The 72089-nt window shown below is 38.8% G+C and overlaps 2 protein-coding genes and 1 pseudogene across 2 annotated transcripts; 1 reads left to right on the top strand and 2 right to left on the bottom strand.

Annotated features, from left to right (window-relative positions):
• The first annotated feature begins 33082 nt into the window (after positions 1 to 33082).
• LOC104222244 (TMV resistance protein N-like) lies at positions 33083 to 39801 on the top strand (annotated as a pseudogene).
• A 7428-nt stretch (positions 39802 to 47229) lies between these two features.
• LOC104215719 (auxin-responsive protein SAUR68-like) lies at positions 47230 to 47829 on the bottom strand. Its single transcript, XM_009765583.2, has 2 exons — positions 47401 to 47829; positions 47230 to 47262 (listed from the first exon to the last, which is right to left on the bottom strand). The coding sequence occupies exons 1-2, from the start codon at positions 47827 to 47829 to the stop codon at positions 47230 to 47232; spliced, it is 462 nt and encodes a 153-aa protein (XP_009763885.2).
• Positions 47830 to 65029: 17200 nt separating this feature from the next.
• Positions 65030 to 65542, bottom strand: LOC138869726 (uncharacterized). The gene is made up of 3 exons (XM_070147377.1): positions 65423 to 65542; positions 65243 to 65329; positions 65030 to 65182 (listed from the first exon to the last, which is right to left on the bottom strand). Exons 1-3 carry the CDS (start codon positions 65540 to 65542, stop codon positions 65030 to 65032), a joined length of 360 nt encoding a protein of 119 aa, XP_070003478.1.
• Between the last annotated feature and the right edge of the window lie 6547 nt (positions 65543 to 72089).

The following is a 72089-nucleotide window of genomic DNA, read 5'->3' as shown; positions in this document are numbered from 1 at the left end:
GAGGAAATGCGTCTCCTATGGGTAAAACTAAACTTAGGAGGAAATGCGTCTCCTGTGGGTAAAACTAAACTTAGGAGGAAATGCGTCTCCTGTGGGTAAAAGTAAATTTAGGAGGAAATGCGTCTCCTATGGGTAAACTAAACTTAGGAGGAAATGCGTCTCCTATGGGTAAACTAAACTTAGGAGGAAATGCGTCTCCTATGGGTAAAAGTAAATTTAGGAGGAAATGCGTCTCCTATGGGTAAACTAAACTTAGGAGGAAATGTGTCTCCTATGGGTAAACTAAACTTAGGAGGAAATGCGTCTCCTATGGGTAAAACTAAACTTAGGAGGAAATGCGTCTCCTATGGGTAAAACTAAACTTAGGAGGAAATGCGTCTCCTATGGGTGAAACTAACTTAGGAAGTGCGTCTCCTATTGGCAGAACTAGACTTAGGAAGTGCGTCTCCTATTGGCAAAGGCGTGGAATGTATTCCCTTGTTATACAGGTGGGCGCCTAAAATATGCAATGGACAGACAAGAAAAGTATTCCTTTCGTTATTCAGGTGGGCGCCTGGCTTCAACAACAACTTTGAAAATAAAATCCTATTCGAGGGCGGATGAACCCAAAATATCCTATTCGAGGGCGGATGAACCCAAAATATCCTATTCGAAGGCGGATGAACCCAAAATATCCTATTCGAGGGCGGATGAACCCAAAATATCCTGTTCGAGGGCGGATGAACCCAAAATATCCTGTTCGAGGGCGGATGAACCCAAAATATCCTGTTCGAGGGCGGATGAACCCAAAATATCCTGTTCGAGGGCGGATGAACCCAAAATATCCTATTCGAGGGCGGATGAACCCAAAATATCCTATTCGAGGGCGGATGAACCCAAAATATCCTATTCGAGGGCGGATGAACCCAAAATATCCTATTCGAGGGCGGATGAACCCAAAATATCCTATTCGAGGGCGGATGAACCCAAAATATCCTATTCGAGGGCGGATGAACCCACAATATCCTATTCGAGGGCGGATGAACCCAAAATATCCTATTCGAGGGCGGATGAACCCAAAATATCCTATTCGAGGGCGGATGAACCCAAAATATCCTTAAGACTTGAAAATGTCTTACCTCGAATACTTGCTGGGGATAACACTGTTGGGGAATTATTTACTTACCTGTTGGGGGGTAAAATGTTATCAGCTGGGGATAACGCTGTCGAGGCTAACACTGTTGGGGGATTCTGATTCTTTCAGAACTAGTGCTTCACTGAGCTCAAGTTTCATCCCTTTGCTGGGGAACAACTTCCTCCATAGAACTTATTATGTTGGGGGCAACACTGGTTCTAAGACCACTTCCCTTGAGACTGGCGTTATCTTTATTCTTTCCCGCATGGGTACCTGACTTCCAGAAAATTTTCTAAGCGGAAGGAAAATTTTCTGCCCCAGTTTGATAATATCCCTTGCGGCATGCATTTCTGGCATCAATGCCATTTCCTTTACCTGTTTCAAATCAAACAAAATTTGTTAGTTTAAAACATGGTGGTTGGTTGTGATACCCCTACTGGGATGGCTTTTCCCTTTCTCCTTCCTTGCTCTGCGTTCCACAGCTTGTTGGGGATGATATTATGTGCTGGGGATAATCCCTTCCTGCTGGGGATATCCGTCTTCTTTTGTGACATAACTCGGAAGCTGGCATTTCCCCGACCTTTTAGTCCTAGTATGAATTTCCCAAATCATGCTCATTGCTCTCCTTGATTTGCCCACTGGCTTTGGCCTTGAGGTTTATAACTTTGGTTTTGGCAAGGATATCCCTTTTGACACTCGTCAATCCTTTTGTCAATTCCCTTTTGCTGGGGATATTTTCTTGACACTGGCCTCGCGCTTGTTCCTCGCTGACTACACCATTTGGATGCACTAGTCAGATCTCATTTTGTATAATTGGGAAGCTGATGACATATTTTGAAGTCATTTCATACTTGTTCTGACCGGACAGACTCTATTGGGGAAAATTTTTTATGAAAGGAGAAAGATAAAAGATACAAAACAAAAGACAAAGGAAATGATGACTCTTTTACAAAAGAAACTATAAATAAAAACCTATCAAACGCAGATACCGACTCTAATGGCCATGACATGCGTATGTGGCCTATCCTCTACCGTCAATCATCTTTCAAGATCTTCAATTGGCGATTCCCCATTGGATTCTTAATCTTATTCGACTTGTAGTGCCCAAAGGGTTTTCACTATCAAGTCTCTCTCATTTTTTGTTCTTCTCTCAGCTTTCATCGCCTTATGGTGCCTGTGAAGGTTTTCACCGATATGACTCTCTCATTTGTATCACTTTCCAGCTGGGGATTTGGAGTGTTGCCGGTATGACTCTCTCTGCTGGAGATTAGAGTCCTTTCTGCTGTGGAACAGAATGTTATGTTCGCCGGTAAGACTCTCATTTGTCTGACTTGGCATCTTTTGAAGACTGGTCAGAAGGTCTTTCTTTGGACCGTAATGTGGGTTTTGGATAGGGCTAGAAAAAAAAAGGGTATTAAAGGCTCAAAAATGCATTAATTCTGGGTTATTAGTTACAACTTTCGGAACTAGATTTATTTACCACAAACGCAACTTTTGCCCCAGTTTCTTGCTTGGGGATATTTTACTTGATTGATTTATATTTTTTCAAAACTATGACCGAGCCGTGAAGCGCCTACGTATCCTCTTTGAGGAATCAGGTCAAACGTAGTTCCCAATTCCTCTTTTTTCATTTGACTTTCTTTTTTTTTGTTAGCATTTTTCCTCTTCTTCTTTTTTTCGTTTTGTTGTTTTCTTTTCTTCTTTTTTTTTTCATGTTTTCATGCCATGCTCGCGTTTTCTAGTCGTTTTTACTGATTCCGAACGAGGGGTATGAAAGAAAAATAAGTAAGGCTCAAAAAGGGGTAACGAAGGATAAAGTGTTTAGGTAGCAGAACAAAATGCCTTCGTCATTCCAGTCTTCAAAACATGCCAAATGCAAACAACACAACAAACAATAGATTTATAGTCTCTTCCGACGGTGCTGGGCTTGACAATTATGTTAAACATATGTTTGTTCATTTGTCACTTCTAAAGCACCGTTGGGCGACACTCTCATTCTCTTTTATTATGAACGACCCTCATGCCAATTTAGGCGAATCTTTATTTAACGGTTTTCTTTGTGTTTGCCCCAGTTCCACATGACTCGGGCTCCAAATAATCTCAAACCGTTCTTATTTCCTTTAAATGCTTTGATCACCTTCTCAGGGTTTTATGATTAACTTTTAAGACTAGGCCCAAACTGGGTGCGCATGTCATGTCCCTAGAATCGGCATTGAACAAAAATGATAAAAGGACTAAACAAAAAGATGACTGGAAATAATAAAAGACCGGATTTTGTATTAGACTACCGGTGAAATGGTTTAAATAACAAAACAAACAAAACAATCCAGAACAAAATCCTAAAACAAACTGGACAAGACAACATCCGACTTATAACCCTAATAATCCGAACAACAGAAATGACAACAAAATGAGCCACCACAAGCTTCTCTCTTGCTGACCAAGGAACAAAACGTCCTCCCACTTTATCAAAATTGGCATTTTAGCCACTGAGCTTTGCATCAATACTGCCGAGACCATTACCAGCTTCAATCTCATCAACCTCCGTCGGCAAGTTCTCGAGGGGGTTCGAGTGCTCCATGTCACTGTTATTAATCACAACCCGCCCTTCTCGGATCATTTTCTCTACTTCCCTTCTCCAACTATGACAGCTCTCAATGTTGTGCCCTATGACATTGGAGTGGTAGGCGCATCGCGCTGCCGGATCAAAGCTCCTTGCAAGTGGATTTGGAGTACATGCGGGGAGTGGTTCAATCGAGCCAGCATGCCTTAGCCTTTCAAACAGACTGGCATAAGATACCCCGATAGGGGTGAGAGCCTTTTCTCGTTTCAGCAACCTCTTCATTCTTGCATGTTGACAGGGCCGGAAACCTGATCCAGATGGCTTTTGGTAGGCTTGTATGGGTGGGTAAGCATTTCGTGGAGTCGGGTACCTGGGAAGTGAGGTATGGCTTTTGAGGTCACGGGGAAAGAAGTGGTGTTGGGGAGCGGAGAAACATTGAAGAGTGATGGAGCTACTCGGATAGCTGGGAAAGCTGCCATAAATGGGTTGGGATGGAGAGTATGGAGAATCTTCCATTATGGTGTTGGGTGCTTGGGAAATGACCGAGTTCAAGAGGCTTGGCGGTGGAGGGGGTGGTGCTTTTCCCGTTATCCATGCCTGATACATGTCTGCCACATGCTGTCTCAGCATTTTCACTTCTTCTACCAACCTGTTGTTCTGTTCGACCAATTGTTGTCGGTCATCAGTACCGATCCACTCGGTTCTGCGGTTCTGAGCCATTGTCCTTTGATTTTGCTTTGCAGGGAGGAGTTACCACAACCAACCACTTTCTATATATGGACACATCAAAGGGAAGCCATCACGTTAGTGTTAGGGCATTGGACAGACAATCATGTATCAGAGATACAATGTACCTAAGCAGTTAGACAATTGTGCCCCCCTGAAAATCTTCCACACTCTCTTTTATTTATTTATTATTATATTTTTTTATATTTTTTTTATTTTGGTGGTGGTCGAATCTTATGGAGATTGCCTACGTATCATGACCCCGCATGAATCAGACCGAGCGTAGTTCGGACCCAATAAAAGATAAACAATGCTAAACATTTTTTTTTCAATTTTCATGTTAAAACAAACTGAGTTTCAAAGGTTTGAAGATGACCTACAAGCTGGAAAATCAAACAACCCACATATTCTAATTAAAAGATTTACAAATGGCCAATTTCTTTCCCCGTTTGACAAATGCAACCAAACGGTTATTTTTGCAAATGTGGCCCCTTCCAACTTTCACATGAATTTGAGGCCGGGGAGGATTATTTTATGACACTTTACACACTTGTCCATTCTTTTACGAAAATAACCTTTCGACAACTGACAGATACTCTAAGGTTATTTCGGCAAGAACGGTTCAAGACGCGGCCGAAGTTGGCTCGGGTTATTTTGACTAAAAAAAATCCAAACGGTATTCACCTGACCGCTGACTTTTTTTTTTTCAAATTATACTAAAAACCTGATGTTATAAACACGGTCCTTCAGCGCCTCGGGGACGAAGATTTATAGGGCTGTGTGGGTCAACTAGACCAAAATCCTAAACAGGACCCAAAAAAAGTGGCTGTTTATGCAAAGTCAGCCTTCCGGCGTCCCTCTCGGGAACATTCGGCTATTTTTGACAAAACAGCATCACCCGACTTATTTATGACTCTTTTTATCATTTTTCGAATTAGAAAAGTCAATATTGCAAACACGGCCTTTCAACGCCTCGGGGACGAAGATTTTTAAGGCTGTGTGGGTCAACTGGTCAAAATCTTAAAAATGACCCAAAGGTGGCTGTTTATGCAAAGTCAGCCTCCCGGCGTCCCTTTCGGGAACATTCGGCTATGTCTTCATAAAACAGCGTCACCCGACTTCTCTATGACAAAATTAAAATTTTGACATGTTTTTTTTTTGCTATTTTAGCAAAAGGGAAGGTTGGACACCACTAGACTTATTTATGACAAAATAAAAAATTTTGACACGTTTTTTATTTATTTTTTTGGTTTTTGACTATTTTAGCAAAAAAGGGGGTTGGACCCGATGAGGGTTGCCTACGTATCTCACATCCGGTGAGAATCAAACCCGCGTAGTTCGGGCCTCGCGAATAAGTAAATGAACTAATATATTATTTTTTTTTAATTGGAACTGTGAAAGAACTGCTTCAAAAGAAGAAAGGAAGTATATATATATATATATATTTTGATTGATTTCTTTTTGAAAGAAAGACTTGTAAAAATTCCTTTTCTTTTGATTTGAACTTTTAGAATTTCAAAAGTAAAAGGAAATTTTTTTTTTTTGGAATTTCCATTTGTTTTTTTTTTCTTATTCTAAAGGAAAAAAATATTTTTGGAATTTTACTTTTGATAAAAGAAATGCTTCTAAAAAATATTTTTTGAATTTTGAATTTTCTTTTCAATTTTGAAAAAAGTATCAAAATATTTTCGGATTTTTTTTTAAAAAAACATTTTTATTATTTTTGTTTTATCAACAATGGAAAATAAAGATATTTATATTATTTTTTGCAAGACATATCTTTTTTGGAATTTTACTTTGAATTTTCTTGGCAAGACAAATACTCTTTGCAACAAATAAAGATATATATATTTTTTGGAAATAAAAAAACTTTTCAGATTTATATATATATTTGCGACAAATAATGAAAGACTTTTTTTTATTATTTTTTTTTTTGCATTTTCATAAGCAAATAAATAATAAAAAAAAACCATTTTGAAAATAAGACTCTTTTCATTTTCATTTTCATGGCAAGACAAACTATATATTTTTTCTATTTTTTTTTTTGAAAAACACAACAGAACAACGACTCTTTTTTTCTTTTCTTAGCTTTTAATAAAACAAACTAATAAGACATTTTTTTCATTTTTTCAAAATTTCGGCAGAGTTTTGACAGTATTTGGGCATTTGTTTTCTTTTCAAAATAAACAATCAATTCCCTAACCGCTATTTCTTTTTTTCAATTTCAAAATATTATTCCTGATATTCACAAGTCAGTCAACACACAAGTCCGAATCAAATTAATGCGCAAGTAGTAACAAGTAAGATGCATCAGGATGGTCATTTTCATTTTTGGTGCACCTGTCCTAGACAGACCCAACCCCTGTGTTGAGCCTCCAAAGTCAGATGCACGTGATGCAAACAAACGTTCCTACTAGGGATCCGGCATGTGGCTTTGTTATACTAGGTTCAGAACCTGGGTGTTTGTTCTAGACCTGGCTTACCCGAGCGGACAGCTCGAGCCGAGGGGGGGTAGCGTACCGGGAATACAGAAGCTTCACCGGCTTAGCAACTTGTCCGAACCTCGTTCTAAATTGGGATTTGACACTATACAGAAAAGAAGTCGTACGAAGTACACCCTTCTTCATGATTTAGAAGACTCAGAGAGGAGATGGGTTTCGGCACAGTTTATACACAGTTCACGTAATATCAAAGCGGTAAAAGCAGCATTTAGCACATTAGGCTCAAACATGTAAAAATCAGATAAAACCAAATATAACAATTTATATGAGCTCGAATTTCTAACCCTGAACCACTGGTTCTGGGCTAGTCCCCAGCGGAGTCGCCAGAGCTGGCGCACCTCCTTTTTCCGACCCCGCGAAGGGCGAAGGAGTTTTTTCCAATTAAAGGACAGTCGAAACGGGATTTGTTTATTTATTTCAGAGTCGCCACTTGGGAGATTTAGGGTGTCCCAAGTCACCAGTTTAATCCCGAATCGAGGAAAAGAATGACTCCATATTACAGTCCGCGAACCAGAAATCCGGATAAGGAATTCTGTTAACCCGGGAGAAGGTGTTAGGCATTCCCGAGTTCCGTGGTTCTAGCACGGTCGCTCAACTGTCATATTTGGCTTATTTATCTGATTTTAATACAATTATGAACCGATGTGCCAATTTTAACTCTTTACCACTTTATTATTATTATTATTATTTTAAAAAAAAATTGTGAACATCGTTTAAAACATGTCTTTGGATTACGTCACATGAAATGCACCCGCAATCCGGAACACATTTTTATTCAATGTTTTAGGATTTAGATTTGGATCGCATGAAATGCGCATCCGAGTTTAAGAAGGTAAAATTAATTAAATCGCGCCTAAAGAGTCTAGCGTATCATTATTTTGGGTAGGGCCGTGAAATTTGCTAAAACGGCTCCTCCCTAATTCTAAGCGATTAAATGTACATTTATTGAGGGCCCCGCAATCTATACATTTCATTAAGCGAGGCTCATCTCATTTATTTGGACAAATCTTAAAACGACTACATTTTTCTATAAAAATGAGTCTCTAAAATAAAGAAAGAAAATCCTAATTTATTACTAGCTTTTATTATTTTAAGAAGACATGACATGCTAATTGCTTGATTAATACAAATATTGATGAAAAAGAAATTTCACTCTTAATTTCGAAATTATAAATAAAATAAAAATTCAACAACTAATATTCAAAATAAACAAATATAGCTAGATTAAAACTCAGCATTGTTATTTTTTTAAAAAAAAAAAATTATTGAGATTAATTATTCACAATCATTTGAAACTAGATTTAACCATAATTACTAAAGCTTATTAGAAAGTTTATTAGACTTAAACGTTCTCTTAATCTTGCTTAAGCTCAAGTCATGCCTTAATGCCTAATTTACGATGTTTAATTTAAATTCGTGTCTTAGCTAAATTTAGCTACTTGTTCATGATCAACCTATAATCTTGAAGCCTTCATAACTAGTGAATTAACCTATTTTGCCGAACTGATTTATTACAGACTAACTTATGATATTATTTTCTTATTCCAGTTATTATTTAGTAATTCATGAAATAGCTTAAATACAATCAACAAAAGGAACAAAGAAATAAAAACGAAATTAAAACTTCAAATTTTCATTCTTCATATGTATTCACGCTTCATATTTCGGATTACAATAAACAGCTTTTCAGTTGTGTACCTGATATTGGAAGCAAAGAAAATGAATATGAGAATCAGCAACAGCAGTAAAATCAGTACAACACAGCAACAATAGCCCAGCAACAGTAACAACCCAGTAACAGACCGGTGGAGTAGTAATCCAAAAAAAAAAGCTTCCAGCTTTTATGAAACAACAATTAATTCTGATTTCAAACAACAAAAGAAAACAGAATATTTTTTTTAGTTTTTTTTTTATATTTGAAAGCTTAAATATTTTTCGGAATTTTCTATCTCTTAAATGTTCAGCCCTTTTCTCTCTCTTATTTTCAGATTTGTTTCTCTCTCCCGTTTTTTTCCTGTCTGTGTATTTCTCTTGTCCTCCCTTTTTATTCTGATTTCAAGACTTCTTATAACCCCTCTCATAAAATCTTTCCATTAATTAAAATCAACCCATTTTCTCTACCAAACCCATTATCTTCCCACTCATTCCCATTACATTAAATAACATATCACACCACCCCATTTCATTTTGTCCCCCATGCTTTATTTAAAATAATGCAAGATTCCCCTTTAAATTAAATCTTGTCCCCCCTTTATATTAAATAATCATATCACAACCCACCCCATTTCATTTTGTCCCCCATGCTTCAAATAAACAATTACAAAATGTACAATTCCTAAACTACCCCTTCCGACCTTACTGAAATTACCAAACTACCCCTGAACGTATTACAAATTTACCAAACTACCCATCAGCTATAACACATCAATTAATCAAACTTAACCAAAATATAGACAATATGATCAATTTCTAACAATGTTCAAACAACAATATGAATACGGATGAACATCATAACAACAATATCACATGAACATGATTTTAACAACATTTCAACAACAAATCACATGAACACAAATTGAACAACCAAGAACAACTAAAATTTGATTGAACAATATTTTAGCAACAAACAATCCTATTTTCGGATTCAACAACAACAACAAACAAAGTATGAAGATTTCTAAATTCAATCATATTGAACTTAAAATCAACTCTAACAACATTACAACAAACAATTCTTATATTAAACTTTAAACAAGATTATGAGAACAATTCAAGCAATAATCATAAATGGTAAACAAGAAATCAAACTATACAAAATTCGGATTCAAGATCATCCAAACAAAGTATGAACATGAATGAATCTATTTTAAGACAACAAACATGACGGATTAAACGATTAAAACAATATATTCCTTTAATACAACTAAATTCTTTAAACAAATAACAAGATCGACGAAGAAACAATTATGAACTTAAACTTGAACTTAACAATATTAACAATTTCTAACAATACATAAACACATGAAACAAATTGAAGAAATAGTTGATTAAATTTCAATTTGAATCTAACAAACATCAAACTAACAAATACTTACTTAAACAATAATACAAACATGAAATAAACATGAAAACAACTAATTAAACTTCTATTTTGAAATCTGAAAATTAATTTTAACAAAGCACATGAACATGAACAAACTAGAAAAATAATTTCAACGATGAACAACGAACAAAACAAGAATTGAATTCTTTAACGATTTTGGATCCGGAAAATATCAAACAAAAATATGGACAAAAATAAAACTCAAAAACAACTAACCGGAGATGAATCAACGACGAACTTTGATTGTAAACAAATCTGTCCGAGAACGAATCTCGCACCAAGATAACTTGACGTCGAAGACGACTACGAACGGACGACCAAAGAAGGTGGTCGTTTGGCATCGTTTAAAACGAAGAATGGCAGCCCGCCACAAGCAGAAGGCAGCAGCAGCAACACTGCTGGAGCAGCAGCACGAAACAGTAGCAGCAGCGGTGTCGGAGAAGATGCAACGGCAGCCATGGGAGCTCGAGTTCGAGCTCGATGAAGCTCGTCCATGGCTGGACGCGGCGGGCAGCAGTTGTGGTGGTTTGTTTGGACGACACAGCAGCAACATGAAGGATGAAAAACGCAGCAGCAGCAGTGTTGGAGAAGAAGAAAACGCAACAGCAGGAGGAGAAGCAACTACGGGCAACAATGGTGGCGTAGAAGTTGCTCGACGAACTTGAAAAACGCAGCCATGGCAGCGAGGGGATGTCGTGGGGGTGAGAGTGGTTGTGTTGTGTGTATGTGTTGACGTGAGGGGGGCAGGTGTGTGAGGGGGGAAGGTCTGCCATGGGAGGAAGGGATGTGAGCTTGAGGAAGAAGAAGAAGATAGGAGAGGGGGGGGGATGGTTTAGATTTTTAGGGTTTTCTTCTCTTATTTTTTTTGTTTTGTTTTTGTTTTGTAAAAATGAAAGACAAATGGGGTTTGAGTCTTTTGGGTTATGGACTGGGTCGACCCAGTTCGAAATGGACTGGGTCGTAGGGAAGATTGGGCCAATTTTTGGGCCTGTGGCTTGAAATTGAAGAAGAGGCCTAATTCCGACTTTCTTTATATTTTTGCTTTCTTTTCTTCTTTTATTTCTCTAAAACTAAATTATAAAAATACTTAAACTATTATTAAGAATTAAATTAAGTTATAAAAGCGCAAATTAACTCCCAATAACAATTAACGCACAATTAAGTATTAATTAAGCATAAAATTGTATATTTGGACATTAAATGCTAAAAATGCAAACGATGCTTATTTTTGTAATTTTTTAATTTTTGTAAAACAAATTTAATTACTAACAACTATAGAATTAAATCCTACATGCAAAATGCGACATATTTTTGTATTTTTTATTAATTTATCAAATAAACACGCACAGACAAATACAAATAATTATTCAAAATATCACAAAATATCACAAAATTGCACACCAAAGAAAAATCATTTTATTTTTGGATTTTTTGGGAGTAATTCTCATATAGGGCAAAAATCACGTGCTTACAGAATCAATCGGCATTCTGTTGTTTATAGTTTTCAAATTGTTAGTCATCCGATTAATTCAGATTCTGTTTTGAGTATGAGCATTGTTCTGAATCACTGGAACCTTTATATTTGATGTATTTTCTGTCGTAAAGTACTAGCTGAATTGGTTATAGCTGTTAATCAAATCAGTTTTGGTTAATTGTTAGTTAAACAGATTTTAATACAATAGTTGTATTGGGCTAGGACAGTAAATCACAGTGGTTTCAGGGATGAATTGGGATTGAAACAGTTAGGTTTATATTTTTGTATTAGTGCTTTGTTAGTGGAGTTTTAATTAATACCCTAATGGGGAACCAAAGGGAGTGGAGGGGCTGAAATTAAGGAAAAGTTTTCCTTAGTGGCTGATTAAGTGGAAAATTTTGATTTAGTGGAACAAGGAGTCGGGCAGTAAGTTGAAAGAAAGGGAAGGTTGTATAAAAAGGGATTTGGGGACTGATTTTAAAGACCAAGAAGAGAGAGGAAGAAATTTGGATAGTTGGTTTTTCTTTGGAAAATCAGAATCAGTTTGGCTTAAGTGTATGATAAAAAGTCCAAAGTGTTTCTGTCTGGGAGGGTTTAAAAAAAAATAGAAATCAAAGTTTGCTGTCCTATTGCACTTCTGGTTCTATTGTTCTATTTGTGATTGCTAGTTTATTTCTGGGATTTCATTGAGGTTCCAAGTAGTTTTACGAGTTTGTTATTTTTGGTCTGTACTGGTTAGTTGCTGCGTTTCTGGTATATCTGTGTTGTTGCTTTGTATTTCTGAAACTACAACTGGATTTCTGAGTTTATTGCTGGGTTGCAAATCTCTGGTTGTTGGTTGTTGCTGCTGTTGCTACAGTATTACTGCTCCTGCTGACTTTTTCTTCTTCTTCCTTTGAACATTGAGTTCCAGGTACATATTTCGAATCACCCTGATGTAACGTGAATTGAAGTTTGAAACGGAATTATGCAGCAAACCTGCACATTTGGATGCTATTTGTCGTCTTTAATTCTATAGATGTTAAATGAAGTAGATTTATCCAATATTAACTCTGTTTTTATATTCTGTATGAATAATAGAAATGTGACTGTATATTTGGATATGTTTTAGGCGTGTAGATTTTTGTGACAGAATGTTAAATTATGTAGATAACTTATAAATGTCATATCCCGTAGTGATGATCTGAAAATAAGCATGTTAAATGTTGGCTCAAATTAGTAAAGTAGGATATTCAGCCAGTAATTTCGCAGAATCAGTAGGTCTGCCGTATTTGAAGTTTGATTCGATGTAGTAAGGCTAAGGTCATTAACTTAATAGGCATGAGTTGATTTCGAACAAGGCTTGTTAGAGTTCCTTTAAATATAATAGATTTTTAAAGTGTCGATTAAGTTTTAACAACTTTCGTATGCATTAGTAGTCAAGGTTGGTTCAACTTCAAATATGTTTTAAAAAAAAATAAAAAAAATAATGTCATTAGTTCCAATGGTCCAATTCATCTAATAATGTGAAGTTTAAATTAGTTAAAGAATAATTTATTTGTTTTGATAATATTGTTTGTCAATTACATATTTTATTTATAATTTCATTTTTCTTTTGATGATATTCAATTATAGAATGAGACACGAAACAATTTTCTTTTGAGCAAATTCGATCGCAAATTTGCGTTAGCCTCTTTTGTAATCTAATAATTGATAAGAGGCCCGAACTTGCCAAGCATGTAATTTAATTAGCATATATTTTCTTCTTTCATTTTGAGACGAATAAAAAATAGAAAAATGTAATCATTTTAAGATTATCCTTTTAAAATAAACGAGACGTGCCTCGCCAAACAAGAATACGCTGGCTGCAGGGCCCCCCTATATGTGTTTTGATGAAACTACTTAGATTTCGGGAGGGGGCCGTTTAGCAAAATTTCACGGCCTTTCCCAAAACAATAATACGCTAGTCGCTTTAGGCGCGTCTTTAATAAATTATTTTCTTAAATACGGGTGTGCATTCATGTGACCTAAATCCAAATATCAACGGAGTCGAAATGTGTCGATAACCACGGGTGCATTGACTGTGACGTGGTTCGAGATACGTTTTCACAACGTTGCAATTCTCCGTAAAATAATAATAATAATAATAAAATTGATAAAAGCGGTTCAAAGGTAAAATTTGCATATAAGTTCTTAATTGTTAAAAATCAGATAAATAAGCCGAATATAACAGTTGAGCGACCGTGCTAAAACCACGGAACTCGGGAATGCCTAACACCTTCTCCCGGGTTAAGAGAATTCCTTATCTGGATTTTTGGTTCGTAGACTGTTAAACAAAGTCAATCTTTTCTTCGATTCGGGATTCGACCGGTGACTTGGGACACCATAAATCTCTCAAGTGGCGACTCTGAATTAAATAAACAAATCCTGTTTCGATTGTCCTTTAATTGAAAAAACTCCCTTATACTCTTATGGGGTAGGAAAAAGGAGGTGTGACACATGGTATCTATATGCTGAAGCCTTATAGATATAATATCTATATTTAGTTGAATATGCAGAATTAGAACAGTCCTATAAGCATGGTTTCTATATGTAGTTGAATATGCAGAATTAGAACAGTCTTATTGGCATGATTTCTACCTTTTGCATGCATAGTCACCCACCCTTCTTCACTAGCCAGCTCCAAGTGTTTATTACAAATTATTACAAACCAGAATAAATTACATCAGAAAGAAAAATACAACCAGAGGAAGCCTGATTCTTGACTTCCTCTCTGAGTTACAAGATAAACCAACTCAAAGAACATTGATCCAAAGTCTTTCTCCAATTTGAGTGTGTCAGAGTTCCCTAATAGCCTCAATGGGACTTTGGGCAGTGCTCACACCTAAATTGTATTACCAGAATAAGGATAAGTACAGTATGGAAGGGCCAGCCCTCAAGTGTCCAAGTTCCAAGGGAGCTCATGGGTTCCAAAGCAAGGCTCACAAGAGGGGGCCAGAACTTAAATCTAAGAGAGAGTGCAAGTGAAGAAACAAAGTTCTGAGGGAATAAAGGAGAGGGAAAGAGGTGCTGGGAAATAGACATAAACAAGTTGATAATTTCATACAAAAGGGATTCAGGGGTTGGGAAATTGTAGAGAGCCTATGTACTTAGGCATTAGTTAATTCTTGGCATGCACAACAATAAGGAGTGTTGTTATGCTTACAAAATCAACCAAAATACACAACACATAATGATAACATAGAGGCTATGATGCCAGGGGAATCAAGTTTGAGTGATAGATTCAAAACAGGTAGAAGGAGATTATAATATGCTAAAATAAGTAATGGATTAATCACAAGCTGTAGGCAGACAAGAAGGCAAAAGTATTATGTAAACATATTGTAGTTGATGCTGAAATCTTAATCAGAACATACCAATTTAGAGAAGTAAAATATAGTAAAAGCAAGTCACAAGATTTTAAAGACAGGCCATAGTACAAGTAGTAAAGCAAGAGAATGTTTTTGATTGTAAGTGATTTCAGAATTAAGTGTGTTTGTGTGTATTTGTGTTAATGAAAGATCAGGGTATTTATAGTTTGAAAACAGATAGAAAATAAGGCAAGAATCATAGTTCAGCAGCAACTAAGAAATTATGTACTAATTAAAATCAAATCAGTATAAGGACTTCCTTTAATTAAGGAGTGAAAATCAAACGGTAATGGGCAGAAAACATTTAAGGAAAGAAATCAAGTAAGCATCATGTGCAGAGTAGACAATTAGGGGTAAGTGCATAGAGGTTTAATTAAGGGAAGAATCTTTGAAATACTCGGTTAGCCAAATAAGGTAAGAAAACAAAATAAAGTTGCAGAATATGGAGACAATCGAAAATCAGTTCATAGCAAATCAGGGAGTCAAGGATTTCAAAATCTCTGATTTAAGGAGAGTGATATGGGTTCCCAAGAATAAACAAGTAAACCAAGTTAAAGACAAGAGAATCGAAAGTCTAAGGAAAGATTTCAAATCAACCCAAGAAACAGGGAAATCAGTAAGGCGAAACAAGAAAAGAGCTAATCACTTAACACATGAATGCAATCAAAATTACACAAGGAGGTTTTAAATCAATCCAAAATTGAAGGTCATTTTAGAGGGAAATCCAGCATATAAAAGAGTGCATAAACATTAGGCATGCAAGGCTGAATTTAGGACAAAGAGAAGTGTCAAGCAATCATAAAGTTAGTAAGTAGTGGACTATCGAAACATAGTAGTCACATAGGTCAATCTTAGTAACTCAGTAATAGAGAAAAGAGAGAGTATCAAATAGCATGCAAAGGGTAAAGTGAAAAAGACCCTATAGTAGAGTTTCAATGATAGCAGGAAGTCAAAAAAAATTACATAAAGAAACAGAGGCTGGAACAAAAGATTTCGAAATTCTGTCAAGCAACGGATGAAGCAACTTACGAAACTCGATTAGGTCCAAAGAAATTAGGGTTTTGAAAACAATCGAATTCAGAGCATTATGAACAAGTAAATCATATAGCAAATAGTTTCAGAACTCGAATGAACCCCAAATTTTAGGGTTTTCACCATCAATCGAGTATAGAGATGAAAACAAGTAAATCAGGCAAAAATACTAACAAAACAAATTTAGAAGTCTCAAAAAGGTTAAGGCCCTTAACATGCAAACTCAAGTAGACAAACAACATAAGAAAACACAGTAGAACGTGTTAAAAATCAGAGAAAGCTTTGAAAAATAACTTAACAAAACCTAAATCGGAGAAGATGAGGGGCTTTGTAGGCAGAGGTTTGAAAGAAACCTTGAGAAAAGAATTTAGAAGTTTAGAGTAAACACAGATCTAGAACAGATCTAAAGAAATTGGAAGAACCTCAAAGTTAGGGTTTCAGATGAACCCAGATGGTGAGAAAGGCCTTGAAACTATCGATCTAAGCAGGAGAAGTCAAAAGTCAGGCTTGAATAGCCATGGTTGGCCGGAGCTAAGTCGAAAATGACCGGAGTCAGCCATAAGAACTGAAATCGACCAAGGTCTGGACCGAGCTTTCCCGACCTGGCCTTGAAACCATAGTACTCGAACACGTAGAAGCCAAAGGAAGTGGATACAAGCCTTCAATAACTTAGGAGGCCATGGATTTGGGAGATTCCATAGTGGTGGTTGAAGGTGGCACCTAGGGTTTGAGAGGGAACTAAGAGAGGAGGGGGTTTGAAGGCGTCTGCAGGTGAAAATGATTAGGGTTTGAGGGTAGTTGGGAATTAAAAAGGAAAGGGCTGATGTGAGCCGTTGATCTAGGATTAAAAGGGAATGCAGGCGGGTTGTTTGAAAAGGGTCGTGGGTTAGGTAGATTAGGATTTGGGCTGGGTACTTGAGTTTAAAATTGGTTTGAATTGGGAGTTCGAATAAGGGCTGAAAATTAAATAGCCATTTTTTCCTTATTTGATTTTAAAAATAGTAACATAATTTCTGGAAATAAATTAAAGGTACAAAAATGATTAATAGTACATAATTATCAAATAAAAAATATTGGCCCTAATGTTTATGGAAATAAACGTAATCAAATCTAAATGGGGCTAATATTGCAATTATATGCAATTTAGCTTTAAAAATACTAAATAAATTTGTAAAAATATGAAAATATTATTGTAGCTATATTTTAGTATAAATATGTGAATTCAATAAATGAATCACCAAAAATGATAATTTAAGAATAATTATTGGGGTTTTCTTGGTAAAAATAGGCAATAAATCGATTTAAAAATATCTAAAAACTAAGAAAAATAATAAAACGTTTGAATATTCTTACATATGCATATACATGCAATTTTAAAAGTATTTTTCATTTGAAAAATATACAGAAAAAAAATTGGGTATCAACAACTGCCCCTCTTTACTCGGGAAGAATGAAAGAGTTGTCGGGTAAAGACATGATGGCAAATTTTGACCGAGCGAAATGGTTCGTGGAGACTTAGGCCGTACTCCGTCTTCTGAGCTACCTACATATCTCTGGTCTTACAGGAATCAGGCCGTATATAGTTCAGGATCCGTCGGCGGAATATGTCGATGGAGACTTTTCAAGAACGGACACAATATTGAGGATGTGGTGAATGGTTAAAGGGCTGTGGGAACTGGAGTGGGATTGCTCCTACCGAGATTTCCGTTGCTCCCTGGTTCACCTGCAAATAAGTAACACAAGCGTATATTGTACGTAAATTCAAACGTGATGAAAATTCCCGTTGGACCATGAATATTTGTCTTTGGACGGTTAGGATGACGTCCTTTGACCATGATGTCCTAGGCCATGAAACATATAATAAAGGATTCGTAGGCCATGAAATGATGCTCTCAGGCTTTGAGAATGATGCCTCCGAACTATGATGCCTTTGAATAATGATATGCAAAAGATTAAAAGGGGATCTTCAGGCCATGGTATGGTGTTCTTGGGCTATGAAAATGGTGCCGACGATCAGTGATGCCCTTGGATAGTTTGGGGATCTTTCAGCCCCTGAGATGCAGAAGGTGGCGATCTTTCAGCCATGCATAATGTAGAGGCGGCGATCCTTCAGCCATGCAAAATGTAGAGGTGGCAATATTTCAGCCATACTAATGTAAATAAGGCGGCGATCCTTCAACCATGCAAATGTAAATAAAGTGGCGATCTTTCAGCCATGCAAATGTAAAGGTGGCGATCTTTCAGCCATGCAAATGTAAATAAAGTGGCGATCTTTCAGCCATGCAAATGTAGAGGGAGGTAGAACTTAACCTCGGAAGGCAGAATGACAGCCTTATGAAATGCAAGAATGCAGATGGAGACAACGTTTAGTCTCGGAAGGCAAAATGGTAGCCTTACGCAATACAAGAATGCAGATGGAGGTAGAGCTTAACCTCAGAAGGCAGAATAGTAGCCTTATGCAATGCAAGAATGCAGATGGAGGTAGAGCTTAACCTCGGAAGGCAGAATAGTAGCCTTATGCAATGCAAGAATGTAGATGGAGGCAGGGCTTAACCTCGGAAGGTAAAATGGTAGCCTTATGCAATGCAAAAATGTAGATGGAGATAGAGCTTAGTCTCGGAAGGCAGAATAGTAGCCTTATGCAATGCAAGAATGCAGATGGAGGTAGATCTTAACCTCAGAAGGCAGAATGGTAGCCTTATGCAATGCAGAAATGCAGATGGAGATAGAGCTTAGTCTCGGAAAGCAGAATGGTAGCCTTATGCAAGAGATAAAATGGCAAATGGTAATAAAGCTTTCTTAGCTGATAGCAGGTTGCGATATTGTGACTGCTAGGGACATTGTGACATTCGGAATGTTACTGATGTGTATGGATAGCGAATGCTGGTAAGTGTAATAGTTCTGAGAGTGTTATTCCTGAACAGTGTTTGTCTCGTGAGTGTATTGTATGTATGATACTTTTGTAATCCAAGTGCCTGCATCCAAAGAAAAATCGCGAGTTTTGTAAAGAGGGAGGTTAGTTCGTATCCCCGCTGGCTCTACTCGACCTACTCGGCTTTGATCTGGTGATACTGTATGTATCATTGGGGTAGCGTTGCTAAACAAGGCAATTTTAGTAATAAACATGCATGATTTAGTAAAATCATAACATAAGTACATAATTAAGAATAATTATTTTTAGATGAACCGACGACTGTGACGTGGTTCAGGACATTGCAACCTCTCTTGCTATGGAATTTTGAGGGTCCTCCTCAAAATTCTGCCCTAGTTTACTGGGTTGATACTTCTTACTGATGCTAATGATAATTGGCTAAAATCGACTTCGAAATTTTGGGGGTCCTTCTCAAAATTCTGCCCCAGTTTCCAATCGCAGGGGAAAATGAAAATTTTTATTGAATTGTGACCGAACCCATAGGGCTTCCTACGTATCCCCTCTTAAAAGAGAATCAGGTCAGGCGTTGTTCAATTTACATCATATAGGAAAACATAAGATGACACATAGTAACGCTTGACTGCATCTGAATTGATCGGTTTTGGCCATACTTCTTCGTCCATTTCTGCAAGTACGAGGGCTCCTCTTGTTAGAACCCGATGAACCATGTATGGACTCTGCCAGTTGGAGAGAACTTCCATTTGGCTTCATCTTCATGTGGAAAAATTTTCTTTAACTCCAATTGTCTCGGTGTGAATTGTCTCGTCTTGACTCTTTTGTTGAAGGCTCTGGACATTCTGTTCTGATAAAGTTGACCATGGAAAATGCATTCATTCTTTTCCCGTCAATAAGGGCTAGTTTCTCATAACGATTTTTCACCCATTCTACATCGTCGAGCTCAGCTTCTTGTATGATCCGTAGGGAAGGAATTTCTACCTCAGCGGGAATGACTGCCTCTGTACCATAAACCAACATATATGGGGTTGCCTCGGTTGACGTGAAGTCTATGGTACGGTACCTCAATAGAGTAAATGATAAGTTTTCATGCCACTATTTATGCTTCTCTATCATTTTCCTCAATATCTTCTTGATATTCTTGTTGGCGGCTTCTACGACTTCATTCATTTGAGGCTTGTAGGCTGTAGAATTCATGTGTTTGATCTTGAAGGTTTCACACATAGCTTTCATCAGTCACTGTTGAGGTTGGAACCATTATCAGTAATAATTAATTCTGGAATCCCGAATCGACAAACAATGCGGTCGCGGACAAAGTCTGACATGACTTTCTTAGTCACTGCTCAGTAAGATGCTGCTTCGACCCATTTGGTGAAATAGTCGATGGCTACTAGGGTGAACCTGTGTTTGTTGGAAGCAGCAAGCTAAATTAGTCCAATGACATCCATTCCCCAAGCGGCAAGTGGACATGGTGAGCTTGTTGCATTAAGCTCATTTGGAGGTACCTTTATCATGTCTGCATGTATTTGACAGCGGTAGCATTTTCGGACATACCGGATGCAGTCCGTTTCCATAGTCATCCAAAAGTAATCAGCTCGGAGTATCTTCTTTGCTAAAACAAAACCATTCATATGGGGATCGTAGGTCCCAATATGAATTTCCTCTAGTAGCCTGGATGCTTCCTTTGCGTTGACACATTTTAGTAATCCCAAATCAGGAGTCCTCCTATACATGATTCCTCCAATGTGAAAGAAATTATTGGACGACCTGCGAAGTGTGCCCTTTTGAGTAGGATTTTCAAGCTCCAGGTATTCTCATTTTGCCAAATATTCCTTGATATCATGAAACCAAGGATTTCCATCTGCTTCTTCTTCAACATGGGCACAATAAGCTGGCTGATCATGGATCTTTACTGGAATGAGATCAATGAAGTTCTTGTCTGGATGTTGTATCATAGATGATAGGGTAGCCAATGCATCGGCGAACTCATTCTGGACTCTGGGAACATGTTGGAATTCTGTCTTTGTATACCTCTTTCTCAATTCTTGTATATGATACAGATACGGGAGTATCTTGGAGTTCTTGGTTGCCCATTCTTCTCGGACTAGATGTATAAGCAAGTCTGAATCTCCAATCACTAGCAACTCTTGAACGTGCATGTTGATGGCCATCTTGAGCCCTAAGATGCAGCTTCATACTCGTCCATGTTGTTGGTGCATGAGAACCTGAGTTTGGCAGACACCGGATAATGCTGACCGGTTTTTGATACTAAGACTGCTCCTATGCTAACTCCCTTAAAGTTTGATGCCCCGTCGAAAAACATTCTCCAACCATTATAAGATTCTACAATGTCTTTTCCTATAAGTGATACATATTCGTTAGGAAAATACATTTTCAGGGGTTCATATTCTCCGTCCACGAGATTTTCAGCAAGGTGATCTGCTAGTGCCCGTCCCTTGATCGTTTCTGAGTCACATAGACAATGTCAAATTCACTCAATAGGATTTGCCACTTAGTTAGCTTGCTAGTGGGCATGGGCTTCTAAAAGATGTACTTAAAAGGATCCATCCTCGATATGAGGTATGCAGTATAGACACAGAAGTATTGCCTCAGTTTCTGAGCTACCCAAATCAAAGCACAACAGGTGCACTCTAACAGAGAATACCGGGCCTCGTATAGGGTGAACTTCTTACTGAGGTAATAAATGGCCTATTTTTTCCTCCCCGTTTCATCATGCTACCCCAGAACACAACCGAATGCTCCATCCAATACTGCAAGGTAGAGTAATAGAGGTCTACCTGGCTCGAGCGGGACCAAAACCGGTGGTGTTGACAAGTATTCCTTAATTTTGTCTAAAGCTTTTTGGTAGTCATCATTCCATTCGGTGGCGACGTCCTTCTTTAATATCTTAAGATTGGCTTACAAATAACTGTAGATTGTGCTATGAACCGGTTGATGTAGTTGAGTCTCCCCAAGAAACTCATCACATGCTTCTTGTTCTTTGAAGGTGTCAATTCTTGAATATCTTTTACCTTTGATGGATCCAGTTCTATTCCTCGGCGACTCACAATAAATGTAAGTAATTTTCCGGCAGGAACCCCAAATGCACATTTCGCGGGATTCATTTTCAGGTTGTACCTTTGCAGTCTATTGAAGAACTTCTTCAAATTCTCCATGTGATCAGTGGCCTTCTTGGACTTGATGATAACATCATCTACGTACACCTCAAACTCCTTGTGCATCATATCATGGAAGATAGTATCCATGACCTTCATGTAGGTGGCCCCTACATTTTTCAACCCAAACGACATCATCTTGTAATAGTACATTCCCCACGGTGTAACGAAAGCCATTTTCTCAGCATCTTCTTTATCCATCCAGATCTGATGATACCTAACAAAATAATCTACAATTGACTGCAACTCGTGCTTGGCGCAGTTGTCAATTAGGATGTGTATGTTCGGCATGGGGAAGTTATCCTTTGGACTGGCCCGGTTGAGATCCCGGTAGTCGACATAGACCCTGGCCTTCCCGTCCTTTTTTGATACTGGCACGATATTGGCTAACCATGTCGGATATTCTACTACCCTGAGAACCTTAGCTTTGACTTGCTTAGTGACTTCTTCCTTGATTTTCAGACTCATATTAGGCTTGAACTTTCTGAGCTTTTGTTTTACCAGCTGACATGTCGGATTGGTTGGCATCTTATGAGCCACAATAGACGTACTCAGGACAGTCATGTCATCATATGACCAGGCGAATATGTCCTCATACTCCTTTAGAAAATCTGTGTATTCCTTCTTTTCTAATGGCAATAAGTGGACGCTGATTCACATTTCTTTGACATTTTCTGCATCTCCTAGGTTAACAACTTCTGTTTCGTCCAAGTTGGGCTTAGGCCTGTTCTCAAATCTCTCAACTTCTTTAACAATCTCTTCTGGTATGTCATCCTCTTCTGAATCTATGTTCGTTTGTTGTGTTGTCTCGTTGCATGTCACATTCATTGGTTCATTAAAATAAGTAATAGTAATGTTGTATAAGTAACGTAATGAGAGAAAATAATAGTAATAAGTGTCGATTTATAAGAAAAGTCAAAATGCTTTGATAAATTGCATAATTGTTTTGAACATTGGAGATCTTATTGCAGGAATTAAAAACATGCGAGAGAAAAATAACAATCTTTTAGTAAATCAAAACAGTGCTTGTCTTAGCCTTGCTACCCCAAGGATCGTCGGGCTCTGGTTGTCTTGATAGTCCAATTATTGAGGTGGGACTCTCTGATTACATCCTGTATGGAAGGGACTTCCTCCCCCTCCTCCTCGAGAACAACACAACAATCCATGTCATTATCCTCTAAGAACAAATTTCTCACAGCTGCCAGTGCTTCTTCTTCTTCTGACACGTAGATAGCATCGGCCGGTTGGAAAGTCTGCTCCAAGTGTGGTATTGGTTGCTCCAGCGGATAGTAAGGACCGTGCCATGGTGGCGACCAGTTGTTGAATTCTTCCCAGGTGTACTCATATCCCAGACCAAAAGTGGTGCCATGTTTCTTGAGTTTTATGGGCTTAGTTATTCCTTGGAGGTTCTTGCCAAGCCCCTTGCCAGGTTCGTACCCACTCCAATTCAGTATACTCTCGATCTTGTTTTCCCACCATTTGTCTTTGTCAATAGCATTCACCCGTTCAATATGATGGTAAGTCTCTCCACCTGGCTTCTTTCTCTCTTTGATTGATGGAATGGTCTGGCGACTGTATATGGGGTTGCTACCGTCGTCGTGAATGATCACCTCCTGGTGATTCCATTCAAACTTTACCGCCTGATGCAGTGTCGATGCTACGACCCCAGTAGCATGAATCCATGGCCGACCCAACAACAAATTGTAAGATGCTGGCATGTCTATCACTTGGAAATCAACATCGAACCAAGTTAGTCCCATTTGTAAGCGCAGACTAATTTTCCCAATGGTGGACCTTTGGGAACCGTCAAAAGCTTTCACGTTGATAGCTCCGTCCTTTATCTCGTGTAGTCCCTTACCCAACTTTTTGAGTGTTACCAGTGGACAAATATTAAGACTAGAACCCCTGTTGATCAAGATCGTAGTGATAAAGTAGTCCTCGTATTGCACAGTGATGTGCAGTGACTTGTTGTGACCCAACCCTTCAGGCGGTAGCTCATCCTCATGAAAAGTAATTTTGTGACTTTCCAATACCTGTCCGACCATGTTAGCCATTTCTCTGCCAGTAATGTTGCTTGGCATATATGCTTTACTTAGCACCCTCAACAGAGCATTCTTGTGTGCCTCGTAATTTTGTAGCAAAGCAAGTATGGAGATCTACGCTGGTGTTTTGTTCAAATGGTCAATGACCGATTATTATTTGGTGTGTATCTTCATCTAAAAATCCTCTGGACCCGTCTCAATGATGGGCAACTGATTGGAGGCCTGCTTGCTTGACTCAGCTAGGTGTTTCGGGGTATAGACCCTACTAGTTCTCCTCATACCCTGTGCGAAAACAGTTTCCTCGAACCTAACCTTGCCTTTCCTCCTTACCTCAGCTGTATAGTCCCATAGCCTTATGTGGAATGGTGTCATGGTCGAAATTTCCACTGGGATCGGAGCTGCTATCTTTAATCCGAATGGAGCATGGTCCTTGGGTGAAAAAACTGCAACTTCGAATGGCGTAGGTGCATTCGCTGGAGACACGAATTCGACCTCAATTGGCGCTGGTGTCTTTGTAGATGACGTGGTTTCAAACTCCAGTGGTACGGACATATTTACCTCGGTGTCCTTAGAGGGCTGAATCTGGATCACAATCGGTTTAAGAGTAATTATCGGCTTCTTTGGGTCATCACTTCTGCGATCAACCTGATAGACCCCTCGGGATCCCAATCATCTTCTATTTCAATCATGTGAACGCCTCCACCCTTGTGGTCTGGCAAAGGGTTATTGCGGATGTTTGGAGCAGGTTCCTTTGACACAATAACTTTGCTGTAAATCAGGGCCTGGATCTTGTCTTTCATGGAACGACATTCATCGATGGTGTGTCCCTTCATGCCGGAATGGTATGTACAAGATTTGTTTGGATTAACCCACTGAGAAGGGTTCTCAGGGGTTATATCAGGGATGGGGGTGACGTAACTAGCAGCTTTGAGTCTCTCGTACAACTGGTCAATGAGTTCAACAATGGTTGTATACTGCTTAGGAGGTCTGCGATCAAAATTTGGTCGAGGTCTAGGGAAGTTTTGGCGCGTAGAAGATAATTGATAGTGGGATGGTTGAGCATTGTAGGCTTGGTAGATATGTATAGGTTAGGACTATCTGGTGAAGTAGGCTGATATGTGGGAGGTGGAGATGATTTATAAGTGGGTGGTGGAGTTTGGTAAGAAGGTAGGGTCCTTGGTAGTTTAGAGTAGGCTGATATGTGAGTGAAGGCATCAGGTAGGTTTGGTATTTTATGGGAGATTTGGTTCTCTATGCAACCATTATGGCTCCTACGTCCCTTTTCTTGGACACACCACCGGACTTTAAGGCCTTATTTATGGCTTGCAGGGCCTCGAAGTTTGTAACCATACCACTTTTGATGCCCTCTTCAATCCTTTCACCCAGCTTGATAATGTTAGAAAATGTGTGTCTCTCGATCATCATTAGTCTTTCATAATACTGCGGGTCCTATGCCCGAACAAAGAATTTGTTCATCTGTTCCTCTTCTAAGGCAGGCTTGACCTTAGCAGCTTCAGACCTCCAACGAGTAGCATACTCGCGAAACGTTTCTGTAGGTTTCTTTTTTAGATTCTGAATATAGAACACATCCGGCGCATTCTCTGTGTTGAACCTGAACCTGTCCATAAAATCGGACACCATATTTACCCCGTTTGACCATTTCTTCGAATCCTGGATAATGTACCAAGACAGAGCATCTCCTTTCAGACTCCTCATGAAAAGCTTCATGCAGATTCTCTCGTCTTTTCCTACTCCAACTAGCTTGTCACAATATGTCCTCAAATGGACTCTCGGATCCCGTATACCATTAAATATTTCGAACTTCAGAGGTTTGTAGCCCTTGGGCAGTTCAATGTCAGGTTGTATGCAGAGATCTTCATAGTTCAGCCCTTCAATTCCCTTTTTCCCTTCGACGCCTTGAATTCGGCTAGTCAGTTTCTTAAGTTCTTCAGCCAGGTTCCTAATAAGCGAGTCGTTATCATCAGACTCGGGTGTGCTTGAGATGGGTTTTGTGGAGTGTGGCAGGGTCTCCACAAAGATTGGGGTGTTATGATGGGTATGGAAGTGGTCAGTTATGGAGTTCAGAGGTTCTGGGATGAGCAGTGAGGTGCTGTTTATGGTGTGGTAGGTGTTGCAGTAGTGGTGCATAGAGGGAGGGTTTTGTGGCTTTGGGATATTTTGTAGAGGTGTGGGGTTCTAAGCATTTGGGAAATTGACATCGGGAGTGGTGAGGGAAAATGACAGATTTGCCAAATTCCGAACATGATCAAGTTCTTCTTGGAATTTCAGCAGCTTTTGTTCAAGTTAGGATGCATTTTCCTTAGGAACCAGAGTACCATGACCATGAGTGACATCTACCTGTTCAGGTGAGTTCTCCTTTCTGGCATTGTTCAAATCTTCCATTTTTCCTTTGTTCTTGTTTTTGACAGGTCTAAGAGGAGGAGCGGGTGGAGGGCCCCTGGATCTTGAGAGATAAGATGATGTTGCCATAATACACGAACTAACCTTTGGGAAGGGGGATAAATAAACAAAAAGTAAAAACAAAAAGGTAACAAGTTAGTGAGGATTATAAGAAAATGTTGCGATATTTAAACACATAGTGCAATAATGTAAATCGTGTCCTAATTTTGGGGACCTCTTTGTGCTCGAGGTAGGACTAGCGACAAATTAATTTGGAGAACTTAAAATGATAAATGACTCATGTTATTGATAAAAAGTAGACGAATCCCAAATCGACACTAAATAACAGGAAATAAAATGTCACTAATGGCTATCGGCCTTATTACACTTCATAAAGCAAAAGAAAACTCCTATCTATTTGGTCCCAGAAGGACCTTCCCTAGATTCGGCATCCTTGGCTCCGCCGAACAGCTTTCCCAGCTCGTGAAGTCCCAGCAGTAAGTAGGCTCTGGCTAGATGTCTGCCCTCGTTTCCTTCAGCATTTTGGCAATCCTCGATTCTTTTAAGGAGTTTCCTTTCCAGCCTTACTATGCCCAGCTTCAAGTATCCCAGTCGCTTGTTGGCACTGACAGCCATGTCTTTCCACTCCTCAATCAGCTTTTGGTTGACTTCTTGTATCTCACGGTGCTCGCTTTCGCACTCCCGGATCCTCTTGCGTAGTTGATTGTATTTGACCTATGCCTCGGCCCTTTCATCTATGATCCTGTGACCCCTAGCAAGTCCTGGCTGGCCTAGACCATCGTGAGTATTTTCCAACCAGCCTGAATAGTAGGGAAAGAAACCAGCATGGTATCTGTCTAGCTCGATGGTATCTCTCCCCATGACGATCCTGCAGTGCCAGATATGCTGAGTTTTGCACCTATAAGGACTATCATCAGCCTGGAAGTCAGTCCGAAAATGACTCATCTTATCGACCCTGGGTATAACCTGCTTCCTACCAGCTTGTCTCATAACCCGGAGAGGGACGTAAAGGTATGTTCCCCTCAGACCAATTAGTAAATAAAATGGTGCATCCCTGGATCAGGCAATGAACTCCTCGGTAGGGAACCACTCAAACATCCATTGTACCCGGTCCTCGGTTAGATTATCAAATAACTCTACCTATCCTCTGGCGTCTTCTGGCTGGGTGAACATGTTGGGCATGTAATTCATTCGCTTTGGATGATGGAAAGTAATATGATCATCCCAGTCTCTTTGCTGAATCTCTTGTCGGTACTTACCCTTTTGGAGATGCTCCATGAGCCAGAGCTAAAGTAGCAAATTGCAGCCCTTGAAGTATTTGGCTCCCTGTTGACACTTCTCCAAGGCTCGGTATATTTTCCTAATGATCATGGGCACAATACTGAATGGTTGCCCACCAATGCCCTCCATCAGAGTTTTAGTTACTATAGCCAGTCTGGTATGGATCCTTTCTTTTTTTATTGGAGACACTATCAACCCTAGGAAACAAAACATGAATACAAAGACCCTTCGGTGAATATGTCCTAGTGATGTAATGGCAAATTCGTTTGGATAGGTACGGTAGGACTTGCTGTGACCATACCTCTCGTACAAATAATCAAAAGGGATATAGGACTCTTTCAGATATGTCAGTTCTGGATTCTTCTTCAAACCCATCATTTTAAGGAAACCCCTGCCCTTGCGGTTTTCAGGCATCAACAAACTCGGAGTTTCCCACGGTATACTAGCCAATCCTCTTATTTCTTCTAGAAAGGGTGTCATTTCAATGTCCCCGAAGCGAAACATAGATCTCTCACAGTCCCAGTACAAAGTGGCAGCTTTTATGATCATGTTGTTGGGTTGGAGAGAAGGTAGGTTGCCCCGATATTTGCGGACAAGGGTTTGATCATTGGAGTGAAGATCCTCCCACTAGCTTAGCAATTTTGGATGGATGTTGGTGACCATGCAGAACCTGGGGACTTTGTGCCTCATATTTCTATAAGACCAAAAGGGTTAGGCCCTTACCCCTACAGGACTCAACTATTTAATATCAACAATTGGCATAAAGCATTTAGTTCTCCAAATAAATGCACAGAACGTGGTAATGTCCGTTTGGGTTTTAGGGAAACCCAGTGGACTTTGGACAAGGCTATCTTAAAGAGTCATTATGCGGACAACATAACTTACTAGGCTAGGTTTGACCATGATGCATATATAGTTTAAACAGACTAAGGTTTCTATGGGATTTTAGACTGGTACCCTTGAGGGGACAACTCAAGGGGGAAAGGCACAGAACCATTGACTACACCGTTGATAGACTGGTTTTACCGCAAATATGCCTTTTCCGAATATAGGGGTGATAATATCGGAAAATCGCAATCACTCATTATAAGCATTGCTATAGGATTTGTTTGACACGAGTGGAATATGATGTTGAGCATGTTATGCAACAATTAAAGGCATATTGTCACGTATTTGCATGTTATTACCCGTCCCATTCCTATCAGTCCCGAAGGCACTTAGAACTACTAATCCTAAAAGGGAGGGATGTTGGGCTTATTTGGAGTTTCAAAGGTAAAAATTCTAAAGCGACATACAAAACACATATGCATGTTTGTGGAAACATATAAACAAACAGAGGCTCATGTATACCTCCTCAAACAAAACACATAAATAACATGTTTTGCACGTACTATTTAGGTCTGATTTAAAAGCATTAAAGACGAGGGAGATGAGATTGTTGAGGCAGTTTTAGTTTATTGCATAACTCAGATAAGAAGTCCGAATTTGGCCTACTTGCTAGTTGTAATAATTAGCAGAAGTAGATTCGGTTTTCAATTATTGCTCTAAGGATTGCCTAAGTATTTAGATGGGGTCCTATAGGCATGATATCTAATGAATTCAGAAGGTAATGAAACAGTAAAACTTGGAATGAATTATTTGAAATCGTATATGCATACTTGTTAAGCTAGCTAAATGAGGGGCTCAGATTATTAAAAGAGATGCAGAATGCACAAAATTAAATAAATTGATTGCAGATTCTGCAGGTGATAGCATCTACTATCACTGATTTTATATCTAACAATGACTTTGATTGAAAACGAATCAAATTTATTTAGAAACCCCTATAGGCATGATTTCTATACGTTACTAAGTTTGGATCCTTATAGACATGGCATTTAAATGCAGAAAACCCTATAAACATGGTATCTATATGTAGAAGCCTTAAAGACATGGTATTTATATGCAGAAGTCTTATAGATATAGTATCTATATTTAGTTGAATATGCAGAATTAGAACAGTCATATAGGCATGGTTTCTATATGTAGTTGAATATGCAGAATTAGAACAGTCCTATTGGCATGATTTCTACCCTTTGCATGCATAGTCACCCACCCTTATTCACTAGCCAGCTCCAAGTGTTTATTACAACTTATTACAACCCAGAATAAATTACCTCAGAAAGAAAAATACAACCAGAGGAGGTTTGATTCTTGACTTTCTCTCTGAGTTACAAGATAAACCAACTCAAAGAACATTGATCCAAAGCCTTTCTCCAATTTGAGTGTGTGAGAGTTCCCTAAGAGCCTCAATGGGACTCCGGGCAGTGCTCACACCCAAATTGTATTACCAGAATAGGGACAAGTGCAGTGTGGAAGTGTCATCTCTCAAGTGTCCAAGTTTCGAGGGAGCTCATGGGACAAGGCTCACAAGAGGGGGGCAGAATTTAAATAAGAGAGAGTGCAAGTGAAGAAACAGAGTTCTGAGGGAATAAAGGAGAGGGAAATAGGTGCTGGGAAACAGACATAAACAAGTTAATAATTTCATACAAAAGGGATTTAGGGGTTGGGAAATTGCAGAGAGCCTATGTACTTAGGCATTAGTTATTTTTGGGCATGCACAACAATAAGGAGTGCTGTTATGTTTACAAAATCAACCAGAATACACAACACATAATGATAACATAAAGGCTATGATGCCAGGGAATCAAGTTTGAGTCATAGACAGCAATACATAATACTGTCATGCCTCCAACAAGCCATCAGTATCAAACATATTGGGGTAGGAGTTTATGACATATAATAGATTCAAAACAGGTAGAAGGAGATTACAACATGCTAAAATAAGTACTGAATTAATCACAAGCAGTAGGCAGACAAGAAGGCAAAAGTATTAAGTAAACATATTGTTGTTGATGCTGAAATCTGAATCAGAACATACCAATTTAGAGAAGCAAAATATAGCAAGACTTTGAAGACAGGCCACAGTACAAGTAGTAAAGCAAGAGAATGTTTTTGAATGTAAGTGATTTCAGAACTAAGTGTGTTCATGTGTCTTTGTGTTAATGAAATAGCAGGGTATTTGTAGTTTGAAAATAGGTAAAAATAAGGCAAGAATCATAGTTCAGCAGCAACTATGAAATTATTTACTAATTAAAATCAAATTAGTAGAAGGACTTCTTTTAATTAATGAGTTAAAATCAAACGGTAATGGGCAGAAAGCATTTAAGGAAAGAAATCAAGTAAGCATCATGTGCAGAGTAGACAATTAGGGGTAAGTGCATATAGGTTTAATTAAGGGAAGAATCTTTGAAATACATGGTTAGCCAAATAAGCTAAGAAAACAAAATAAAGTTGCAGAATATAGAGACAATCGAAAATCAGTTCATAGCAAATCAAGGAGTTAAGGATTTCAAAATCACTGATCTAAGGAGAGTGACATGAGTTCCCAAGAATAAACAAGTAAAACAAGTTAAAGACAAGAGAATCGAAAGTCTAAGGAAAGTTTTCAAATCAACCCAAGAAACACGGAAATCAGTAAGGCGAAACAAGGAAAGAGCCAATCACTTAACACATGAATGCAATCAAAATTACACAATGAGGTTTGAAATCAGTCCAAAATTGAAGGTCATTTCAGAGGGAAATCCAGCATATAAAAGAGTGCATAAACATTAGGCATGCAAGGCTGAATTTAGGACAAAGAGAAGTGTCATACAATCACAAAGTTAGTAAGTAGTGGACTATCGAAACATGGTAGTCACATAGGTCAATCTTAGTAACTCAGTAATAGAGAAAAGAGAGAGTATCAAATAGCATGCAAAGGGTAAAGTGAATAAGACCCTATAGTAGAGTTTCAATAATAGTAGGAAGCCAAAAACAAATTACATAAAGAAACAGAGGCTGGAACAAAAGATTTCGAAATTCAGTCGAGCAACAGATGAAGAAACTTCAGAAACTCGATTAGGTCCAAAGAAATTAGGGTTTTGAAAACAATCGAATTTAGAGCATAACGAACAAGTAAATCATATAGCAAATAGTCTAAGAACTCGAATGAAACCCAAATTTTAGGATTTTCACCATCAATCGAGTATAGAGATGAAAACAAGTAAATCGGGCAAAAATACTAACAAAACAAGTTCAAAAGTCTCAAAAAGGTTAAGGCCCTTAACATGCAAACTCAAGTAGACAAACGACCTAAGAAAACACAGTAGAATGTGTTAAAAATCAGAGAAAGCTTTGAAAAAAAACTTAACAAAACCTAAATCGAAGAAGATAAGGGGTTTTGAAGGCAGAGTTTTGAAAGAAACCTTGAGAAAAACGTTTAGAAGTTTAGAGTAAATACAGATCTAGAACAGATCTAAAGAAATCGGAAGAACCTCAAAAGTTAGGGTTTCAAATGAACCCAGATAGTGAGAAAGGCTTGGAAACCATCGATCTAAGCAGGAGAAGTCAAGAGTCAGGCTTGAATAGCCATGGTTGGCTAGAACAAAGTCGAAGATGACCGGAGGCAGCCATAAGAACTAAAATCGACCAAGGTCTGGACCGAGCTTTCCCGACCTAGCCTTGAAACCATAGTACTCGAACACGTAGAAGTCAAAGGAAGTGGATACAGGCCTTCAATGGCTTCGGAGTCCATGGATTTGGGAGATTTCATGGTGGTGGTTGAAGGTGGCGGCTACGGTTTGAGAGGGAACTGAGAGAGGGGGGAGGGGGTTTGAAGGCAGCTGCATGTGAAAATGATTAGGGTTTGGGGGTAGTTGGGAATTAAAAAAGGAAAGGGCTGATGTGAGCCGTTGATCTGGGATTAAAAGGGAATCCGGACGGGTTATTTGAAAAGGGTCGTGGGTCGGGTAAATTAGGATTTGGGCTGGGTAATTGGGTTTAAAATTGGGACGCCTCCTTCTTTATATTGAAACAAGGAAAAATCCTTAATTAGTACAGTTGTCATAAATTGTTTACATATCCTAATCTACATCTTCAATCTCGGCAATTATTATATTTAAAAAAATTACCTTCGCTTAGTTGACAATAAAAGTCTTTTTTTGGAACGTGTCTATGACTTGTCACGCATTTTCTTATGTAAACCTATCTGCTAAAGACGGAATCAATAGGAAAAAGGATTGAAAAGTCGACCAGATAATTATTTTTTTATTTTTGGCAGAATGATATGTTTTGTACGATTTTGTCAAAACTTTATTATAAGTTACAACTGTCTTAACTTTAATAAATTGGGAATAAATCTGCGATTAAATTTTAGTTGTGGTCATCTAATTTTGTGTTCATTATATCCAAAAGTCACTTTTTCTATTTGGTTACGTAAAATTTATTCTATTTTGTTTTGATCATCTAAAAAACTGAGAAATATTTTGTTGGAAGAAGACTTTGTCAACCACCATAGAAATTAAGATAGGAAAAGAAAATTTGGCAGAGAAGAAAGAGAAGAAAGTATGATTGTGCTTTTGAGCAATAATTCAATTCAAGAGGTAGACGTTTTCTTTGTAGCTTCCCATCTCCTTCTATTAAAGTTCAAAGAAAACCCTCTCATACAAACTTTTCTTATTTGAAGTGCTAGTAGCTAGTTGTTTATTTCCTTCTCTCCTATTATATCACTTTATCTTTTACCACAACTACAATTTATCCACATACAGGTTTTTTACTTTTCAATTGAATCAATGGCATCATCTTCTGCTTATGCGAGTACTTCACAGTTTCCTCGGTGGAACTACAAAGTCTTTCTAAGTTTTAGAGGCGATGATACTCGAAGAACATTTATAGGTCACCTCTTCAAAGGCTTGGAAAATAGTGGAATATTCACGTTTCATGATGATAAAAGGCTAGAGCATGGTGCATCAATATCGGATGAACTCTTGAAAGCTATCGAACAGTCTCAAGTTGCCCTCGTCGTTTTCTCAAAGAATTATGCAACATCGAGGTGGTGCTTAGATGAGTTAGTGAAGATCATGGAATGCAAGGATCAATGTGGACAGACTGTCATACCAGTCTTCTATGATGTGGATCCATCACATGTTCGGAAACAGACGGAAAGCTTTGCTGAAGCCTTTGACAAACATGAAACAAGCTATAAGGATGATGATGAAGGAATGCAGAAGCTCCAAAGATGGAGGAATGCTCTAACTGCTGCCGCAAATCTAAAAGGATATGATGTCCGTGACGGGTGAGTTAAGAACACATAGTAATTTCTTACAATGAAAAAAAATGGAATACTACAAAGAGAGTTTGCTCAAGTGCTAAGGAATAATTTAGGTTGCGGGTTCAAGTTACTATAGTAGCAAAGTGAGGAGCTCAAAAGGAATAATTTTCCTTCAACTGCAGTTGCTTATGTGAAGAGTACATATTTTACTATAGAAAAAGAATCTATACCTCAAAAAATGAATTAAACAGAAAAGACATTAAATTAATTTATCATATTTACAAAATAAAAATTAAAAGGTGGAAGCTTAATTAATTTATTTTGTTAAGAATACTGCGTACACAATCTAACTTCATTGATTGTCATTTACACGTTAAAAATATTTTTATCTTTATTTTCCTGAAAAAAAGGAATGATGGTTGTTATATATGTCTCTATCAATAAGAAGGTATTGTTCTTGCACATATAACATTCTTGAAAAAAAGGAATGATGGTTGTTATATATGTCTCTATCAATAAGAAGGTATTGTTCCTATCAATATAATTAGAGAGAATAAAAAAAAAAACGTCTTAAGCTATTCACGTCTTGCTAGTACCCCAGAAGACACTATAGTTCCTATCACTTCAATTCCTCAATAACATTCTTGCACATATAATATTTTGATTGCTCCTTCAAGAGTTTGTTTTATGTGTGGTGTCTTTTAATCATCTCTATGTAAATTAACAATATTTAGTAGCTCAGTTTGTTGGTTATTTGCCCAGTTGATGAGAGTTCGATTCCTTGACTCTAGCAGCTCAATATTTAGTAGCTCAGTTCAATATTTAGTTTCTCTCCCTTTCCCCTACCCCTATGTAAACAAAAAATTAATTATGAAATGCGTACTAATACTTGGCTTTCTTACATTTATCTACAATTGATTTTTTTTTATTTTCGTAGGATTGAAGCGGAGAATATTCAGCAGATTGTCGACCAAATTTCCAAATTGTGCAATAGTGCTACTTTGTCTTCTTTGCGAGATATTGTGGGAATAGATACTCATCTGGAGAAATTAAAGTCCCTACTTAAGGTAGGAACCAATGATGTTCGGATCATATTGGGGATCTGGGGCATGGGCGGTCTAGGGAAGACGACAATAGCAAGAGCCATTTTTGACACTTTGTCTCATCAATTTGAAGCTGCTTGTTTCCTTGCTGATATTAAAGAAAATGAAAAACTGCATTCTTTGCAAAACACTCTTCTTTCTGAATTGTTAAGAAGAAAAGATGATTACGTCAATAATAAGCTTGATGGGAAGCGGATGATTCCAGACAGACTTTGCTCTAAGAAGGTGCTAATTGTGCTTGATGATATAGGTCATAAAGATCATTTAGAGTATTTAGCAGGTGATATTGGTTGGTTTGGTAATGGCAGCAGGGTTGTTGTAACAACTAGAGACAAGCATCTGATGGGGAAGGATGATGCAATATATGAAGTGACTGCATTACCTGATCATGAATCCATTCAATTATTTTATCAACATGCTTTTAGAAAAGAAGATCCAGATGAGTGTTTTAAGGAACTTTCATTGGACGTAGTAAATCATGCTAAAGGCCTTCCTTTAGCCCTCAAAGTGTGGGGTTCTTTGATGCATAACCTAGGCTTAACTGAATGGAAAAGTGCTATAGAGCACATGAAAGTTAATTCTAATTCGGAAATTGTTGAAAAGCTCAAAATCAGTTATGATGGATTGGAGCCCATCCAACAAGAGATGTTTCTAGATATAGCATGCTTCTTGCGAGGGGAAGAAAAAAATTACGCCATGCATGTTCTTGAGAGTTGTCATTCTGGAGTTGAATATGGATTGCGTGTCTTAATTAACAAATCTCTTGTGTCTATCTCTGAAAATGATCAAATTCAAATGCATGACTTAATACAGGATATGGGTAAATATATAGTGAATTTTAGAAAAGATCCTGAAGAACGTAGCAGGCTATGGCTCGCCGAGGAAGTCGAAGAAGTGATGAGCAACAATGGAGTAAGTAGCATAAGTGATGCAATAATATTTAATTTCTAATGTTTATATTCCAAAGACATATAGGACAGTCAATTCCAATTATTTGTTCATCTTGCTTCATATTTTGGTTGTTTATTTTAGTTAATAGGAAAAACAAAAGTAATATTAATTGCCTAATTAGTTTAAAAAATGATATTAATTGCCTAATTCGTTAAGTAGCCTCTTTAATTTATGTTGCCTAATTCGTTTTTCTTATATTTTTTTAGAGATTGATTAGTCTAGCTAGTAGCCACTTAATCTGTTTGATCCAATTTCATTCTTTGGATTAACTTGAAAATTTTATGACATTTTATTACATAATAACTCAATCAGAGATTCACTTTACCATTATTTATTTTATTATTTTAAAAAGTCACTACAATTTATTGGTATTGTTTCAATTACAGTTTCTTTCTATTACAACATGAAAAGCTTATAAACTTAACTCTAATGAACTTCTAAGAGAAATGTAATATTAGAAACAGAACTATAGAATTAATTGCAAAAAGTATTTCTCTGACATAACATCAGTATATCCTAATGATCTTCTTACCAGGGGACCATGGCAGTGGAAACAATTTGGCTTCATTGTAATTTTAGGACACTAAGCTTTAACAATGAGGCCATGAAACATATGAAAAGGCTTAAGATATTAAACATAAAGAGTTGGGCCTATAATGGTTCCAATATTAGCTATCATGGCTCCTTTGAGTATCTGTCCAACAACTTGCGTTGGTTAGTCTTGGATGGCTATCCTTGTGAAACATTGCCATCTACATTTGATCCCAAAATTCTTGTTAGCCTTAACCTCCGGGGCAGTTCACTGCATTATTTATGGATGGAAACAAAGGTATAATAGTTAAGTTTTATTTTACTTTTATTTTTCTTTCTAACTGTCTTTGTCTTTTAATTTAGTGATAATGAACAAATATTATTACTTTTGTCACGTATTATTTGAGGTACTTTGTATTTTTGCTAGAAATGTGATGCATGTCTTTAAATGAACAAAAATTATTAACTCCATAAGCTCAAATTAATGTATTTCCATCTCAAAAAAATTATTGTAATTTATATTATTTGGGGTTGTTCCCAGTATTGTTGTAAGATCTTTATGTCTTTTTTCTCAAAAAAATTATTGTAATTTATATTATTTCTCATAGTAAAATCAGATTCATATGAATTTCATCCTAGGGCTGTACATAGTGGGACGGAAGTAATACTTAATAGTAAAACAAAAGGAATGTATTGTGTATTACTATTTTCTTGAATGACATATATGCTTTCATACATTGCTTCCGGATTTAACATTTGGGTTTTCCCATTTTATATTACACTTTTTTAAAGAGAGAAACACTTTTCGCTTTGCTACAGTTTTTTTCAATCATGTTAAATTATAATTAACAATATTTTATTTATAATTTACTTTTATTCAGTTTCTTAACAAGTAATTTTTCATATATAAAAAATAAATTTCTAATTTCACACAAAAATAATGTGTTGGCCCTCATAAATCAAATGCTATCATTCATTTCTTTTCTTGTGATAAATACTTTTAGGAAAGCTAGCAATAAGATATTAAGAAAACAGAGGTCATTTGATGTCCAAAAATACAAATGAAACAAACAAGGTTTCTACATTCATAGATAGCCAAATATTTTATTATTGGAATCCAGTGGAGGAGCAAAATAGCTTCTTTTTTTCTTCTCTCTCTATCTCATTCTGTTTGTATTCTGAACAGCAATTGTCGTCTCTACAGACGCTAGATCTCAGATACTCTAAAAGCCTGGTGCAAACACCAGATTTCACGGGGATGCCAAATTTGGAGTATTTGAATCTGTCTTCGTGTTCTAATCTTGAAGAGGTTCACTATTCCCTGGGATGTTGCAACAAACTCATTCGGTTAAATTTGTGTTTTTGTAAAATACTTAAGAGGTTTCCATGTGTTAACGTGGAATCTCTTGAATATTTGGGTTTAGAATTTTGCTATAGGTTAGAGAAATTTCCAGAAATTCACGGGAGAATGAAGCCTGGGATACAGATTCACATGTCATCCTCTGGGTTAAGGGAACTGCCATCCTCTGTTTTTCAGTACCAAACTCATATTACCGAGCTAGATTTGAGTAATATGGAAAACCTTGTAGCTCTTCCAAGAAGCATCTGTAGGTTGAAAAGTTTGGTTAGTCTGAGTGTGAATTGCTCAAAACTGGAAAGCTTGCCAGAAGAGATAGGGGATTTAGACAACTTGGAGGAGCTTGATGCCAGTGCTACTCTAATTTCACGACTTCCGTCTACCATTGTACGCTTGAACAAACTTAAAGTCTTGAAGTTAGCTGGATGCTTCAGATACAATAGAGTGCACTTTGAGTTCCTTCTGGCTGAAGGATTACGCTCATTGGAACATCTGGATCTCAGTCGCTGCAACTTAACAGATGGAGAACTTCCGGAAGATATTGGATCCTTATCCTCTTTGAAAGAGTTGGAGCTCAGAGGAAATAATTTTTAGCATATTCCTCGAAGCATAGCCCAACTTGGTGCTCTTCGATCCTTAGACTTATCATATTGCAAGAGACTTACACAACTACCAGAATTTCCCCCTGAATTAAATAAATTGCGTGTAGATTATCTTATGGCTCTGAAATTTATCCATGATTTAGTAACAAAGAGGAAGAAACTACAGATGGTGATATTCGCACCACTGTATGATAAGGATGATGCAGACAATAATTCTATATATAATTTGTTTGCACATGCCCTGTTTCAGAAAATCTCTTCCTTGAGGCATGACATCTCTTCTTCAGATTCCTTGTCCGAAAATGTGTTTACCATTTGGCATCATGAGAAGAAGATCCCAAGTTGGTTCCACCATCAGGGAAGGGATAGTAGTCTATCAGTCAATTTGCCCGGAAATTGGTATATACCTGATAAATTCTTGGGATTTGCTGTATGTTACTGTGGCAGCTTAATTGACACCACAGCTCAATTGATTCCCGTATGTGATGACGGGGTGTCGTGCATGACCCAGAAACTTGCCTTATCAGAATGTGATACAGAATCATACAGCTATCGAGAACGGTATACACCAATTCATTTTTTCTTGGTACCTCTTGCTGTCTTATGGGATACATCTAAGGCAAATGGAAAAACACCAAATGACTATGGACTTATTAGGCTATCTTTTTCTGGAAAACAGAAGAAGTATGGACTTCGTTTGTTGTATAAAGAAGAACCTGAGGTTGAGGCCTTGTCACAAATGAGGGAAAATAACAATGAACCAACAGAACATTCCAATGTGATAAGGAGGAGCAGATCTGACATTAGTGAACACCATGACTCCGTGACGGATGAATCCAGTTGTTGTTACTGTCGCATACTGTAATAACATTAGAAACAAAGGTCACATTCCAATGAAAGTAAGTTGCAAGTTTGGAAGCCCTTTGCTCTAAAGCCGGTGGCATTGCCTATGAAGAGTATATGTTTCCTTTGTTTGTAGCAGAACAACTAAACTCTTGGCCTGAAAAAGAGATTCTCGAGAGAACTTACTTCGGTATGCAATAATCCATTCTTTTTAAATCTACATATATCTATACTATATACTGGTCTTATTAGTAAAGGTGACGTGACACCTCTCTTAGACCAGAATAGCAGTCGTGTGAAATGAAATCACATCTTCGTTTGCTGACAGGTAAAAACCAATTGCAGATGAATATTCGCGAAGCAAGAAAACTGTGCCAAAATGGATGGATGAAAGAAGCCTTGGAACTGTTCTTCCTTTGGGATGTAGAGCTCAACTAGTCTTGTATTCTCTCCATCAGAAACTGATTTTCACCTTTTCAAAATAATTTTCATCTTGAAAAATCCAGAAGTTTCTTACACACTACATAACTTTAAATATTGCTTGTCGTAATGATCATGCTATAACTTTAGAAATACACTTTCCATTTGCAATGTTTTCTAACTATGCATAGGGAAAACAGTTCCAGGTGCTTGCATTTCATCAGTTAGTTTTTGTGGGGTTCGGTAGGGCGACTCTTTGACGCATAATAGTTGCAACAAAACTCAGGCTGCTTCGAGTTTTGACTGACAAGTGCAGATGAAAAGCTTTTTTAAAAAGCATGTGTACATGTAAAAGAAAACTCACGTCGCGGCCAAAATACATAAAGAAAGGAGACTTTTTTCAAAGTGGTTAAGGTTGCTCAATTAGACTGAAAATCATTGCGTGGTTTGAATTCACAACAAAGAAAGAGAATACGAGGTATAGGAATTTGTCAACTCATCAGGCTCACGACCTAAAAGGCCATTTTATCGTCTACACAATTGATCAAAGGCGCTTTGTGATTCCCTTGGCTTACCTTTAAAATTAGGTCATTAGGCAACTTTTAAACATATATGAAGAAGAGTTTGGGCTACCAAGTAATGGCGCTATTACATTACCCTGTGATTCGGTCTTCATGGACCACATCATTTCACTGATCAAGAAACGCATAGCTGCCGGAGATCTTCAAGCGTTTTGATGTTTTGAGAGAACAGGGCCCACAAAGCAATGCTCCTATCGATTCGTTCATGTTGCTGTACTTCATCTTCTAATTTGCACCAAGAAAGTGGAAATCAGTAACTTCTTGTTTATTGAGTTGTCTCATTATTCAACCCATTTTTTAGTGGATAATATGGGTGGCTAATTATTTTCTTTTAACCATTTTGTCACCCCTAGTCTCAGATAATAATTTGCAAAAGGTATTAAACTAATCATTTTTTATACATTTGATTTCCAATATCCACCGATATATCCAATTAAAGATCAATTTCCTCTTATCCCCTTCGCCAAAAACTCTAATGTAATATGACTTTCACTTTCTTGGTGCAAAGAATAAGCTGAATAACAACACGAAGTGCTTGAGAGGAGCAATGCTTTGTGAAGATCTCCAGTGGCCACACCTTTCTTGATTAGTGAAATGATGCAATCCATGAACGCTGAATCACAAGGTAATTTAATAGGGCCGCCACTCGGTAGCCCAAACTCTTCTTCAGATATGCTTAAGAGTTGCCTAACGACCTCATTTTCAAGGTATGCCAAGGGAATGACAAATCGCCTTTGATCGATTGTATAGATTACAAAATGGCCCTTTTCAACTATATAGGATGAAGATGTACTACAACTATCTTCATCACTACCATTTTTGGAAATGAAATCCTTTTCCGCTGCATGGCTGCAAACTTCTGCCATCTCCTAGCCATTTTGATGAGTTTCTTGGCACTGATCATTGTCTTTTTTTTTTTTGGAAGATTGAAACAAGAAAGTAAACAAGAAATTTAGAGACTTTTTGAGGTTTGAATTGCTAATGCTTGTTCTGGATTGGTAATGAAAAGGCTCATGAAAGGGGGATTATATATTTATACAAGAAACTGGAGATGACTAATTATAATCTTTAGTTGGAGCTGAAGTTTTTGTTACTAATAAAAGGCAAAGCCATGTGCTGATGCTTGTTGATATGGGGCCTTAAATTTGTGGATGAAGCTAGTTTGAAAGGATGGATGACAACAGATTGGACCTATTAGGTATGATATCAGCTCATACCTAAATAATTTGAAGCCATTAAATGAAGAATAGCTTGTAGAAGGCAAAACCATGTGCTACTCCTTTCTTTGTCATGTACATAAGGGATCTTTTAAATTGTCATCTTCTCTAGTCCTATTCTGCTTTTGCTATAACAATTTTTTTTTGGAATTGAGTAACACTGTGGACAAATTTTACTCAAAAGATACATTAACAATAAGAAAACTGAACCAGTTTTTGGTTAATAGTATCAAAACAAACTAAGCGATTCAGCAACCAAAGAAATTAGTTGTTGCAGTTAATTCAGAAGTCTTTTTTCTTTACTTTTTTTCTTCATTTTGGTGGACGACTGTACTGGGAAGAAGGATAAAAAGATCATTTGTCACAAAATGGTGTAGTTTATGTGTAAGAAAATGAAGGATATTGATAAATAAAAAGATCATTTATCACAGTTTTTGTGGAGAAACAAAAACTGTGATATTAACCAGTGCAAAATACAGCTTAAAGTCTTCTATTTGAACTATTATGCTTCTTGACTTTTGTTTCCACCTTTGAACAAACTTTGCTTTTTAGCTTATTTGAAAAATTGGGTTGATGCAGCTTTTGACATAATATTCTTATGAATTAGGACTAGAAATTTGGATATTCTACATATTTAGAACCCTATTTTGGTAATTTATGCAGGATCTCGAGGCTATTTTGTGCTTACTGATTGTTCTGTGAATACCTTTGAGGCCAATCCCAAAATTGACTGTTGCGGAAGCCAAATGTATATAGTGTGAATAAGTCACAACTACTATACCAAAAATTATGACAGCCACCAAATAATAAATAAGACAATAAAGCAACAATAAAAGGAACACCAGAATTTACGAGGTTCGGCTAATTTTGCCTACTCCTCGGACACAACCAATATTTTATTCCACTCCAAAAATACAAGTGAAATAATACTAAAGAGAGAAGATACAAATGCCTTAAACAGATGAGAAGGCAAATGAGAGGTGTGTTTAAATCCTAAACATTAAGCCTTCTTTTATAGGGAAAATTTCCCAACCAAATGGCTAACCCACCGATGTGGGACTTTGCCAAATTCAACAAATCTCCACCTTGGCAAAATTCCACATCTTCAATCTTCTCTCAATAACAAATTTTGGTTGTGTCTTCATCTTCAATCTTCAGTGTTCAACAATGTTGATCAAATCCAAACAATGTTGAAACTTGACCGCAGTCACCACTTTTGTCAGCATATCAGCAGGATTCTCTGTAGTATGAATTTTCTTCATCGTGACTCCACCTTCTTCTATGATTTCTCGTACAAAATGATACCGAACATCAATGTGCTTCGTCCTTGCATGATAAACTTGGTTCTTCGCTAATTGAATAGCACTTTGACTATCACAAAAAATTGTGATACCTTTTTGTTCAACACCAAGCTCCTTTAGCAATCCTTGAAGCCAAATTGCCTCCTTCACAGCCTCTGTAATAGCCATGTACTCTGCCTCTGTTGTAGACAAAGCAACTGTTGACTGCAAAGTAGACTTCCAACTAACTGGTGCCTTTGCAAAAGTAAACACATAACCAGTAGTTGATCTTCGTTTGTCCAGATCACCCGCAAAATCTGAGTCACAATATCCAATTACAGACTGATTATCTTCCTGCTCAAAAACTAACCCGACATCTACAGTATTATGAATATACCGTAGAATCCACTTCACAGCTTGCCAATGCTCCTTCCCTGGATTGTGCATATATCTGCTAATAACTCCAACAGCTTGTGAAATGTCAGGCCTTGTGCAAACCATTGCATACATCAAGCTACCAACAACATTTGCGTATGGTACCTTTGACATATACTCTCGTTCAGCTTCATCCATTGGCGACATAGTAGTACTTAGCTTAAAATGGGGAGCAAGTGGAGTACTAACTGGCTTAGTCTTGTCATCTATGCCAAAACGTTGCCTCTCCAAATATTCCTTTTGAGATAAACAGAGTTTCTTTGAACGTCTATCTCTAATTATCTCCATGCCAAGAATTTTCTTTGCCTTACCTAGATCCTTCATCTCGAACTCCTTCTTCAGTTGAATCTTCAACTTATCAATTTCTTCCGAATTCTTGGAAGCTATCAACATATCATCAACATATAGGAGAAGATATACAAAGGAACCATCTTTAAGCTTGCGCAAATACACACAATGATCGTATTTGCTTCTCTTGTACCCTTGCCGCAACATAAACTCGTCAAATCGCTTGTACCATTGTCTAGAAGATTGTTTCAATCCGTACAATGATTTTTCAATTTTGCACACCATATTTTCTTTTCCAGCAACTTTGAATCCTTCTGGCTGAGTCATGTAGATTTCCTCCTCCAAGTTTCCATGTAAAAACGCAGTTTTTACATCCATCTGAACTAGTTCCAAATCCAATTGTGCTACCAAAGCCAACATAATTCTAATGGAGGAATGTTTTACAACTGGAGAAAATACTTCATTGTAATCAATTCCCTCCTTTTGAGCATATCCTTTGGCCACCAATCTTGCTTTGTAGCGAACATCTACTTGGTTAGGAAATCCTTCCTTCTTTGCAAATACCCATTTGCACCCAATTGCTTTCTTTCCCTTCGGGAGATTGGCCAATCTCCATGTATGATTCTGATGAAGGGACTGTATTTCATCATTCATGGCAATCCTCCACTTATCTTCTTCTGAACTTTGGACTGCGTCTTTATAAGTGGTAGGAACATCATCAGCTACAATTGAGGTTGCACAAGCAACTGTCTCTATGAGACGAACAGGTTTCGTTATTGTTCTTTTTGGCCTGCTGGTTGCTATTGATTCAAGTTGTTGTTGAGGTTCCTGAGTTGGAATCTCCTCTACTGGCTCTCCTTCCAGAGGGTAATCTTCATTTGTTTCCTCCTCTGCTTCTTGTGTAGGAAAAATAAATTTTCCCTCAAACTCCACCTGCTTAGAAACACCTTTATTTTGTTTGGTATCTTCTGTTACCTTATTTACCATAGCAGATTCATCAAAGGTAACATCCCTGCTGAGTATTACTTTCTTTGTCATAGGACACCATAAGCGATATCCTTTGACTCCAGAAGTAATTCCCATAAAAATAGCCTTCTTTGCCCTTGGATCCAATTTTGACTCTGCCACATGATAATATGCAGTTGAGCCAAACATGTGCAAAGAGTCATAATCTACAGCAGGCTTTCCATACCATTTTTCAAATGGTGTCTTGCCATCAATAGCAGCAGATGGTAGACGATTAATGAGGTGGCATGCATATGTAATTGCCTCAGCCCAAAATTCTTTGCCCAAGCCAGCATTGGACAACATACACCGTACCTTCTCCAGCAAGGTCCGGTTCATACGTTCTGCCACTCCATTCTGTTGTGGTGTATGTCTAACAGTGAAGTGTCGGACGATGCCATCATTTTCACAGACCTTATTGAAATGATCATTTTTGTATTCACCTCCATTGTCTGTGCGAATACACTTGATCCTCTTGCCTGTTTGATTCTCCACCATCGTCTTCCATTTGAGAAAAATTCCCAACACTTCATCTTTGCTCTTCATTGTATACACCCATACTCTTCGGGAAAAATCATCAACAAAGGTTACAAAATAGTGTTTCCCACCCAATGAAGGTGTTTTGGAAGGACCCCAAACATCAGAGTGTACATAATCCAAAATGCCTTTAGTATTATGGATCGCTGTACCAAATTTAACCCTTGTCTGTTTCCCTTTAACACAATGCTCACAAAACTCCAAGTTGCAAGCCTTGACTCCTTTTAACAATCCTTGATCTGATAGAGTTTTCAAGGATTTTCCTCCAGCATGTCCCAAGCGCATGTGCCATAGCTTGGTTGCTTCTGCCTCTTTGTCGTCACTGGATGTCACTGTCGCTGTCCCAATAACTGTACTGCCACGATAGCGGTACATATTATTATTCTTCCGATTAGCCTTCATTACCACTAGTGCACCGGAGCATACTCTCATCACTCCATTTTCTGCAATGATTTTGAACCCTTTTGATTCTAGGGCTCCCACAGAGATGAGATTCTTCTTCAAATCCGGTACATATCGAACATCTGTTAATGTTCTGATCATTCCATCATGGTTCCTTAATCGTATTGAACCAATGCCATATGAGGTAAGAGGGCTGTTATCCGCTGTGTGGACGACTCCATATTCTCCTTCTTGAAATTCCACGAACCAGTCCCTGTTGGGACACATATGATAGCTACAAGCCGAGTCCATCAACCATATGTCTGATGATGTTGATGACTCTGTTGTAACTAATGAGAAGTCTGAATCATCACAATCAGCTACATTTGAATCCATAATGGCCTTTCCATTGTTATGTTTGGCCTTATTCTTCAACTTCGGACAGTCTTTCTTCCAGTGCCCTTTTCTCGACAAAAGGCACATTCATCTTTGCTGGGTCTGGATCTTGACTTGGATCTTCCCTTCTTTGTCCTCATTTGACTTTGAGGACGACCCCTCACAAATAGTGCTTCTCCTTCTCCGCCCTTCTGTTTTTCTCGCTTTCTTTGTTCATAGCTGTACAAAGCCGAACAAACTTCTCTGAGAGAAACTTCGTCATTTCCATGGAGTAGAGTAGTTTCAAGGTGCTCGTACTCATCAGGAAGTGACGCCAACAACATCAAGGCCAAGTCACCATCATCATAAGTTGTATCCATATTTTGCAAATCTGTGACCAACTTATTGAAACTGGTGATATGTTCATTCATCGTGGTACCAGGAACATAGGTGAAGTGAAACAGTCTCTTCTTCATGTACAATTTATTTTGACTGTTTTTCTTCAAAAATTTATCCTCCAGTGCTTTCCATAATCTACTTGCAGAAGTTTCCTTTGTGTATGGATATTTCTGCTCTCTAGCAAGGTAGGATCGAATGGTACCGCAAGCAACACGATTGATAATTCTCCAATCTTCTTCTCCAATAGCATCTGGTCTCTTTTCTTCAATAGCAAGATCTAGCCCTTGTTGAAAAAGGACATCTAGAACCTCGCCTTGCCACATCCCAAAATGTCCGGACCCGTCAAATATTTCTACCGCAAATTTCGCATTTGACACAATTCTTGTCATAAGCGAAGATGCCAATGATGACGTATTGTTGACACTTGATGTAGATTCTTCTTGTTTATTGTCTCCCATCTTTGACACAAATATTATTTAATAGCTGACGACACAAATCAAGATTATTTCCTTTCTGGTGTGGAAGATCAGACTAAGCTGCAACCACAGAGCATACTAAGACAGAATCTTGACACAGTTACCAAGATAAATCTTTTCTGATGTGGAAGATCAGACTATGCTGCAACCACAGAGCATACTAAGACAGTACCTTGGCTCTGATACCAATTGTTGCGGAAGCCAAATGTATATAGTGTGAATAAGTCACAACTACTATACCAAAAATTATGACAGCCACCAAATAATAAATAAGACAATAAAGCAACAATAAAAGGAACACCAGAATTTACGAGGTTCGGCTAATTTTGCCTACTCCTCGGACACAACCAATATTTTATTCCACTCCAAAAATAAAAGTGAAATAATACTAAAGAGAGAAGATACAAATGCCTTAAACAGATGAGAAGGCAAATGAGAGGTGTGTTTAAATTCTAAACATTAAGCCTTCTTTTATAGTGAAAATTTCCCAACCAAATGGCTAACCCACCGATGTGGGACTTTGCCAAATTCAACAAAAGACAACATAAAATATGATCATACTTTGTATGTTATTCATTGGTTGCTATATATTCTCATTGGTAATGGAGTTCAATTTGCATTCATAGGACTACTAGAAAGCAACTGAAAGAAATCAGATATAATCACAAAGTTAAAGAGTGTTGACAAGAATATGGAGTTTTGATGAATAATTAGATGTTGAATGTTCTGTACACTTGTTGAATATCATGTATCCATTACAAAACATTAAGGTCAACAAACTAGTAATTCTGTGTTTCTTAGTTCTTGAAGGTATAAAGCTGATGAGCATCTACTAGAAGCAACTGATACAAGCAATGCATTCTGAAGATCGATATCTGCACCTTTTCTAATGAGTGATATGATGTAGTTCATGAATAGTGCATCACACGGTAATGTAATAGGCCCATCACTCGGAAGTCCAAACTCTTCTTCAGACATGTGCAATAGTTGTCTGATTACTTCGTGTTGAAGATAAGCCAAAGGAACCACAAATCGCTTTTGATCAGTTGTATACACCACAAAATGCCCTTTGCCAACTATAGAATAAGATGTACTACAACATTCTGCGTCATGGTTATTGGATCTTGGAAAAGAAATTCTCTTCCTCTGCTTGACCGCAAACTTCTGCCATTTCCTTGCTATCTTGATGATTTTGTTAGCACTGATCATGTTTATTTCTTCGGTTTATAGGAAAGAAAATATTGTTTGAGTTTTTAGAAGGTTTGGTTGAGTTCTATCTGCTTGATGATCAAAATGTTTTATGGAAGCAATTTATTTATAGCTGAGGCTAGAGTTATGACTTTTTCATTGTTGCTCTAGTTGTCAACCTGAGTCAGGTATTGAAGGCAAAATCATGTGCTGATGATTAATATGGGACCTTAGAAATTGTGGAAATGGCTGGTTGTCTTGTTTTAAGTAAAGAGGTTGATGCATTTATTGAATTATTTGTCAATATATCTTTAAACCAAGTGGTCCATGACTAAGTCATCAACTTCATCCATTCTTCTGGATTTTATTTTAAGGTTGCCATTTGTTCCAAATCATGAGAAGTAGTAGGGTCTAATGTTGTTGTTCAACAAAATGTATGGTCTGAATACTTTGACACTAGCAGAATGAGCAAAACCATGTGAAACTTCATGTATTGTTGTCCCTCAAATTTCTCTTCACCAAAAAACATTAAGTATGTAACTTGCCATTACCTTATATATATACTTATACACACAGCATTTGAGCAGAACACAAGTATCTAGACTAGACATTCGAAGAACTTTCATTTTCTGTGCAATTCTGAAAATTCTTGTTCTTTCTTTTCCTTCATCCTTTAGAGTTACATAATATTCCTTGAGACAATGGGTATCAAAGTGATACCATTTATCCAGGCTAATCGATTCTTAAAAAGGTCTTCAATATCAGAAGGTGTTCCAAAAGGACATTGCTCATATATGTAGGAGAGAGCCAGAAGAAGAGATTTGTTGTGCCAATATCATACCTGAGTCAGCCTTTATTTCAAGATTTGTTAGCTCAAGCTGAAGAAGAATTTGGCTTTGATCATCCTATGGGCGGTCTCACAATACCTTGCAATGAGAATGTGTTCGTTGATCTCACTTCCCGCTTGAGGATATTATGAATAGTACCATGGTGCGAATTCTTCTACACATGAGATTTTGTAAAGTAGGATTAGAACTGAGAAAGAGTAGATTGTAGAGAGAGGTCATTTTCATTGTATAGAACATTGCCAATGTGAATTTCTTTCATCACTGGGCGATGTATAGCCTCTTCTTTTATCATTCTTTTGTCACGACCCGGATTTCCCGCCCTCGAGAGTCGTGATGGCGCCTACTCGTGAAAGCTAGGCAAGCTAACCATTTGCACAAATTACCTTTTTCCCATTTTAAATCTTTAACAAGTGTGAATCAACATTTATAAATAGCGGAAATTTAAAGCAAGCAAAAGAAAACGATTAAAACATTTCAATAATTATCCAATACAACATCTTATGCAAAATCTACCCAGAACTGGTGTCATGCTTCACAGATAGTCTAGAATTACTACAAACAAGGTCTGAAAGATAGCTAATACACTGTTTCTGAAATAAGTATATAAAACAGAATGAAGGGATAGGGGGAGACGCCCTGCTGCTCCGGTATCTGCACACAGTGCAGAGTGTAGTATCAGCATAACTGACCCCATGTGCTGGTAAGTGTCTGGCCTAATCCCGACGAAGTAGTGACGAGGCTAGGACCAGACTACCAACTAAACCTGTGCAGTTATATTATATACAGCGAAAAATAAAATAGAAATAAATAATTAAAGATGGGAGGGGGACATGTTGTGGGGGAATATCATTTATCAATAGTAGTTCACAAGAAAAGCATAAAGACAATTTAGAATTCATAGAAAAAGAATAAGGAAATCGTAACCAACCAATAAACACTTTTATTATCTATTGTTGCGGTGCGCAACCCGATCCAAATCATAAAAATATTGTTGCGGCATGCAACCCGATACATATCATTTATTACTGTTGCAGTGTGCAACCCGATTCAAATATAATATTGTTGCGATGTGAAACTCGATCCAAATATAATATTGTTGCGACGTGCAATCCGATCCACATATACAGTTCAACACCAATCACATTGAGAGTCCCGGCAAGGGATCAATAAAGAAACAACACTATCCCAACAAGGAAATCAACATATAAGTAAATACGTTCCGGCTAATGAAAATCAGCTATAACCAAACTTGTTCCAACATCTAACTTCTTCAACTAGCACCAATACTCAATCATAAGTAATTACCACGAGAATAATCATAATCCTTGCACAACATAGAGAATCAACAACTTAGGCATTCGTAGTATTTGTTAAGATTACAACAATTTCATTTTAGGACTCACGGTCATGCTTGACACCAACGTATAGATAATCATCACCATGCATATACGTCATACTCAACAAGTAACACGTAGCAAATAGGACACAACTCCTAATCCCTCAAGCTAAGGCTAGACCAAACACTTACCTCGAACTTCCACGGCCAACTCAAACCTCAAACACCGCTTTTCCTTTTGAATTTGGCTCCAAATCAATTGTATCTAGACATAATCGACTTAATAACATCAATAAATGCTAAACAATTCAATTCCAATGCTTAATTATAGATTCATATCATTCTTCCCAAAAAGTCAAAAATCGACCCCAGGCCCACTTGGTCAAAACATGAGGTTCAGACCAAAACACGATCACCCATTCACCCACGAGTCCGAACATGTAATTAGTTTCAAAATCTGACCCCAAAACGAGGTCTAAATTCCAATTATACAAAAGTCTAACTCTACCCAAATCCCTAATTTTCTACTCTTAAGAACATGATTTAGGCCTAGAAATCTAATGGGTGTTAATGAAAATTGAAGAAAATGAGTCTAAGATTGCATATCTATGAATTTGTGGTTAAGTTCTCTTTCAAAAACCGCCCATTTTGGAATTTGGAAGAAGAAGTTATGAATTTTGGGTTAAATCCCGTGTGTTATGTTAATGTTTAAAAGAGCTGGGCGACAGTGTTCATCGCATTCACGAGAACACTGTTGCGATCGCGAAGAGCTGCCAAATCATGGACTTACCCGATAGCGGGTCCTCCTACGCATTCGCGAAGGGTTGGCCCCCCTGACCTTCGCGTTCGCGGGCCTGTGCACGCGTTCGATTAGAAGAACAATCACCTCCCGGTCTAGCCCCTCATCTACACTACGCGTTCACGGGAAATGGGTCGCGTAGAGCAACCCTCCAGTGCTCCGCGTTCGCGTCCCTTACTTCGCGTTCGCATTGAACAAATCCACCCCTACCCAATTTTCCCTTTCACGATCGCATGATAGGCTTCGCGATCGCGAAGCATTGAATACATGTGCATCAGAAATAGTAGTTCTGCAATTTTTCATAAGTTCGAAAACCTTCCGAAACCTATCTGAAACCCACCCGAGCCCCCGACGCTCGAAACGAAACATGTACACTATCTCAAAAACACCCTACGGACTTATTCGTGCAATCAAATCGTTAAAATAACATCAACAACTATGAATTTAGCATCAAAATCATGAAATCACTTAAGAACTTCAAATTTTTCAATTTTCTCAAATACGGTCCGATTCACGTCCTTTCAAGTCCGCTTCTTACCAAATTTCATAGACTCGACTTAAACCACATATAAGAGACCCGTACCGAGCTCTGGAACCAGAATACGGGCCCGATACCATAAAATTTTAAACACATTTCATTTCCAAAACTCATAAATAATTTCAGAAAATAATTTTCTTTAAAAATTTATATCTCGGGCTTGGGACCTTGAAATTCGATTCCGGGCATACGTCCAAGTCATATATTTTCCTACGGACCCTCCGGAGCCATCAAATCATGGGTTCGGGTCCATTTACCCAAAATATTGACCGAAGTCAACTTAAATTCTTTTAAAACCAAAATTCATTATTATTCACAGATTTTCACATAATGGCTTTCCGGCTAAGCGCCCGGATTGTTCACGCAAATTGAGGTAATGCTGAAAGAGGTTTTTAAGGCCTCGGAATGCAGAATTTATTTCTAAAACAAGTGATGACCTTTTGGGTTATCACATTCTCCACCTCTAAAACAACCGTTCATCCTCGAACGGACATAAGAAGGAAGTACATGAGTCGGGGATAAGATGGGGATAACGGCTACGCATATCGGACTCGGACTCGGACTCCCAGGTCGATGCCTCAGCAGGCTGACCTCTCCACTGAACACGAACAGAAGGAAAACTCTTCGATATCAACTGACGAACCTGCCGGTCTAGAATAACTACCGGCTCTTCCTCGTAGGATAAGTCCTCGTCCAACTGGACAGTGCTGAAATCTAACACGTGGGATAGATCGTCGTGATACTTCCTAAGCATGGACACATGAAACACTGGGTGCATGGCTGATAAACTCGGCGGCAATGCAAGTCTGTAAGCCACCTCTCATACTTGATCAAGAATCTCAAACGGGCCAATGAATCTAGGGCTAAGCTTGCCCTTCTTCCCAAATCTCATCATGCCCTTCATAGGCAACACTCGAAGCAATACTCGTTCATCGACCATGAAAGCCAAATCACGAACCTTACAGTCGACATAATTCTTTTGCATAGACTAAGTTGTACGAAGCCTATCCTAAATAATCCTGACCTTGTCCAAGGCATCCTGTACTAGATCTATACCCAACAACCGAGCCTCTCCCGCCTCAAACCATACAATTGGAGACCGACACCGCCTACCATACAAAGCCTCATAAGGAGCCATCTGTATACTCGACTAGTAGCTGTTGTTGTAGGCAAACTCTGCTAAAGGCAAAACTGATCCCACGAGCCTCAAAAGTCAATGAGACAAGCTCGGAGCATATCCTCCAAAATTTGAATAGTTCGCTCGGACTGCCCGTCTGTCTGCAAATGAAACAATGTGCTCAACTCAACCCGTGTGCCCAACTCTCACTGAATTGCTCTCCAGAAATGTGAGGTAAACTGCGTACCTTGATCCGAAATGATAGACACAGGCACACCATGACGACAATCAATCTCCCGGATATAGATCTCAGCTAATCTCTTGGAAGAATAGGAGATTGCCATAGGAATGAAATGTGTTAACTTGGTCAGTCTATCAACAATAACCCACACTGCATTAAACTCCTCTAAGTCTGTAGGAGTCCAACAACAATGTCCATAGTGATACGCTCCAACTTCCTCAGGAATCTCAATCCTCTTGTCACACCCCAACCTTGGGAGGTGTGGCTGGCACCCGATGCCCGAAGGCCCGAGCGAACCAACCATGAGATATGATCTGAAATATAATAACCTGCAGGCAGAAGAGCCCCACACGACATATAATATATATATATATAAAACTAGGCCAACAAGGCTGCAACAACAGTATAACATCTATCCAGAAGGCCAATAGGGCGATATGAAATATATATATATATATATATATATAATGACCGCTAGTCTGCAAGCCTCTGAGAGTGTAAGACAATCTCAAAAGGGAGGGACAAAGCCCCCGACATGCCCAAAACCACACATATACATCTATAATAGTACCTATGGACTCAAAGTCAGCAACTCCGAAGAAGTGGAGTGTGAAACCCAACGTTAATCCTGGGGGTCCTACTAAGGAGGCACGCCGCTCTATCTATCCAAACCTGTGGGCATGAACACAGCGCATAAAAATGTGTCAGTACGAAATATGTACTGAATATGTAGGGCGACAAGTGTAACATGAAAAATGTAATTAACAAGAGAATAGATATAAAGACAATTTGAATTCTAAAACTAGCCTCGGTAGGAAACTAAAATTCAACATGGATATAAATGTATGCTCGTGAAATCGTCGTTCACTATCGCTACTTATAATATATCACATTATATAATAATAAATCCCTCTGTGGGGCTATAATATCCATAACATATCCGGCCATAATAAAGGCTCGGTAGAATCGTACCCGGCCACGTAAAGCTCGGTAATCCCAACTGATCAGTGGTTACACAATAAGTGTCATACCTGGCCGTCTATAGTGCGGCTCGGTAATGAAAGTAAATACATACATATATTAAATCATGAATTATATAAGTGCAATGCGAATCTAACCTTAAAAGGCATATTCTAAGAATAGTCGAAGTGGCTTATCATCATTATTCCTCAACTATCATGGTTGTTGCTAAAATATATAATTTTTCAACTACGAGCCAACAAGTACTAAGAACATGAGAGTTATGTATTATGAATACCTTTGAAGTAAGTGTTCCTTATTCATGATTTATATGAATGTCGAAATGAGAACGAGTAAAAAGGCTCTAGTTCTTTTTAAGCAAGGAACAAGGAAATCCGAGAATTCATAGATATCCTCTAGAGTAAGCAATCTATGAGAAAGGATCAGGTCTAAGCATCTTTATAAGTTGAAGGTGAAATAACTCGAATCCGACGAGACAATTCGATAAACGTTTATTCGAATTCTAGTCATGTCGAAAAGTATAGCGAAAGCCCTACATACCTTGTCGATGGAGTTATATACTGTTTCCAAGACCTCAAAAGCCTTAGGAATGATTTCCTACATAATACAAACCATTCAAAATCAAATTCAAGCTCATAGCTTATATAATTCTTCATTTAGACATTTACGCGAACAACTTGTGGCCATGAATTTGTACACCCTTTTGTAGTTTAATTTCCCCCCAACACACCACCAAATTTTACTTTACTACATCTCCTCATCGACACGATTCCATCCATGTCTTCATAGATTCAAACAACACAATAAAACCATATAGAATAGCCCCAACAATCAAGCCATATTAAGAGAGGTTTCTTAAAATAAATCAAGAACATTTCTATAGAGGTTTCAACTATTTCTTAAGAATTCTTATGGTAGAAGTTTACAAAGATCAAAGAGGAAGTTAAATCATACCTTATGTGACCAGAATTACTCAAAATTCAAAATTACTTCAAGGCGGAGTCTTGCTATGAAAAGTGAAACACCGAAGAATTCACGATTCCGAAGCTACCATGGTGTTCTCTATCTTGAGGATGACTAAATTGTTGTTATGATTGGCTAGATGGATGGGAGGAGTTTGAGATGAAATCCCTAGGTTTTAGGTTCTATTTTGGAGAGGATAAAACGTAGGGGTTTCAGTTTTAAAGAATGACTTAAATAAAAAAAATTAACTAAACCCGACTAAGCACACTGTTCACAAAAAGGTTAATATCTCTCTACTCCAAAGTCGTATTAATAAACGATTTGTTGATTTGGAAACTAGACTCATAGACCTTCGATTCGGTAGGTAGAACACACCATAACTCCCAGTATATTGAGAGAAAAGCTCATAAACATTTTATCCAAAGTGAAATTTAAATCCCGTAACTTGCGGCGATCTTTGTCGAAGTTTTAATTACAACTCAAATGACTTCCAATATTAACGTATAACTATCACATCATTTAAATATCTCATAGAAATTATCTTCCTATCGAATTAGCCAATTTACAACATGATAACGCCGAATACACAAGGTGTAACACTTCTGGAACAAACCATCGGGCCTCTGATGCTCGTACTTAACTCACTGACAGTTCAAACACCGAGCCACATATGCAACAATGTTCTTCTTCATTCTCCTCCACCAATAATGCTGCCGCAAATCCTGATACATCTTAGCAGCGTCCGGATGAATAGAGTATCGGAAACTATGGGCCTCCTCTAAAATCAACTCTCGGAGTCCATCCACATTAGGCACACAAACTCAACCCTGCAATCTCAAAACTCCATAATCTCCTAAGGTAACCTGCTTGGCACCTCCGTGCAGCACCGTGTCTCTAAGGACACACAAATGAGGATCATCAAATTGCCGATCTCGGATATGCTCCAATAATGAAGAACGAGCGACTGTGCAAGCTAACACTCGATTGGGCTCAGAAACATCCAACCTCACGAACTGATTGGAAAAAGCCTGAACATCCAGATCAAGCGGCCTCTCACCGACCAAAATATAAGCAAGACTACCCATACTAGCTGACTTTCTACTCAAAGCATCGGCCACCACATTGGCCTTTCCCGGATGATATAAGATGGTGATATCATAGTCTTTCAACAGCTCCAACCACCTTCTCTGTCACAAGTTTAGCTCCTTCTGCTTGAACAAGTACTGCAGACTCTTGTGATCCATGAACACCTCACATGCCACGCCATATAGATAATGCCTCCAAATCTTTAACACGTGAACAATGACTGCCAACTCCAAATCATGAACCGGATAGTTCTTCTCATGAATCTTCAACTGCCGCAAGGCATAGGCAATGAACTTTCCATCCTGCATCAACACTGTACCAAGTCCAATACGAGATGCATCACAATAAACTATGTAAGGCCCTGAACCTATAGGCAAAACCAACACCAGTGCCGTAGTCAAAGTTGTCTTAAGCTTCTAAAATCTCTCCTCACACTCGTCTGACCACCTGCACTGGGCACCCTTCTAGGTCAACCTAGTCATTGGGGCTGCAATAGACGAAAACCCCTCCACAAACCGATGATAATAGCCTGCAAACCCAAGAAACTCCAGATCTCTATAGCTGATGCGGGTCTAGGCCAATTTTTAACTGCCTCTATCTTCTTCGGATCAACCTGAATACCCTATATTGATACAACATGACCCAAGAATGCAGCTGAACTCAACCAAAACTCACACTTCAAAAACTTGGCATACAACTGACTATCCCTCAAGTCTGAAGAACCACTCTAAGATGCTGCTCGTGCTCCTCCCAACTGCGGGAATAGATCAAAATATCATTAATGAAGACTGTCACGAACGAATCCAAGTAAGGCTTGAACACTCGGTTAATCAAATCCATAAAAGCTGCTGGGGCATTTGTCAACCCGAATGACATCACAAAGAACTCATAATGCCTGCACCGAGTGCGGAAAGTTGTCTTAGGGAAATCGTATGCCCTAATCCTCAACTGATGGTAGCCAGATCTCAAGTCAATCTTCAAAAATACCTTGACACCCTAAAGATGATCAAACAAATCATCAATCCTCGGCAATGGATACTTATTCTTGATTGTAACCTTGTTCAACTGCTGGTAATCTATACACATTCGCATTGATCCATCCTTCTTCTTAACAAATAACATCGGCGCACCCCAAGGAGAGACACTAGGTCTAATGAAACCTTTTTCAAGCAATCCTTGCAACTGCTCTTTCAACTCTTTCAACTCAGGCGGGGCCATATGATACGGCGGGATAGAAATGGGCTAAGTGCCCGAAGCCAAATCAATGCAGAAGTCAATATCCCTGTCGGGTGGCATACCCGGCAGGTCTGAAGGAAATACCTCAGGGAACTCACGAACAACAGGCAGAGAGTCAATAGAAGGAACCTCGGCACTAGAATCACGAACATATGCCAAATAGGTCAAACACCCATTTTCGACCATATGTCGAGCCTTCACATAAGAAATAACACCACAGGTAGAATGACCAGGAGTCCATCTCCACTCTAAACGAGGTAAACCCGGTAAGGCTAAAGTCACAGTCTTGGCATGACAGTCCAAGATAGCGTGGTAAGGTGATAACCAGTCCATCCCTAGTATGACATCAAAATCAACCATGTCCAGAAGTAACAAATCTACACGAGTCTCAAGACCCCCAATCACAATTATACACGAACGATGGACTCGATCTACCACAATAGAATCATCCACCAGTGTAGACACATATATATGGGCACTTAAGGAATCACTAGGCATGACTAGATACGGTGCAAAATAAGATGACACGTAGGAGTATGTAGACCCTGGATCAAATAGGACTGAAGCATCTCTACTACAAACCAGAACAGTACCTGTGATAAATGCATCGGAAGCCTCAGCCTCAGGCCTAGCTGGAAGAGCATAACATCAGGGTTGGGCCCCACCACACTGAACTACATCTCTGGGATGGTCTGCTGCTGGCTGGCCTCCACCTCTAGTTGCCTGACCTCCGCCTCTAATACCTCTACCTCTACCTCTAGCACCTCTACCCCCACCCCTAGCTGGAGGAGCAGGCGGTGGAACACCTGGTGCCTGAACTATAGCACAGGAACCCTGTTGCTGCGACTGAGTACCCACCAATCTCGGACAAGCCCTCCGGATATGACCATACTCACCACACTCAAAGTATCTACCTGAGTGCTACGGATAAGGAAACTGAGACTGACCTTGGTAACCTGGAGGACCACCCCGAAAACTCTAGAGCGGCGGTGCACTGATAGGGGCTGGTGGTGCACTTTAGGGTTGCTGATCAGAATACTACATACGAGAACTACGGACTGTCACACCTCCTTTTTCACCTACACCCCGAGAAAGGTATAAATAAAGGGAGTTTTTCAAATTAAAGGACAATCGAAATGGGATTTATTTGTTTAAAGATTCAGAGTCGCCACTGGGATGATTTATGGTGTCCCAAGTCACCGATTCCAATCCCGAATCGAGGAAAAGATTGACTCGGTATTACAGTCCGCGAAACAGAAATTCGGGTAAGGAATTCTGTTAACCCGGGAGAAGATGTTAGGCATTCCCGAGTTCCGTGGTTCTAGCACAGTTGCTCAACTGTTATATTCGGCTTAATTATCTGATTTTAAATAATTATGAATCTATGTGCAGATTATAGTTTTAATCGCTTTTATTTATTTTTTAAATAAAATTGCAACGTGTAAAACACGTCTCGAACCACGTCACATAAATGCATCCGTGGTTTTTGACACATGTTAACATCGTTGAGATTTGGATTTGGGTCATATAAATGTGCACCTGAGTTTAGGAAAGTACATTATTAAAATACGCGCCTAAAGCAACTACACGTTTGCAACTTTGCGAGGGCCATGGAGATTCCACTAGATGGCACGCCTCAATTTCTAAGGATAAAATCAAAATTAATTAAATGAGGGCCATGCAATCGTTATTTTTTTCGGCACGGCACACCTCGACTTCCAATTTCAAAAAAGAATTCAAGCTAAATGTTTGAGGGCCATAAATTATTTATGTTATTGATTAACTAGTTAATAGTCTAATTAATTAACACTAAATGTAGTTAAAAGTTTCATTTAAACTAACTAAGATGGCTTATGCGAGGGAAAACCAATCCATTACACAAAAAGGCTCGAGCCAAAACAAGAGGACTAATGGTCCAACGAAAGAAATGGCCCGGATCTCGTTCGAAGAACTTTCAGAATTGGGCCTCATAATTGAACCCAAGTTCGGAGCCCTGCAGCTGTTGAGCACCAGGCTCAACATCGAATCCTTACAATGCATGAGTAAGCTTGAAGTTGCAAATGAATTCAAAGGGACAACAACGAGACTAATACATATGCAAGCAAACTTTGGAATCGTCTTTAACTTATCAATAGCCAATTACATGACATTCAATAATGATTTGATCTTGAAAGCACTTGTGAGTTCCAATTCTAATAACTAACAGTATGTAGCAGAATTTAACAGTTTCAACAACATAACAACACGGCTAATCACATTACTTTTGTACAGAGGTTACAATATCAAATTATTTTTGGTCATTCAGCATCTAATACCACCAATAGTCTTTACCAGCAAAACAATTACTAACCCAAACTCCTAAAAGGAAACTTCAAACAAACAACTGAAATTTAGAAAAACAATGCAGAATACTACATGTGCAAATACCTATTATGAATGTCCTTGAAAGTCCCTTTATACATATACACCAATTCAAACCCGTGAAATCCAAGTAACTAAGCCATAACTTGTTCCATGTTTCAAACCAAATCTAATTCTAGAACAAAGAACTTAGAAGGTATACCCAACAATAAGATGATCACAAACATAGTCATACTCTATTCAACCATAAATATACTCGACCAAGCTATTTCCTGAACTAAGCAATACGCATTATGCATGAAATTGAAAGAGATAGAAGTGAGAATTCAATAGCAACCATCATCCAATTTGTTCATATTTCAGATTCAAGCTTCAGACTACATTTAAGTGGTGTCCATGGAATTGACAAATACTTGAAATGAAAGGAAAGGGAATGTAAGATCAGCAGTGACAACAGCAGTAAGAAGTAGCAGAAATAAACATCCTAGAACCAAATTAAAACCAAGATTTGTTGTGCAGCAAACAAAACAAGCAACCAGAACTTCAAACCAAGCCCTTTAAACCATCAAACTCAAACCATTTCAGCTACACTTAGGTCAGAAATCATTTTAGGAATTGAAACTGGATAAATCACAGAAAAAACCAATGAAACAGTAACTTTTACTAAAAATTCCTAGCCGTCTTCGTTTTATGAACTTTTTCTCTTCAATCCCTCCTTGAAATGCCAAGTTAAAGAGCCTTTATAGGCAAGGCATTTAGGGCAGCTTCAATGAATTCACAATTGCACTTCAAACCTTCAAAAATTTCAGTTTTTCTTGGGAGTCCTCAATGTACAATTTAGAAATTCAAAATAACCCCAACCCCAGCTTCCTCGAAGCTTCCCTAGTTAGTTACACCTAGATTCCCTAAGCCAATTACCTAGACTACCCCTTTAAAACCTTGTCACTACCCCTGAACCCAATCCAACTATGGGTCAGGCCAAATTGAACAACCAAAACTCTAAGACTGTTGTTGGGATGGGTCACATTAAATCGAGGGTCCAAGAAATTCACCCAGCCCATGAATATTCTGAGACCCAAAACTCTGACTCAAAAACATTATCACAAACGATGGCCCCAAAAGAGTCCAATCAATTTTAATACTAAAAACCGAAATAATTCTTTCCCTTTAACAAAATTTATTAAAGTTAACTCATGGCTATTGCTTGTACGAATTCAAACAGAAACAGAAGCAAAAATAAAAAGAAAAAGGCAGAATGAAGATGGAGGAGAAACACCAGAAAAAGAGTTAAATAATGAAACTGACGAGGAAGACGACAGAGAAAAGACGGAAAGAATACCTCTAAGGTCGCCCAAACAAAGCTTGATAAACTCTACGGCTTCGACTTGACTCGAAACAAGCATTAACCGTATGTTCTCAAAGAAAACAAACGGTCAACACCCGTTTCAAACCCTATCGTTCAAGGGAGTTTGAAGGCTTGATAGATTCTTTTCTTCTTTGTTTTCATATTCAAAACTAGACTGATTTGGTGAGGACTTGGGGAGAAATGGTGGTTTATTGGGGTTGAGGGAAGGGCGATGGTTGCATGGATGAAATTTGGGTGTGTTCGAGCTCCGCCACCGACAGGAAATGGCGAAGGGATGAAAGGCGGCGTTAGGGTTTAGCAAGGAGATAAGAGACAAAGGTGATGATCAAAACAAAGGGGGGGGGGTTGTTCTAAGTTAATCTCAGAACTTTGGACATATTTAATCAATGTACAAGAAGCCACCCCCACCGTTGGATGAGCCAATATTAAAGGCTCAGATCATTTTAAACTTACTAACTCGAAACGACGTCGTATGGTACTGGGGGGTTGGACCGGGTTGGACCCGGATCTGGGCCGGATGTGGGGCAATTTGACCGGGTTCTGGGTGTGTAGTCGTTTGGGCCTGAAAAATTCGATGGAAAAGCCCAAAATTCGATTTTTCTCTTATTTCCTTTCTTTTTCTTTTCCAATTTCAAATCCTTTTCTTTTGCAAATTAAAAATAAAACCTAAATTAAAGTTTGAACTAAATTAACCTACCCAATTAGATTAATCAATCACCCTAGTATTTACAATAATTAATTAAATCCTAAATTCAAAGAAAAATATAAAATTAAAAATGAGCTATTTTGATTTTTATATCTTATAAAACAAATTAATTTACCAATTAATCAAAAATGTAAAATTAAATCCTAAATGCAGTGCGTGATATTTTTGCTATTTTTCATTAATTAAACAAAAATAAAAATGCACAAACAAATGTAAACAATTATCAGAAAATGCCACAAAATCCTCAAAAATTCCAAATAATGAAAATAAGTTATTTTGTTTTGAATTTATGGGAGTGATTCATATAGGGCAAAAATCACGTGCTCACAGCTGCCCCTCTTTGCTCGGAAACACAGAGAGTTTTCGTGTAAAGACAAAGTAAGCGGATACGAGCGATTTTTGCCCGTTTGAATATTCTGTGGGAAGCATTTTTGAAAGATTTGACCGCACCCTGCTTTCGAGGTTGCCTACATATCCTTGGATATAAAGGAATCACGTCAGTGTAGTTCGAAAAGTTTTGGTAGCTGTGACTACCATGAAGCTGTGATTTCATTGTTGTTGTTGCTGCTGCTACTACTTGCTGAACCCCTTACTACACCATGTCAAAAATAAAAGAAGCTAGACTAGACTATGATCTATGAGTTTACAAGAGATCCTATCTATATCTTCAAACTTGCTTCTTGTGGTTCTTGTTGCCTTGTTAACTTGTATTCTCCCGGTGAAATCCTTTTGTTGTCGCCTTGAATTGTAATCTGAGATATTTTTTCTTTTCTCCAGGCGGATGCCTGAGTGCTGAACTTGAATGTATTCCCTGCTCTCCAGGCGGGCTCCTGATTGCTGACATGAAATGTATTCCCTACTCTCTAGGCGGGCTCCTGATTACTGACTTGAAATGTATTCCCTGCTTTTCAGGCGGGCTCCTGACTGCTGACTTGAAATGTATTCCCTGCTTTTCAGGTGGGCTCCTGACTTCTAACTTGAAATGTATTCCCTGTTTTTCAGGCGGGCTCCCGACTTCAACAAAATAACAAAAACAGAGGAAATTTTCTGCCCTAGTTTGGGTATCTGGGAACATATGTAAGTGTAAAACGAATCACGTTACCAACTATCAATAAGAACTTGAAAGCTAAAATTTGAATTGTACTCCCTTGTTCTCCAGGTGGGCTCCTAATTGCTGGCTTGAAACATATTCCCTACTCTTTAGGTGGGCTCCTGACTGCTAAACTTGAACTGTATTCCCTGCTTTCCAGGCGGGCTCCTGACTTCTAACTTGAAATGTATTCCCTGCTCTCCAGGCGGGCTCCTGACTTCTAACTTGAAATGTATTCCCTGCTCTCTAGGCGGGCTCCTGACTTCAACAAAATAGACAAAAACAAAGAAAATTTTCTGCCCCCGTTTGGTGGATGGGAACAGATGTGAGTGTAAAACTAAATCATGTTACCAAGTATTACTAAAAATTTGAAAGCTAGGTCCCATTATCCAGGTGGATCCTAACAACTCTTAATTAAACGACAATTTGAAATCTAAATTATATCTTCTAAAGGTGTGACTCCTACTAAATCTTGTTATCTAAGGGAGTTTTTAAACTACTCCCCATTATCTAGGAGGGTTCTGAAAATCAAAAGTCAAATTTTATCTTAAGAGTGACAATTTTTATAATTGAATTATACTACCCTACAACAGAACTTACGCTAAATGTTGTTATCTAATCAGAATCTTAAAGCTAAGTCTCATTATTCAGGACGGTCCTGAAACTCCTAATTGGATCTTATATCGAACATGCAAACTTCTAAACCAGCTTATATTCCTTTGGGATACATTTATACTAGATTATGTTATTTCTGAACTTTACGCTATGTCCTATTTTCCAGGAGGGTCCTGAAAATTAAAAATCAAACCTGTTTGGTGACTGCCTTTCTCCATGGAGGACTCCTCCGAAACAACTGAAATTTCCTGCCCCTGTTTTAATGAAAGAAAAATTTTGTCAGTTTAAGATGTGGTGGTTAGTTGATGGCATTCTTGCTGAAGGTCCCTCCGCTGCATTGTTTGCTTTGACTGGCTTCCCCAAACCGGCCCTGAACCGTTTGACTTTTTGACTGACTTTCAAACCCCCATGACTTTGGATGAACCACGTGTTCTATATCCAAATCATTTTTTTACATCTCTGACCCCTTTTAACCGAACTTCTGCATCTCCCATGAAATTACTAAATCATTTTGACGATGGAACGTTTGTTGGCATTTCATCCCACTTTACATCATGCTATCTTTGGTATGCTCTAGCCACACTGCGCTTTGCAATCTTGAAGCTGGTAGTGAGCTTTGAAATTTCTTCTTATTTGCTTAAATATAACTGACATTGGGAACGTCTTAGAGAAATAAACCCAAAAGAAATAAAATGTAATGACTTTCAGAGTTAAGGATAAGAAAATCCAAAACTTGGTGACTATCTGAAGAGAAAAAGAAAAAAGACTTATCTGAGTGGAACAGCTGGTACCAACGATCATGACATGCATTTTGGATTAATCGGCCCAATCTGTCCAACCAATCAACTTTCAGTTGCCATATTTTGTTGCCCCGGAATTTCTATAACCTGATTTCTTCCCCTAAATCCTGACCTTGTTCATCCTGCGGTGCCTTGAAAGGTTTTCACTAGCAGACCTCTCTCACTCGTTCATCTGCCAACTCACTCTTGCCTTAAGGTGCCCGTGAGGGTTTTTACCGATAAGACTCTCTCATTTTATTTATCTCTGCTCCTGTCGCCTTACGGTGCCCGCGAGGGTTTTCACCAATAAGACTCTCTTATTTTGATTTCTTTCAGCTTCTATCACCTTACGGTGCCCGTGAGGGTTTTCACCAATAAGACTCTTTCATTTTGATTTTTTTAAGCTCCTATCGCCTTACGATGCCCATGAGGGTTTTCACCAATAAGACTCTATCATTTTTGGTTTCTTTTCCTTGTTCGGACTAGAGTATTGCTCTTGATATGAATCACCTCTACCTGCTCGATTTGGCATTTCTCGAATACTGATCGGAAGGTCTTTCTTTGGACTGTAATATAGGCTTTTGGATGGGGTTAGAAAGAAAGGGTATAAAAAGGCTCAAAACAACTCAAATGGGTCAAAATTTACAACCTTCGGAATCAAATTTATGACAATAACCGCAACTTCTGCCCTAGGTTTCTTGTTTAGGGACTTTTGGATTTTTATTTTTATGGGACCGAACCGGGAGGCTTCCTACGTATCCTTAAAAGGAATCAGGTCAAACGTAGTTCATGTCATAGAAATTACCTTGTTGTTGTGATTTTTTTTCTCTTTCTTTTCTTTTTCTTTTGGTTTTCTCTCTTTTTTCTCTTTTGTTGTTTTTCTTCTTCTTTTCTCTTTTCTTCTTCTTCTTTTTCTCTTTTTTCTCATTTTTTTCTTTCTCTTTCCTTTTCTTTCTCTTTTTCTTTTCTTCCTTTTCTTATCTTTTACGCTTGTGTTTCTGATATTCGCTACTAATTCCGAAAGAGGGGTATGAAAGAAAATAAATAAGGCTCAAAAGTGGTGACGAGGGATAAAGTGTTTAGATAGCAGAACAAAATGTCTTCGTCATTTCAATATTAAAAACTGCCAAATACAAACAAGTACAATTAAACAAAGGAATCATACATAGTATCTTTTAACTGCATCAAAGTTGATAGCTATTTCAACACATTTTCCTTCTACATCTGTCAAATACAATACACCATTGGACAACACTCTAGTTACCACGAATAGCCCCTGCCAATTTGGGGCGAACTTTCCTTTTGCCTCAACCTGATGAGGGAGAATGTGTTTCAATACTAACTGACCCATTTCAAACTTTCGTGGACGTACCTTCTTATTGTATGCTCTTGCCATTCTCTTTTGATACAACTGACCATGATATATTGCCGCCAGTCTCTTCTCATCGATCAAACTTAACTGTTCCAGACGGGTTTTGACCCACTCATCATCATCGATCTCAACTTCTGCGACAATTCGAAGGGATGGAATTTCCATTTCTGCGGGTATTACTGCTTCGGTGCCATACACCAACAAATAAGGAGTCACCCCTACTGAAGTTTGGACAGTAGTGCGATAACCCAGCAATGCAAACAGCAACTTTTCATGCCACTGCCTAGAACCCTCCACCATTTTTCGAAGTATCTTCTTTATGTTCTTGTTGGCTGCCTCGACTGCTCTGATTGCCTTAGGACGGTATGAGGTAGAATTGCGATGTGTAATCTTGAACTGCTGACATACTTCTTTCATCAGATGACTATTGAGATTAGCCCCATTGTCTGTAATGATCACCTTCGGTATCCCAAACCGGCAAATGATATTTGAGTGCACAAAATCAACTATCGCCTTCTTGGTTACAGACTTGAATGTTTTAGCCTCTACCCACTTGGTGAAATAATCAATGGCCACCAGAATAAACCTGTGCCCGTTGGACGCTGCTGGCTCGATTGGTCCAATGACATCCATTCCCCAAGAAACAAAAGGCCATGGTGCAGACATTGTATGTAATTCAGATGGTGGAGAATGAATCAAATCTCCATGCACTTGGCACTGATGACATTTACGCACGAAACTGATACAATCTCGCTCAATAGTGAGCCAATAATAACCTACTCGGAGAATCTTCTTTGCCAACACGTACCCACTCATGTGCGGTCCACAGACTCCAGAATGTACTTCAGTCATAATGGTTGTAGCCTACCTAGAATCTATGCACCTCAGCAGTCCAAGGTCGGGAGTCCTTTTGTATAGAACCCCTCAACTGAAGAAAAACCCGCTTGCCAACCGCCTAATTGTTCTCTTCTGATCACTTGTGGCTTGTACTGGGTATACCCTCATCCTGATGTATTCCTTGATATCGTGGAACCACGATTCACTATCGAGTTCTTCTTCCACCACGTTACAATAATCATGTTAATCGCGGACCTGAATATGCAATGGGTCTACATAATGCTTATCTGGATGATGCATTGACGCCAGAGTAGCCAAAGCATCAGCGACCTCATTATGAATCCTTGGAATATGCCTGAACTCTATTGATTGGAAACGTTGACAAAGATCGTGTAAACATTGTCGATACAGTATAAGTTTTAAATCCCGTGTTTCCCACTTTCCTTGAATCTGGTACACCAGAAGGTCCGAGTCACCCAAGACCAAGACTTCCTAGACACCCATATCCACAGCCATCCTTAAACCCAAAATGCATGCCTCATACTCAGCCATGTCGTTAGTATAGTAGAACCGAAGCTGAGCCGTAACAGGGTAATGATGCCCTGTTTCAGAAACAAGTAATGTTCCTATCCTAACGCCTTTCATGTTAGCAGCCCCATCAAAGAAAAGTTTCCATCCTGGCTTTTCAATCTGTTCTGACTCATCAATGTGCATTACCTCTTCATCAGGGAAGTAAGTCTTCAGCGGTTCGTATTCTTCATCCACAGGATTCTCAGCCAAATGATCGGCCAATGCTTATGCTTTTATTGCAGTCTGAGTCACGTAGACAATGTCAAATTCAATGATCAAGATTTGCCACTTTGCGAGCCTTCCCGCGGGCATAGGCTTCTGAAAGATTACTTCAACGTATCCAAGCGAGAGATGAGGTAAGTAGTATAAGATGACAAATAGTGTTTCAACTTCTGGGCTACCCAAGTTAGGGCACAATACGTCCTCTCAAGATGAGTGTACTTAACCTCGTATGGTGTGAACTTCTTGCTGAGATAATACATAGCCTGCTCCTTCTTGCCAGTGATGTCATACTGCCCCAACACACATCCAAATGAATTGTCCAAGACTGTCAAATACAGAATCAAAGGTCTCCTTGATTCTGGCGGGACCAACACAGGTGGGTTTGACAAGTACCCTTTTATCTTATCAAATGCTTCCTGACATTCATCTGTCCACTTGACCGCAACATCTTTCTTTAATAGTTTGAAAATGGGCTCACAAGTTTCTGTGAACTGAGCAATAAACCGGTTGATGTAATTCAATCTCCCCAACAAACTCATCACCTCAGTCTTGTTCTTTGGGGGTGGAAACTCCTGGATAGCTTTGATCTTTGACGAGTCTAATTCAATACCTCGGCGGCTGACTATTAATCCCAACAACTTTCCAGACGGAACACCGAACACGCATTTTGTAGGATTGAGCTTGAGATTGTACCTGTGAACCTTTGGAAGAACTTTCTCAGATCTCTGACATGGTCAGACTGCTTTCTAGACTTTACAATCACATCATCCACATAAAACTTGATCTCCCTATGTATTATGTCATGGAATATGGTCGTCATTGCCCTCATGTAGGTTGCCCCAACATTTTTCAAACCGAATGGCATGACCCGATAGTAGTACGTTCCCTATGGCATGATGAATGCTATCTTTTCTGCGTCCTCCTCATCCATTAAAATTTGATGGTAGCCCGCGTAACAATCCACAAAAAAACCAATCTCATGTTAGGCACAATTATCAATCAATATATGGATGTTCGACAGTGGGAAGTTATCCTTGGGACTTGCCTTGTTGAGATCTCGATAATCAACATGCACCCTAGTCTTGCCGTCCTTCTTTGGCACAGGCACAACATTGGCTAACCAGGTGGTATACCGGGTGACCCGAATGACTTTGGCTTCAAACTATTTGGTGACCTCTTCCTTAATCTTCACACTCATATCAGTTTTAAATTTCCTCAGCTTCTACTTGACCAGGGGAAATGCCGGGTCAGTGGGCAATTTGTGAACCACCAAGTCGGTTCTTAGACCCGGCATGTCGTCATAGGACCATGCAAAAATATCTTTGAATTCAAACAGTGCTTTAATTATCTCCTCCCTGAGTTGTGGTTCAAGATGGACACTTATTTTAGTTTCCCGAACATTATCTTGGTCCCCTAAATTGATTGCTTCTGTATCATTCAGGTTAGGCTTGGGTTTTTCTTCAAAATGGCTTAATTCTTTACTAATCTCTTCAAAGGCTTCATCCTCGTCATATTCTGATTCAACATCAAATTTTATTTCTTGAATTACTATTTCAGAATTAGATTGGCTTTTAAGACTGAGCCGGAGATTCCGCATGCATGTCATATCATTGAAGCCAGCATAAAAAGAAATGTACAAGGAAGAAAAGAAAAACAAAAATAAAACTGTTAGGAGGGAGGAAAAAGGAAAATTGCATTTCATTGAAATTAAAGATAACAAGGTTTATACATCCAAATGGACGGAACATAGAATCTGAATTACAACCCTGGAATAATCCAGATAAACTGAAAGAAAATCAAAGCAAACTACCAAAACTCCCTCCTGGTGGGGAGAGGAGTAGCTTCCCAATTGTTAATCTTTGCACCGGGCCCGACAAATTGCACATCCGCCTTGCTAGAACCCTCTCCAACTTCCACCATGTTCACTTCATCGAATATCCTCTCGAACCTTTCCATCAAATCTCCATCCACATCAACCACCGAACTGGGAACCGTCGTCACTGGGCGCTTTCTGGTACTAGGCCTGACAAATGATCTGGAAAGACGCGGGACTGGCTTTGGAAGAGCCCATTCTCTTTGTTTCATTTTCATGTCTCTTCTCACATCCGCAACTGTGGGCTTAAACCCAGACCAAATGTATCCAAGTTTTTAGGAAGAGAAACCGGTTGTACGATACCTTGCAGAGATGCACCCAAACCCTTGCCCGGTACAAAACCATTTTTCAACATTTCAACGGCTACCATGACTGATGTCGCAGCTACCTTTGGAGTTGTAACGCACTTCCCTTCGGGAATTTTCTCTACCGGTACTGTGTCAAAAACCTGATAAACCCATGGCCCCTTGTCGTCTTCAACCTCTATGAGCGGAACAATGGCATCATTGGGAACGCACAAATCATCTTTGCCGTGTACAACAATTTCCTGTCGATCTCATTCAAACTTGACCATTTGATGCAGAGTAGATGGGACCGCTTTGACAACATGAATCCAGGGTCGTCCCAATAGCAGATTGTAAGAAACAACCATATCGAGCACCTGGACTTCCATAGTGAATTCAACTGGCCCTATTGTGAGCTCAAGCACTATGTCCCCGACTGAATCTTTCCCTCTACCGTCGAATCCCCGAACGCAGATACTATTCTTGTGAATTCTTTCATCCTCCACCTTCAACTTGTTCAGAGTGGAGAGAGGACAAATGTTCGCACTAGACCCATTGTCAACCAGTACCCGAGTAACCACGGAATCTTCGCATTTCACCGTCAGATAGAGGGCTCTATTGTGCTCAGTACCCTCCACGGGCAACTCATCATCAGAAAAAGTGACTCTGTTTACCTCAAATATCTTGTTAGCTATCTTTTCCAAGTGGTTGATTGAGATTTTGTCAGGAACGTGGGCCTCATTCAAGATCTTCATCAAAGCCTGACGGTGCTCGTCTTAATGGATCAATAATGACAATAACGAGATTTGAGTCGGTGTCTTCCTTAGCTGCTCCACAATGGAATAGTCCTGCACTTTCATCTTTCTCAGAAATTCCTCTACTTCTTCCTCGGTCATAGCTTTCTTTATCAACATTGGGTTATCTTTGGAGGTATTAGCTTTTCTCAACTCTTCGGGGGCAAAGCATCTCCCCGATCGAGTCAAACCATGGGTCTAACACACTTCTTCTTTAACCTCTTTCCCCTTGTAAGTCACTTTCACTTGTTCATAATTCCAAGGGACTGCCTTGCTGCTGATTATCGGTAATTGAACTACCGGTTTGATAATGATAGGTTCTATGCGAGCACCGTCCATAATTACCCCAAGCTTGTTCAACACTCCTGGCACAACCACTTTCGCTCTTTCATGTTTCCCTGTAACGTAACTTGAGGACCCCTTCTTGACCACCGCAGATGGTTTACTATTTGCCCCGTTCAACTTGATCACAGACTTCTCACTTGTTGGCTTTTCAGACGGCTTGGCTTCACTAGCCCGAATCATCATGACAGTTTGCGATGGCTTCTTAGGCCCCATCCTTTATGCACTATCTCAATCATATTTGTTTCATGATGGGATGGTAATGGGTTCTGGTTAATATTATGTGCCTCCGGAGCTTGGACCTCAATCCGATTAGTATCAATGAGCTCTTGAATAGCTGTTTTCAATTTCCAGCATTTCTCTGTATCATGACCCGAGGCCCCTGAACAATACTCACAACTCACTGAGCGGTCAAGATTTCTGGGATGGGGATTTGGCAGTTTAGCCTCGATCGGATTCAACATACCCAACTGTCTTAATATGTGAAATAAACTAGTTTATGATTTTCCCAATGGAGTGAAAGTCTTTTACTTCTGTAAACTCTAATTCTTAAAGGCTTGATTGGGCCGAAAACCTGTTTCGGGAGGATTTCTGTAGGCTTTTAGGGCCGGATAGGTATTTTGTGGAGCTGGGTATGGATTTTGTGGAGCTGGCTCACGCCATTGTGCGTGAGCGGGAGGTTGGGTATAGGTTTGTGCGTGATGGACGGAAAAATGAGGATCTGGCGGTGGGTAGTAATGTTGTGGTGGGCTATATGGAGTGTGGGGGTAAGTTTGGGGATAGGGTCGAGGCTGTTTGTAGTAACATGCAACGTTCCTGGATCCGACCCAAGATCCCGACTCAATTGTTGCAACATCCTCTTTCTTCTTCTTCCCGAGCACACCCAGTACCGTTTTGAATGGCCTGGGTGGTCGCTTTGATTGTTGAATAACTCATGATCTTGTTAGACTTGAACCCTTCCTCAACCATGCCTCCCATTTTTACAACCTCATCAAAGGACTTGCCCACTGCTGACACCAAGTGACCAAAATATGTGTGCTCCAAAGTCTGCAAGAAATAATCAACCATCTCACTTTCTTTCATCGGAGGGTCAACCCTCGCTGCTTGCTCTCTCCAACGGAATCCATATTCTCTGTAACTCCCACCGGTCTTCTTCTCAATTTTTGTCAATGACAGACGGTCTGGGATAATTTCAAGATTGTACTGGAAATGGCAAGCGAAGGCTTAAGCCAAATTGTCCCATGTGTACCACCTACTGTGATCTTGTCTAGTATACCATTCTAATGCCGATCCACTCTGACTTTGGATGAAATATGCCATTAGCAATTCATCTCTTCCGCCTGCTCCTCTCATCTTGCTACAAAATCTTCTTAAGTGTGCTACTGGGTCACCATGCTCGTCGTATAGATCAAACTTAGGCATCTTGAACCCTGCTGGTAACTGAACATCTGGGAACAGACATAAATTCTTATAGGCCACACTCACTTGACCTCCCAACCCCCTCATATCTCTGAGTGAGTATTCTAAGCTTTTAACCTTTCTGATCATCTCCTCATATTCGGGATTTTTTGGGTGGCTTCTCGGTCTCTGCCGGGAGATCAAGATGAGGGGTGCAGGAATATGGTTCTAGAACTTTGAAGGTAGGTTCAGGGGGGATAATACTAGTTGTCGTAAGTTTGGAACAAAGGTTCACTGGAAGATTGGTGTAATGTAGCAGGTGGAGGTGCCACAAAAACAGGTGTGATTGGTGGGGGAGGGTGCGGGACTTGTCTGGGTGGAGGAGCTTGTAATGTATGGGAAGTGGTGCCGTGGGATTGTTGGTAGAGGGGAAAGGCTGGAGATGAGTTCACAGTGGGAGGTTCCTAAGGTTGAGCCAATGGTGGGATATAAGCGGGGTTGGCGGGATAAACCGGTGGTGGATAACC

The sequence above is a fragment of the Nicotiana sylvestris genome, chromosome 5 (assembly GCF_000393655.2).
Source record: "Nicotiana sylvestris chromosome 5, ASM39365v2, whole genome shotgun sequence".
Lineage (NCBI taxonomy): Eukaryota > Viridiplantae > Streptophyta > Magnoliopsida > Solanales > Solanaceae > Nicotiana > Nicotiana sylvestris.
The sequence above is the reverse complement of the archived record's forward strand: the minus strand, read 5'-3'. Positions and strand labels throughout refer to the sequence as shown.

Bases quoted from the DNA above. Each gene is read 5' to 3' on its own strand.
- LOC138869726 (XM_070147377.1), bottom strand. From the start codon at position 65,542: ATGGTGGAGGGTTCTAGGCAGTGGCATGAAAAGTTGCTGTTTGCATTG. The intron at 65,330-65,422 runs GTAATACCCGCA...CGTCTGGAACAG, and splicing joins TGGTGTATGGCACCGAAGCA to TTAAGTTTGATCGATGAGAA. The intron at 65,183-65,242 runs GTACGTCCACGA...CTCCCTCATCAG, and splicing joins CAAGAGCATACAATAAGAAG to GTTGAGGCAAAAGGAAAGTT.
- LOC104215719 (XM_009765583.2), bottom strand. From the start codon at position 47,829: ATGATCAGTGCTAACAAAATCATCAAGATAGCAAGGAAATGGCAGAAG. The intron at 47,263-47,400 runs GTTTGTTGACCT...GATTTCTTTCAG, and splicing joins TAAGAAACACAGAATTACTA to TTGCTTTCTAGTAGTCCTAT.